General features: G+C 43.7%; 9 protein-coding genes across 9 annotated transcripts; 4 read left to right on the top strand and 5 right to left on the bottom strand.

Moving 5' to 3' along the window:
* Positions 1-24,321: 24,321 nt before the first annotated feature.
* On the top strand, positions 24,322-25,467 carry MYCFIDRAFT_81928 (uncharacterized protein; the record flags this gene model as incomplete). The annotated part of the gene is made up of 1 exon (XM_007924620.1): positions 24,322-25,467. The coding sequence occupies one exon, from the start codon at positions 24,322-24,324 to the stop codon at positions 25,465-25,467; it is 1,146 nt and encodes a 381-aa protein (XP_007922811.1).
* A 265-nt stretch (positions 25,468-25,732) lies between these two features.
* MYCFIDRAFT_81927 (uncharacterized protein) lies at positions 25,733-27,205 on the bottom strand (the record flags this gene model as incomplete). The annotated part of the gene is made up of 2 exons (XM_007924619.1): positions 25,733-26,743; positions 26,927-27,205. 2 exons carry the CDS (start codon positions 27,203-27,205, stop codon positions 25,733-25,735), a joined length of 1,290 nt encoding a protein of 429 aa, XP_007922810.1.
* Positions 27,206-27,388: 183 nt separating this feature from the next.
* MYCFIDRAFT_72243 (uncharacterized protein) lies at positions 27,389-29,431 on the bottom strand. Its single transcript, XM_007924533.1, has 4 exons — positions 29,418-29,431; positions 29,316-29,356; positions 27,815-29,242; positions 27,389-27,763 (listed from the first exon to the last, which is right to left on the bottom strand). The coding sequence occupies exons 3-4, from the start codon at positions 29,223-29,225 to the stop codon at positions 27,525-27,527; spliced, it is 1,650 nt and encodes a 549-aa protein (XP_007922724.1). The 5' UTR covers positions 29,226-29,242; positions 29,316-29,356; positions 29,418-29,431; the 3' UTR covers positions 27,389-27,524.
* Positions 29,432-33,680: 4,249 nt separating this feature from the next.
* Positions 33,681-34,860, top strand: MYCFIDRAFT_202340 (uncharacterized protein; the record flags this gene model as incomplete). Its single annotated transcript, XM_007925216.1, has 1 exon — positions 33,681-34,860. The coding sequence occupies exon 1, from the start codon at positions 33,895-33,897 to the stop codon at positions 34,858-34,860; it is 966 nt and encodes a 321-aa protein (XP_007923407.1). The 5' UTR covers positions 33,681-33,894.
* A 582-nt stretch (positions 34,861-35,442) lies between these two features.
* On the bottom strand, positions 35,443-46,211 carry MYCFIDRAFT_171805 (uncharacterized protein; the record flags this gene model as incomplete). Its single annotated transcript, XM_007925215.1, has 10 exons — positions 35,443-35,461; positions 35,487-36,043; positions 36,100-36,199; positions 36,271-36,528; positions 36,559-36,608; positions 36,632-36,755; positions 36,784-36,959; positions 36,998-37,107; positions 37,154-37,193; positions 46,179-46,211. 10 exons carry the CDS (start codon positions 46,209-46,211, stop codon positions 35,443-35,445), a joined length of 1,467 nt encoding a protein of 488 aa, XP_007923406.1.
* Positions 46,212-51,481: 5,270 nt separating this feature from the next.
* MYCFIDRAFT_8906 (uncharacterized protein) lies at positions 51,482-51,727 on the top strand (the record flags this gene model as incomplete). The annotated part of the gene is made up of 1 exon (XM_007924114.1): positions 51,482-51,727. A coding segment is annotated over one exon (246 nt), but the record flags the coding sequence as incomplete, so codon positions are not given.
* A 1,768-nt stretch (positions 51,728-53,495) lies between these two features.
* On the bottom strand, positions 53,496-53,710 carry MYCFIDRAFT_171803 (uncharacterized protein; the record flags this gene model as incomplete). Its single annotated transcript, XM_007925214.1, has 2 exons — positions 53,496-53,551; positions 53,593-53,710. The coding sequence occupies 2 exons, from the start codon at positions 53,708-53,710 to the stop codon at positions 53,496-53,498; spliced, it is 174 nt and encodes a 57-aa protein (XP_007923405.1).
* A 52-nt stretch (positions 53,711-53,762) lies between these two features.
* Positions 53,763-55,847, top strand: MYCFIDRAFT_186373 (uncharacterized protein; the record flags this gene model as incomplete). Its single annotated transcript, XM_007925213.1, has 2 exons — positions 53,763-53,833; positions 54,020-55,847. 2 exons carry the CDS (start codon positions 53,763-53,765, stop codon positions 55,845-55,847), a joined length of 1,899 nt encoding a protein of 632 aa, XP_007923404.1.
* Positions 55,848-57,232: 1,385 nt separating this feature from the next.
* Positions 57,233-58,847, bottom strand: MYCFIDRAFT_186372 (uncharacterized protein; the record flags this gene model as incomplete). Its single annotated transcript, XM_007925212.1, has 6 exons — positions 57,233-57,480; positions 57,531-57,656; positions 57,713-58,243; positions 58,299-58,433; positions 58,486-58,787; positions 58,840-58,847. The coding sequence occupies 6 exons, from the start codon at positions 58,845-58,847 to the stop codon at positions 57,233-57,235; spliced, it is 1,350 nt and encodes a 449-aa protein (XP_007923403.1).
* Positions 58,848-65,294: the final 6,447 nt, after the last annotated feature.

Genomic DNA, 65,294 nt, shown 5'->3' with positions numbered 1-65,294 from the left:
ATTCTCATGCCTATTGATGAACGATACAGTTGCGGTATTGTGAGCTTGTGATTATTCTTGCTGGTGCTTGCTTGTGATCGTAAGAAGGTTCCGCAGAAAAGTGGGTCCAGAGCAAACGAAGTCGTCGATGCGTGTAGTTATAAGAGTGCGAGGATTCGGAGTGCTAAAAGCAAGTGAGGTGAGGCGGAACATCTGCACCATCGTGACGGATCGAGCAGAAAGGCGGATTCGGACTCGTTTCACTCACCAAGCAAGGATGTAAGATGATCGTGAGAGATCTGCCCACACAGCCTTCCCTGATCACCTACAGGTTCGTCCGGTGCCGCAGAATCTGTCTTTCCATCTCTTCCTGCTATAACACTAAACAAGACAGTTCCAGACACAACCTCATCTCCGTCTGCGAACAACGGCCGATAAGGTCGGCCGAAATCAGGCTGTGATTTCTGAGAGAGATTTGCCTATACAACCTTCCCTCATCACCTATAGGTTCGCCTAGTGCCGCAGAATCTGTCTTTTCATCTCTTCCCGCTACAACACTAAACAAGACAGTTCCAGACACAACCTCATCTCCGTCTGCGAGCTACGGCCGACAAGCATCGTCAATCTTCTCTTCCCCCTATAACACTAAACAAGACAGTTCCAGACACAACCCCATCTCCGTCTGCGAACCACGGCCGATAAGCATCGTCAATCTTCTCTTCCCCCTATAACACCAAACAAGACAGTTCCAGACACAACCACATCTCCGTCTGCGAGCTACGGCCGATGAGCATCGTCAATCTTCTCTTCCCCCTATAACACCAAACAAGACAGTTCCAGACACAACCCCATCTCCGTCTGCGAACCACGGCCGATAAGCATCGTCAATCTTCTCTTCCCCCTATAACACCAAACAAGACAGTTCCAGACACAACCACATCTCCGTCTGCGAGCCACGGCCGATGAGCATGGTCAATCGTCAAGAAGAATGAGATGGCCTTGATCTTCACGTGGCTAACGCCTTCGCCTTCTCGTTTCCACCCGCATCCGTTTCGGGGAAGAATCGGCCTGGATGGCGAGGCTTGCCAGTGTTTCGCCCTTTGGTTGGCTTGATGGAAGGTTCAAGAAGATGAGCGGGCCGGAACAGTTGAGGCCATCATTCGAAAGCAATGAGTGGTGTTTCGCAGATGACAGGTCATTGGCGTGTCGTACCTCTACTCGGAGATATTCTATCGGTCGTGTCTGCGCCTGGTGCCGCGATTCTTCCACCGTCGGCCTCTTTTGCTCCATGTGCTGACTGAGCCATCGATAACTGTCGTAGGCCAGCTTCAGACACGTCTCGTATAGCACGATGCAAAGAAACAAATTACGTCGATACTGCCTGCCTTGCTCGTTCCCGTTCCCCGGAAGGAGAGTCTGAGAGCAGCGCATGGCACTTGCACTTGATGTATCCAGGCTGGGTCCTGCAGCCTCAGGCCACGATCACGTGCCCGAGCGTTCTTGGCATAGCCGATCTCTCTCTTCCGTAGAACCCTTCGTAGACATCTAATCTACTAGTGTTCTTACATTCAGTAGTTATAAGCCCCTAGGGCTTCTAAATACCTCCGATTATTATTTAATAATATACTTAAGGTAATATACAGCCCTTGTAATTAATACCGCTAATATAGTCGCTATTAAAATCGACTCGCTATATATACCGTTTACTCCTTCCGCTCTAGACCTACTTACGATAGCGGTCTTATGTCTACGATAGATAGCGCCTCTTCCTCGTAGGTTTTAGGAGAATTTCTAGTAGAAGAGAAGAAACTAGTTATTAATATAGTATTATATTACGATCTTAGCGACTTATATATAAAATTTGAAGTTACGTAACGGGGCTAGCTAATGCTACCCCGGGGGTGTTATTAGACCTAAGCTACAAGTAACCCGAAGTTACGTAACTCGATACCTAAGGTATCCGCCGAGCGGATAAAAGCCTCTTCCGCGAGAGAGCCTCTCTCTCTTCCTTCTCTAACTCGTTATTAATTTAGATAGCTATCTAATTAATATCTTAATAGAATAACGAGTTCCTTTATTACCTGCGATAACGTCGTAGGTACTATCGTTTATATCTATACGAAGAATTATATCGCCGGCGATCGCTATCGCCCTTTTATACTTCTCGTTATATAATAGCGCTAACAAACCTTATATTATATTAGGACCTATACACTAATCTATATTAAGTATAGTAAGCTACTTAACCGTAGTAATACCGCCGATCCGTTATAGATCCTTTATAACCGCCTACTAATCGTAGTAGCGGCTCGGAATATATAAATACGCCTAACTAAGCAGGAATAGCTAGTGCCTAGTTAAACGGTATACTAGAGCAATAACCTCCGTAGGGTCTACGACCTAGCCTTATAGACATCGATAGTGTACTATATTAGCCTTTACCCGGCAATCTCTAGGACTTCTAGTAGCTCTTTAGTAGAGTAAATAAGTAGGAAGCCGCTAAATATGTCTTTTAACATATAACCGCGTTATACTAGTTAGTAGCTACTCTCTGTTAACAATACTAGTAAGAAGTAGAAACACTAGAGCGAGTATAATAAGCCTATTATAAGACTAATACCTACCTTAATAGCGAGCTAGTATAGGCTCGTACGGAAGTAGAATACTAACGCTAAGCCGCCGAGGTAGTACGTAATATACTAAATATCGCGTACTAGCAACGTAATAACCTTGCTTAGTAAGCCGTATGTCTATAATAATAATAGTCTTCCGTAGAAGATATCGCCCGCCGAGCTAGCGAATAAGCTACTCGTACCTATCGTAACGCTAAAGCGTCCTTATTACGTAACCCGGTCGGCGGCTAAGGACCTATACTAAATAATAGCCGACCCTTATTCCGTCGCCCGTCTAACGTATATCTAGCACCCGAAGACATTATACTAGGCGGTAGTAGCTTTCGTCGACCTCTTAGCGCTTTTAACTATCTTAGTCGTTTACGCTTCGGCCGTCTAAATACTAACCCTAAGGGTTAGGATAATCCCGTTAATATTAATAATAACTTTAGTTACGACCTAGTACTACGATCTCGCGACCGACTAGACTCTCTCCGCTGCCCTAGGTTTAACTATAGCTTTAACGACAATAATAACTATACTAGATATAATAAGAGCGAGAAGTATCTAGACCTAGAGAAATACGATAGAGACCGTAAGAAGCTAAAGCCCTTCCTTACTAAGCTTACGATTAAGTTAACAATTAATAATAACCGCTTTCTAATACTATAAAACCGGTTAATATATGTGTATAGTCGTACTACCGGTAAAGCCCGCTCGATAGTCTAGCTATACGTCCGTTACGATAAATAGGGCGTAATCGTAGATTTCGACGACCTCGATAACTTCCGTAACCTATTAGTTAACGCCTTCGGCGACCCTAACGAGGTCGCTACTACTAGTTATAAGCTAGACAACTTAAAGTAGAAGAATAAGGAGTTTGCTTACTACCTTATAGAGTTTAATCGACTTAACGCCTTACTCGGTTATAAAGGCCGAGCCTAAGTTAACGCTCTTAAGCGTAGCTTATCTTCCGAATTAAAGATAGCGCTTAGCAATATATATAATAAGCCTACTAACTTCTTAGTATTATATCGCCGTCTAACTATTATCGATAATCGGCTCCGCTAATATCGCGTAGAAAGCAGCCGCGATAATACTAAGCTAGGATCTAGTAATACTACTAACTAAGGCTCGAATACTAACCGTAGCAACAATAACGCTAGCGGCTCTAATAATAGGTACGCTCCTTAAGGATACGTCGCTCTACGTAATAACTAAGGACAATTTACCTCGGCGAACAATAGTAACAATACTAGCACTACTACGACTACGACTACGACTATCCGCGACCCGGACGCTATAGACCTCTCTACTACTTAAGGTTAGGGTTAGGGTTAGGATTAGAGTTAGGGTTAGGGTAATCGTCGTCGCGTAACGCTTAAAAAGAGAGATCGCTACCGCCGCGAAGGTTTATATCGCTTCTATAGTAGCAATTACGTCTGCTCCGATACTACTTGTCTAGAGCTTATCCGCCGCGCTTAAGGCCGTAGTAATCGTCTAAATACTAACGTCTCCGCCTTCGGTACCGCCGCCGCTCCGGCCGATCTACCTCCTACCGATAATAAAGACGCTTATAGTAGCGATAAGGAGGGAAAAGCATAGCTCTTAGACAAAGTCGCGTTTAAGAGCCTATACCGATAGAGTTACTTATATCGTTATTACCGAAGAACCTAGGCTACTATTATAGAAGGAAATATCGATAGTAGAAAGATTTATAGATTAGTTTATTAGCATTATTAGGAAGTATTATACCCGAGGGCGACGATTAATATCTCGTCTTATATTATACTTTAACGGCTTATAATAAACCTTAGTCTAGCTTACTAGATATAGGGTAGGATATCGAACACTAATTATTAGTAATAGTTAATTACGGCTATACTAGTTTATCTTTTATTAACTTATATTACGCGTACTAATACTAGCTCCCTATCTATAACCTAAAGGAGCCTCGTAGATTAACTGCTTTCGACGGCAGTTTCGTAGTAGACGTTACTTAGTACGCTAGAGCGACTATTAATATTAATAGCTATATCGAATATAGGGCCTTCTACCTTACTATATTAGGATATTATCCTATTATTCTCGGCCGCCTATAGCTTAATAAACACAACCCTCGTATCGACTAGAAGCTTAACTAAGTACAGTTCGACTCCGATTACTATAAGGAATATTATAACGACTTATATACTATCGTCCGCGCCTACGGCTTATCCGACTGCGAAGATAACGATACGCTAGCTTACGCCGAGCCCGTAGCTACGTAGCACTATTAATAGTAACTAGCTTATAACCTATCGGATAATACTAATACGGTAAAACTTATCGACTTAATATAAAAGTACTACGCGTAACGCGATTGTCCTACGCGCCGATTAGTATTAACTTAGTTCTTATCTCTGCCCTTACCTCCGCTAATTCCGTTACCTCGACTAGTACGGAAACGCTTATTACTACCGCTTATCTATATTGCCGGTATAACTATAGCTCTAGTAAGCGTATAGGTCTTCGACTAGCAAATAAAGAAGAAGGATTTATTCGTATTCGCTATATTATTGCGAGATATAGAAAAAGAGATAGCTAAGAAGAAGTATATTAACCCCGCCGATAAAGTCCCTTAGTACTATTACGGTAGGCTAATATTGTTCTCGTAGAAAGATACGAAGAAGTTACTACCGTACCGACTTAGATAGAATTACTATATCGATATTATTAAAAGTAAGGAAACGACGTATAGCCCGCTCTATAGTATATCGTACGAGGAATTAGAAGTCCTATATAACTATTTAAAGGACAACCTCGATAAGGGCTTTATTTAAGTATTAACCTTATAGTACTCTTCGCTAGTACTATTCGTTAAGAAATCCGGTAGAGGTTTATAGTTCTATATAGACTATCGTAAGCTAAACGAGATTATAGTAAAGAATAGATACCCTATCCCTCTTATTTAAGAGACACTCGATCGATTAAGTAAAGTAGTAATATATACTAAACTCGATATTATCTCGGCCTTTAATTAACTTCGTATCGAACTAGGTTATAAGTAGAAAACAGCCTTCCGTATCCGTTATAGTCTCTTCGAATATAAGGTTATACTATTCGGGCTCTATAACGTACTATTAACCTTTTAGTAATATATTAATAACGCTCTCCGACCCTTCCTCGACGTATTCTATACCGCGTATCTAGATAATATACTTATCTACTCTAATTCGATCGAAGAATATCGCTATTACGTACGCTAAGTAATAGACGTATTCCTTAAAGCCGGCCTACGAGCTAATATATTAAAGTTAGAGTTTAAGGTAATAATAGTTAAATACCTAGGTCTCGTTATTAGTACCGATAGTATCTATATAGACGATAAGAAGATCGAAGCCGTATACGACTAGTCTATTCCTACTAATATTAAAGATATATAGTCCTTCTTCGGCTTCGCGAACTTCTATCGACGCTTTATCCGCGACTTCGTATATATCGTTAAACCTATAGTCCTACTAATATATAAAGATACGCCCTTTATATAGATAGTAGCCTACTAAGACTCCTTCGAACGACTTAAAGCTACGTTTATCTCTACGCTAGTATTAGCTTATTATAACCCGGACCTATTCGTAATAATCGAAACCGATACTTCTAATTATATTACTACTAGTATTATATCTTAACTATATATCGACGGCGTATAGAAACCCGTTACTTACTTCTCGAAGAAGATAACGCCCGCTAAATATAACTACGAGATCTACGATAAAGAGCTTCTTACTATTATTAAAGCCTTTAAATCGTAGAGGTCCGAATTAGAAGGTTACCGATCTAACGAAGAGCCTATCCGAGTTATTACCGATTACCGTAATCTATAGTTCTATATATCTACTAAGTAACTTAATCGCCGCTAAGCTCGCTAGAGCGAATTCCTTGGTAGGTTTAACTTCGAGATTACGTACTATTTTAGTAGATAAGGAGCTAAGCTAAACTCGCTTATACGTCGCTCCGCTAACCTACTTTTATTAGCTAAGGACCTATATATTAAATACAACTATTAGCTTATATTAAAGCTATATAACCTAGCCGTAGATCTCCGATCCGCCGTATATAAGATCTTCTCCTTAGGGTTAGGGTTAGGGTTAGGGTTAGGGTTAGGGTTAGGGTTAGGGTTGCGCAACCCTAAGGTAAATAATTGCAATTCTCGAAGAAACGGACAATTTCACGACTTTTACGTTTTTTACGATAATAACCCTTAGGGTTAGGGTTAGGGTAAGAGTTACGATAAACCTTAATTTGCGAAAGCCCGTATTAATACTATAAGTAACGATATAGTTATATTTACTATAGAGGCTCTCGGCGCCGAGACCTTTATTAACGCCGAGAATATTACTAAGCGAGTTCGAGATGCCTCGATTAAGGATACTCTCTTCTAGTAAGTAAAAAAATACCTCCGTAGTAGAATAGACTCTTCTAATAATCTCTTATTATCTCTTTCGGACTATAAGGTTAAGGATAATAACTTCCTATTCTACTATAACTATCTTTATATACTAGAAGCTAAGGAAATAGATAAGTCGCTCCGTACTAATATTATCCGTATATACTACGACTATTCCGCCGCTAGCTACTCTAGTATTATAAAAACGTTCTACCTCGTTAGCCGTAGCTACTACTAGCTACGAATATATAAGGACGTCGAGCGATATATCGGTACTTACTATACCTACCTCCGGACTAAATCTTTAAAATAAGCTAAACGAGGACTTCTTTAGCCTCTATCTATACCGACTACTCGATAGAAGAGCGTAATAATAGACTTTATTACTAGTCTTTCTAATAGCTCCGATTATAACTCGATCCTTATTATTATCGATCGACTAACTAAGATATAGTACCTTATTCTATTTATATATAAGGAAGGATACTCGAACGCTTAAGTAGTTATAGATACCTACCTTACTTATATTTAGAAGCTTTACGGTCTTTTAGATACTATTACTTCCGACCGCGGTACGTAGTTTATCTCTAAATTCTAGAACTACTTATATAAACGCCTATATATTAAGCGTAACCTATCGACCGCCTAGTATCTATAGACTAATAGATAAACTAAATACTTAAATAAAGTTATCGAGGGATACCTCCGATTATATATAAACTATAAGTAAGATAACTAGAGCCTCTAGCTCCCTATCGCCGAGTTTATAATAAATAACGTACCCTCCGAAACTACTAGATTATCGCCGTTTTAAGCTAGTTATAGCTATAATCTGCGCCTCGGAAGTAAGCTATTAATATTACTAAAAGAAGACCTACTACTTAACTACGATACTTAAGCCTAGATCGACTACTTATAGACCCTCGAAACCTATCTTATCAAATAGATAAGATATTAGTAATCCCGTATAGAAGACTCCGCTAACTAATATCGCCGACCCGCTCCTACTTACTATATTAGTAATAAGGTCTTCCTATCGCTTAAAGGAATAAGTACCGATCGACTAAACGCTAAGCTCGACGTTAAGAACTTAGGACTATATAAGATTATTAAAGTCGTATTACCGTACGCGTACTAATTAAAGTTGCCTAACTTAATATATATATATAACGTCTTCTATACCTCGTTACTAACCCTAGTACCGAAGATAGGTATACCTAGTTAATAGTACGAGCCGCCGCCGCCGCTAGTTATCGATAGAGATAAAGAATAGGAAGTAGAAAGGATACTAGATATAAAAGGAAAGGGTAAGAATATCTAGTATAAAGTAAAGTAGATTAGATACGATAAACCGATATAGGAAGTTACTAAGAACGTTACTAACGCGCTAGAAGTAGTAGAAGACTATTATACTCGATACCCGCGTAAACCGCGACCGTCGCGTATTACTAACTCCGCGATACTAACGCGACTAAGCGCTCTACTATTAGTCGCTATAATTGCAACCCTTTAACGATAAGTAAGTAAAGCGCCGTAGACGTCGCCTACGAAAGGGGGGAGTACTATTACGATCTTAGCGACTTATATATAAAATTTGAAGTTACGTAACGGGGCTAGCTAATGCTACCCTAGGGGTATTATTAGACCTAAGCTATAAGTAACCCGAAGTTACGTAACTCGATACCTAAGGCATCCGCCGAGCGGATAAAAGCCTCTTCTACGAGAGAGCCTCTCTCTTTTCCTTCTCTAACTCGTTATCAATTTAGATAGCTATCTAATTAATATCTTAATATATTATAATCTCTATATTCGTATAATAGTTCCTTACTAAACTTAGGCTTTAAGCTTAAAGGCAAGGTTAACTATAAAACCTTCGTAGATAGGGCCGAATACGTACTCTACGGTATTAGTCTATTTAAGTACGTCGACGGTATCCGTACTATACCTATACGAGAAAGCAACGAGTTACTAAGTGTATTCGAAGCCTAAGAAGACGAATTTAACGCGAAATCCTCCTAAGCCCGCACCTTCTTATATACTAACTATGTTTCCTATATATAATTAATATTAGTAGGTCTTAAGAGCGGTAAAGAAGTATAGGACTAACTTAAGTTAAACTACGAGCCTAGTAGCCTAGCAACTAAGTATGCTAGATACGTTAAATAGTAGGGTCTACGGTATAATAGTAACGGTAAGAAGTTAGAAACCTTCTATAATAAATATAGGTTAAAGACTTAATAGTTGTCTAAAGGCGACCTTAAGATCTCTAAGAAGCAAGGCATCTATTAGTTCCTTATCTGCCTCGGTACTATACCGGACCTTACTTAGTTTACTATAGCTAAGTGCGATCTTCTAAGAGATAAGACCCGATTAGCGACACTTACTCTTAATAGCCTTATTTCCGACGTAATAGACGAGAATATAGCAAAGAACAATAAAGCTATATATATAGCTAACTTCGCTAAAGCTAACGTTAACTAAACTAATCGTCGTAACAAAGACAACGATAAGAATAAGCCTAGCAAGAAATGCGCAAATTACCTAAAGTCTACTAACTATACTACTAAAGAATGTCGCGGTAGTAAGAAGAAGGACGACAAGTTAAACTCTAATAATAATTAGTAGAAAGCTAGCGGCTAGAGAGGCAATGCTAATATAACTTTTAATACTCGCTCCGACAATATCGACGATAGCGATAGTAAGCATTAGGCTTACTATGCCTTAGTATAGCAAATAATAATATCTCCCTTTAGTTACCGCTTCTTTATAATAGTTACTAACTTTAACCTACCTAATCTTAATCTCTCTTAAGACATTGTCTTAAACTAAGAAACTAGGGCTAATCTCTACCGTACGCAAAGCTAAGTAGATTAGATCGTTAACTCCGGCATAACTACGTATATAACAAACGACGCCTTAAGAATAGTAAAGGGCATTAACTACTTTTTAGGCATTTAAACAGGCAAGGGTCGTCTTATAGGCTAGTTGTACGGCGTAATAGCACTTAATATAGTTAATAACTTCGGCGTTAAAGAGATACGACTTATAGGTGCATTATATGTTCTAGGACTCGCTATAAACCTTATATCTACTAAGATACTTAGAAACAAGGGTTGCTACTATCGTAACGATAAGAGCTAGTTCTTCGAATATTGCGGTAATAAGCAGGTACCTATAGCATATATCGATACTGTTAACGGCCTTCTATTACTACGAGTAGCTAACACTCTACGCACTATAAATATGTCTAAATCCGACCTCCTATCTCGGCCGGAAGTTAGTATTATCCGTTAACTAGCTAACAATTTACAACTACGGCAGCCGCATACAGTATTTAATGCTCCGGCGGTACTAACGTTTCCACCTAATTAATAAGCAGTCGCTCTTACTTCTTTAACGATATCTACTAAGCTTCGAGCAATAAGAGATATTATATACCGTAAGTTTAGACATCTTTATCCTCGCATAATCGATTAGCTTGTTAAGACAGGCTAAATTGAACTTATTAGTAGCAAGAAAGAATTCTACGACTATATAGCATACCGCAAGGCTCTTACTAAGAAAGTCTTTAGTAGGCTAATTAAGAAGCAACTACGACATATATATACGAAAGTGTATATAGACGTTGTTTCTGTCTCTAATCGAGGACTTAAAGGCGAGTACTACTATACGCTATTTACTAACGCTACCTCTACGTACAGACATCTATATATAGCTGCGCGAAAGAATGCTATAGCTTAGTATATAAAAGTCTACCGTACGTATGTCTTCGGCTAGACACAAATCAAGATACTAATCTATATAATTAATAGCGGTCTCGAATATAGCGGCAACGCGCTTACTAATCTTGCTAACGCTAAAGGCTTCCGTCTTTATATAACAGCACCGCATTCGTTAGAACAAAACGGTCGTACTAAGGTTAGCAACTATATCGTAAATACTAAGACTCGCAAGATTATAATATACGCTAACTTACTAAAGTCGCTATAGCTAGAAATCGTACAGACTTTAGTCTAGCTCCTTAACATTACGCTAAGCTAGGTTCTTAATAATACTTTACCTTACGAAATAGTTACTAGAGAGCTAGGGGTGCTAGATCCTATGCCGGACTATAGCTACCTTAGAGCGATAGGCTATAGGTGCGTTATACTAGACTACAATATTGCTCGTAGAGCGAAGTTTGACTCTAGAGGCATTAATAGTTAACTTATTAGGTATAAAGGCCTAACAACCTTTAGAGTCTATATTAAAGCATAGAAGACTGTTAAGGTTCTACGCTCTAAGGATGTATAGTTTATTAAAGAAGATAGCCTAATTTCAATACCGATAGATAGTAAGCCTAACGACACTTAATACAATAAGGAACATATACTCAACTTTAAAGACATCTTTCCGTATATACTAAATCTAATTACTACAATAATAGCACCTATAGAGGTACCTATAGAGTCTAGGGGTATAACTACTAGGGGTGTAATAGAAAGCGGTATTATAGGAGGCGATGCTAAAGGTACTATAGAAAGCGCTATAGAAGACAAAGCTGCTAATAATAACCTTCTAGATAAAATAAATTAATAGCAACTACGTCGTCGCTCGATAGTATAACGCTAAGCCTTAAAGGCTGCAACTTTAATATCCTTAATATCTTCGAAGCAGTTAGGCAAGTAGCGGCAGATGCCCTTTATACTACTAAACTAAGCAGAGTTTATAGAGCCCGAGCTATATATTAAAGCTAATAAGGAAGAACCCGTATCTAAGCTGCTATAGGAAGTGTTAGACGCAAGCGAATATAGTAAACTTACTAATCTATTGCTAGAGACATAGCTACTATTATAGCGGTTACTAATACTAATACCTAAGGAAGATAAAGAGACCTTTACGCTACTAGGCTATCTAGCGGGCCTCGACACCTTATTAAACAAAGCCTTAAGCTCTCTATTATAGTTACGAGAATCTTAGCTAAGACGACGGTTATAGCTATAATAATAGGCTTAAGCAATACCTATAGCTTTAGCAACTCTAACGCTTCCGCTAGGCATTGTACGTCTACGCCGAATACGATTTAACGATAGTCCGATCTTACTACCTCGTTTTAAACTATTAGTAGCATTAGTTCTATTATCTCCGCCGCATTTCGAGCGATTAGGCGCACCCTCTCTGCCGTCTTTACTACCGCTACCGCAGCCTTAACAGCAGGCACCGCTAGACCCTGTAGTAGTTCGGTTTCCGAACTACTAAACGTATATAGTTTGGTTTCTTAGCGGCGAACTAGCTCCCTAGTTCCGGTTTGGTTTTTTCGAACTATATAGATTCCTAGTTTAAACTAGAGACTATATTAGTTTTGCTATAAGGACACTCTTATTCGACTGCCGGCTACGATTGCCGGCTATAATAGTAACTCTATTATATTTACTACGCTCTTTTGCCGTTGCTAGGGCGTAGTTGCCGTTACTAGGGCGTAGTTACCGTTGCTAGGGCGTAGTTTTGCTATAAGGACACTCTTATTCGACTGCCGGCTACGATTGCCGGCTATAATAGTTACTAGGTTGTATTTACTACGCTTTATTACCGTTGCTAGGGCGTAGTTGCCGTTACTAGGGCGTAGTTGCCGTTACTAGGGCGTAGTTGCTATTGCCGGGGCGTAGTTGCCGTAGTTACGAAAGCTTACCTATATAACGTTACGTAGGCGGCAACAATTAGGGCTTCGCGATATTCTTATACTTTCAACTTCTTCCTCTATACCTATACCGATAACAACTACTATACGCTACGCCCCTGCCTCTTTCCCTTATAATAGCAAGAGAGAAGCGCGCTGCGCGCTAAATAGAAGATAGAACTAAAGACCGCGAGTTTGTTTTACCTAAGCGTCTAACTAAAAAGCGTAAGACTAAAGAGGAGTACTCTACGAAGAAGAATTCCGTACGAGACCGCGAGAGAAAGGATAAGATAGATAAGGATAAAAGAGCTAAGGATAAGAGAAGAAAGGCGCGGAATAAGGCATTCTATCGATAGCTAGCGCCTATAGAAAAAAGTAAAGGTTGGAATAAGAAGACAACCTAAGAGAAGGCTAAGAGGAGGAAAGAATTGCAGCTAGTTTTCGAGCGTAAAGTTCTAGTAGCGTAAGTCAATCTAGCTAGCGGCCGTAGCTAGTAGCTATAGCCGGTAGCCGTAGCCGGTAGCCGTAGCCGGTAGCTATAGCCGGCATATTTTTCTTTAATACGTTAACTAATAGCATTTAGACCTATAGCCGCTACCTCTATCGATACGACCGATAGTAACGGAGATATTTAGATAGCTAAGAACAACAATACTAGAGTTTAGGATGCCGCGATAGAGCTTAATACTACGAATAAAGGAACTAAAAAAAGCGAGGAGATACTATACGTCGATCTAGTAACAGGTATAGTCTTAGGGCCTAACGCTATAGACGATAAGCGCTAGGAGTAGATCGAGTATAGTTAAAGAGACGAGATACTAGTAAAGGGCTAAGGTATAAGTCCTATTAATCTAGAAAATTATAGTTAAAGCTACTACGAAAAGCTAGTAAGGATTAGAATCGAGACTAGTCGTCTTTATATCCTCGATATAGAGTAGAAGTTTCTTTATTAGTATTAGAGCGAAGCCTTTGCGTCTATAAAGGCAAAGTAGCTTGCGATTAATGCGATCGGGGCTAGGTATCTAGAGACGGTAGAAGTGTTACTATAGGAGGAAGGGGTATAGGTAATTATTCTATACTCGGTATATATAGCCGGCGTTCGTAGCCGGTAGATACTAACAGTTAAATAGAAAGCGTTTCTCGAAGGCAGAGTGCTACTACTATATAAAATCTTTACTAAGGCAGAGAGGGCTTATATCCGGAATCTAAGCTGCTAGTAGGATAGGTTAGCGTTAGAATTCTCTAAATCTCTATATAAGCCTCCGAAGGATTACCTATTTTAGCGATACGGCTTTATCTCGACTACTCCGTAGGTACCCGAAGAAGCTCGAGCGCTCTTTAAGGTCTTTACTAAGAAGCGGAAGGAGTTCGAGGATTAGGATTAGTTAATAGAGCTATTAGTTAGTCTTAGGTTTCGTAGTTAGACTCGGCCTAAGCATTTACTTATCGAGTGTCTTATACCGAAAGAGGATAGATTAAGACTAAAAACGAGCTTAAATTCGTTAGGTATAGTAGCTCGGTTCCGTTAGTAGGAGAGAGCCGCCGTATAGAAGGCAAAATTTAGGTAGTTAGGGTAGCTAGGAAAGAAATTCTAGTAGTTAGGCTAGCTAGGGTAGCTAGGAAAAAAAATCTAGTAGTTAGGTAGCTAGGAAACAAAAAAAAAGGTAGCTAGCTATTTACTACCTAGCTGTTCCTAACGATACGATACTATAAAAGAAAGGGTGTTTCCCTATAGCTACTAGTATATATCTACTACTCCTAAGTCCTTACCTTACCGTACGAAACCTTAAAACATACCGACCGATATTATATATACACTAGGCGCTATACTAGGAAGAGTAATAACGAGACGATAGTCGAAATAGTCTAGTATACGAGCGAGATTGCGATAACGTCGAGAGGAGGTCGTATACTTACCTTCGAGCCTATCGAGTCCTAGACGACGATTAGGGCTAGATTTATCCTCTCCGAATCCTAGTAGTAGGAATTTATTATAGGGTACTACTACCTAGTCCTTACCTTTATAGAGTCTAAGTAGAAGGTTGTTCGGAGATATAAGAACATCGAGTATTAACCCGGAAATCTTCGAAAAGGCTAGCTAGGCGTATCTTTAGAAACCCGAGTATATAGAGCAGTTCAATTAATAGGTCTATAAGATATAGTTCCCTTTATACTTACGTTCGAAGGAGTGTAAACTCCGGAAGTACTCGATGCGATAGGGGAGTAAGGAGCGAACGGACACATTCTAGAAGTTCTTTATAGAGGGGGTATTACACCGTTATACGACTTCTCGACTTAAAGGTTAACTAGTAATTGTCTATAACTTCTACGGTTTAATCTTAAAATACCCGAAACTAGGGGATAGGAACTTATCGCCTACGAACTATCTCTATTCTAAACAGTATCGGGAATCTTAAGGAGAGAGGAGAGTTAATATAGATACAGCGTTCTAGAAAGAGGTACGTCTTCTAAAATGCCGGCTATAGCTGCCGGCTATAGCTGCCGGCTATAGCTGCCGGCTATAGATTCCGGCTACAGATTCCGGCTACTTGAATTAACCGTAGAGGTCTAGCTAATTATTATAGGCTACGCTTAAGGAAGCTCTAGGATTAAAGGCTACCGATTTCTCCCCCGAAGACTTTAAGCAACTAGTAAACGAAATGCTAGCTATAAACGGTCTTCCGGAAGACTTCTACGAAAGGGAGTCTATATAGAAGATATACCTATATCTTATAAACTACCCTCCCCTATTTCTCGGCGCGACAACCTAGCGTATTATATTCGAAAAGAACAAAGAGGCTACGTTAGACGATATTCGGGAGATCCTCTATAATACTCGCCGAGTAGCTATTACTATCGATAGCTAGTTAAGCCGGACTATAAGAGCCTCCTTCCTCTCGATTATACTATACTTTATTAATTCGGATTAGAAACTCTAGGAACTTATAATCGGATTCCCTAAAATTCTAGGTTCCTATACTAGTAAGGATATAGCGAAGCTTGTCTATACGGTAATAGATAGGGTTAGCGTAATAACGAAACTAATCTCGATTACTACGGACAACGCTAGTAATAATCGAACATTGTATAAGGCGTTATATATACAATTCACTCGCATATTATCGGCATATATCTTTAAAATTACTAATTATATCGATAGGGTCGAGTACGTAGAGGAGATTATAAGGTCTATAATCTAGCTTAATCTTCCGAATATTAAGCTCGCTACGATTCCGGATATATACGACAATACGTACGATAATAACGATAAAGAGGAGCCTATTAATAGCCCTAGCCCTAACGAATCGGAGCTAACGTCGTTGCTAGTTATATCCCTATAGAAGTTTCCCTACCTCGCTTATATAGTTTAAATCGCGATCCGAGCCCTCTTTAAGACGCTTAAAATTGCACTATTAAACGACGACTAATAGAAGATCCTAGATAAGGATAAAGCAAAGTCGAAAGTCGAGAAACTTATTATAGTAATAAGACGGGATAAGGTAGAGAGCCTCGCTCTCGTTTTATATAAGGTATAACTTTTGTCCGTAGCCGGTACCTATAGCCGGTAACCTAGTATAGTTCTAACTCTTTTTCTCTAGCTTCGTCGTCTAGCAATATATACGAACTCGAGCTTATAGAGATATAACCGATTCGAGGCTATTTAAAAGAACCTAATCGAGCGCCCTAAAACCGATGCCTAGAATATCGTATAGAATAAGCGATAGCAAAAGCGGCCTCCTTAGCGCCTACTCTATTTTACCTAAGACGTTAAAACCTAGTTCGATTCGACTTTCTATATAGTTACGAGGGGATATACTTTACGTACCGCTCTCGAGATCTATTAGAGTTCCGAGAGTATTAAGTAGCTCGGCCTTACCGCCGCCGAATAGCGCTAAGTAGAGTATCTCGTCGATATTAGTAAGCATTACGCAAAGGTTACTACTACGATTAGAAGAACCCGAGGACCGACGATCTACCTTATCTTTACGTACTATAACTAGCTCTTTAACGAGCTCGAGGAAACCGTAGCTAAGCTAGCTAAGAAGAGCGTTCCCTAGAAAGTAGCTATAACGAAAGCTATAGATACCTCCTATACTAAGTTGTATAAATATTATAGTGCTACCTTTAACTCGTTCGGGGATATCTATAGCGTTACGTACTTACTTAACCCGGTAGAAAAGGATATATACTAGTAGAGGCCGGAATAGAAGGCAGACGAGGTATAGCCGAAGCATTACTAGACTATTCTAGAAAAGATGTTCTACGAGCGTCGGAAAGAAACTAGTCTAAATGCAGCTCCTATAAAGAAAAAGAAGGTTTAGAAGGCTCCGACATTATACCTATTTCGTAGGTAGGAAGTAGAGGTAGAAGAGGAAGCAACTACTAAAGTAAATAAAGAAGAGTTCGATCTCTATCGGCGCGCGAGTAAGTATAAACCCGTAGGCTCGGAAAGAGGGCTAATAATCTCTAGATCTTACCGGTCTTTTAGACAAATTCGGAGACGATATTCTCGCTATATAGCAGCGGTTAGAGCCTAAGTTTCTAACGATAGCGTCGGTCGCTCGGGACGTCCTCGCTATCCCGAGCGTAGGTATAGGCTATAAGAGGTCTTTTAGTATCGCTCGTTACTAGGGCCGCTTTAATCGAATATACTCGCCTACTACCTTCGAATCTATTATAGTATTCCGATACTATCTCCTCTACTAGAATCGCTAAGGCAGGTTACTAAAGATTATACTAAAGGAGTTAATCGAGGAATTAGAAACCCTTAAGATCGAAGAAACCTAGGAGCGCGAAGAGAATACGAAATTTAGTCTAAGCGAAACCCTAATTAGCGATAATAAAGAGGAGGAGGGCGGAGGTAGAAGGCGATACCGGGTCGAGAAGCGGAAACGTATATAGGCTTAGAGTAGCTTTAAGGAGACGAAGCGTTTACGTATAAGGTAATATAGCTAGCGTATATAGCCGGTATATATCCGAAATGTGTTTCGAATTCCTAGGACCTAAATAGACTAGTTGCTATAGCAACCGACCCCGCTTATCTACGGACTATTTCTAATTCTCTATTCGCTCTTCCTCTCCTTCTTCCCTTTCCCTATATTCTTAAAGACAAACATACCTTAAGGATTCGGCTCTTCGGGCCTTCCTAAGCCGGCTACCTCCCCTTCCTTAAGCTACTATCCTTTATTCGAATCTAACGATAACCTAATAAGGCGGTTTAATAGAAGACTATTTGTTCTAGAAGGCAAGAAGTATTAATGTCTCCTTACGATTATATACTTATTAATTTTCTAGGTCCTACCGATATGCCCTCGTCGCCTAAACGCGTAGATAAATATCTTTAGAGGCTAAAGGGCAAGAGTAAAGCAAGCTAAGTATAGGGAGACCGTAGCGAGAACGAGATATTAGAAGAGTAAGGCTCTCCGTAGTATATACGAAGGAAGGGGGTTCCTCGGAAAACAGTACCGAAAAACAAGAAGGCTATAGGTAGATAGGAGAAAGCTAAAAAGAGTAGGCGGACGAAGACTATCGCGAAGAAAAGTTATCTTTCTATTAAAAGAAAGGGAACAAGGTAGGACTCGACGATAAAGAAGCGGCGCTTTAAACTAGGTACTATTACCCTTCGCTAGATCCGGCTTTTCTAAAATAAAAGAGGGACCGAGCTTTTAATCCCTAAGACTCCCTTCTAGCGACTCGTCCGAGAAATTATATTAGATTTTCGGTCTAGTATACGATTTACGGCTAAGGCGATTAGTGCTCTTTAGGAAGCTACGGAGGCATTTCTCGTAACCGAGCTTAAGCTTTTAAACCTCCTTGCTATCTATACGAAGCGGGTTACTCTTTAAAATAAAGATATATAGCTTCTAGCTAAAATTCGGCGTCGGTTTACAGCGGATTAGTTAGAAATTGTATTTAGTCGTTAGATTAACCTAGGAGGAGGCCTATTTTCGTATCCTTTTACTAGCTATAGGTGCCGGCTATATTTCTAATTTTATCTCCGCGCCGTCCCTAAATCTAAGGTACGAAGTAGAAACCTAGCGCTCTATATTTACCCGGCTATTATAGAGACGAGCTACATTTAGATTAGTTTCTTCGTATATCGCGACCTAGCGGATAGTAAGCGAAAGGGCGATAGAACGTTTATAATACGTCTCTATTTAGACCTAAAACACAAAGGTCCTAAGGAGCCCTAGCATCCTAACTATAAGGAGATTCTTTAGTATTAGCACTTTGATCCTCTATACTACGAGGCAGATAGCAAGCCTACGAGAGAGAAACTTTAACGAGAAATTCTCTATAATACGTAGCGCTATTGCATAGCTATAGATACGCACTAAGTCCGGTAACTCGAAGAAGAATTAAGATAGCGTATTAGCGACCGAGGAAGAGATCGATAGTATACTAGTAGAGTCGAGGTCTTATAAGCGAAGTATAAGATAATATAGGCTCTTAGTCGTATAGAGTAACGTACTATATAAATAACTAGGCGTACTACTCTTATTTACTTACGACCTATATCCTAGGATACTCTTCTCGTACTTTTTATACTCTTTTCTAATACCTTACCTATAAGCGCTCCGCGACAACCGAGTAAATATAAGCTATAGGGTTTCCGCTCGGTACCTTAGCCTCCGAGATAGGGCGGAGTTGAATTTAGAGCGATAGCCGGCACTCGTAGCCGGTATATAGAGACGGTAGTAGGCCTTTTCCTGCTAAATAACTAGCTTGTTTAGTATAGCCTACCTAATATTTCTTATATTTACTAGTAATAGGCCTAGGTTACTTATAAGATTACTATAGCTAGTAAAGGCATTACTAAAGAATATCTATACTATAGTAAGATACTATTATTACGCCGGCTATTTATTAAAAGGAGGCTTTCGCCTATTACTATACCGGCTATATATGCCGGCTATATTTCAAAGTCTCCCGTACCTGCCTTTTTTAGCCGTACCTGCCTTTTTTAGCCGTACCTACCTTCTTTCCTTGCTCTAACGTTACTATAATATAGGCTTGCGCGAAGCTTACTCTATTGCCTAGCGATACCGCGATACTACCGCTATATTCAACCTTCGTATCGATACCTATACCTCTACGCTCTATATCTACTACCTCCGTAATACCCTCGCTCCGCGCGCGCCTTCGTATACCTTCGTAACGCACTTTTTTCCTTAATTCGACGACTTTTATAATAGCGAGTCTACTTAACTAAGTTACGACGCCTCGTAAGAAGGGACCTAGTACTTCTACGGGTCGCAATAAGACCGGAAATAGTAGAACGAGTACAGTATATTAACGTAAGAGGGCTGCTACTACTACCGCTAGCTCCGGTACTAGAAAGGGCGTCGCGAGTAAGGCTCAGACTCTAAGTAACCGACAAGGCTCTACGTAAGACGATAACTAGCGCTTCTACTACTAGTAGCAATCGTACGAAGCGTCGATAGCGCCTAGGAAGTAAGTCCTATTTATAGCCGGCAGCGTAGCCGGTAGCGTAGCCGGTAGCGTAGCCGGTATTCTTACTGTCTTTTTACTAATCCTTCTTTAGCCGTAGCCCTCCGTAAGATTCGGTAGTATTAGAAGAGTTCTTAGCTCCTAATCCGTAAAACTCCTTTCTAACGACTTGTTCGCGAAATTGCCTAGGATTATAGAACGGACCTTCGCTTCTAAGCCTCCGCGATAGGCGCCCTTTAAGAGGCTATAGAAGCCTACCTAGTTCGTATCTTCGAATATATGTTTCTCTTCTACCTCTTTTCGGACTATACTAATACTATTTTAGCGGTTAACCTTATAGCTATCTACGCGAAGCGTATAACGATTATAGATAAGGATTTCAAAGCACTCGATTAGATTCTAAAAGGCTAGAATGTCTATATTCGAGACGGTGCTAGGTAGGATAGATATTCTAGTAGAAAGGATATTCGTAGTATTATCTATAAGCTTTTCTATATGCGAAATGAGCCGCTATTATACGGCGCTACATACCGCGCTCTAAATACTCTCTAAGCATATATATATAGTATAGTATGCTTTATTAGCCGTACGGAATAGAAGTCTCCTAAAATCCCGTTAGTACTAAGGAGTAAAAAGGCCGGCTACGCTGCCGGCTACGCTGCCGGCTACGCTACTAGCTACGCTACTAGGTTTTTTAAAGAACTAAAAGAAGATAGACATTCCGGTTGATTTGTATTAGTTTAGATTTTTATAAAAAGAAAATAGGGAAAAATAAGGAAGGTTAAAGAGCCTAATAGTTATAGTTATAGGCACTATCCCTGTTTTCTAGAGTATATTATATACCTACCTTCGCAACTCTACCTAATACTCCCTCTAAATATCCTTATACTCTACCTACTGAAAATTCAACTAGGTACCTAGACCTACAGCTGCCTCTATATCTTTTACTATCTTCTATAGGTTGAAGGCCTCTTCTATAGCAGCCTCTACCTCCTTATATAATACGAAGTTACTACCTACCCTACCCTTTATATCTCCTAAATAACTAAGAGTTCTAAGGAACGAACTAGCATTCGGCCTTAGTATAGCGAGTAACTAGTAGAACGTTCTATAGAGCTGCCTTATAGCTCTTTTATATACTATACCGATACCGAGGGAGGAGCTATCCTAGTACTTAATATTGTCGAATAGTTCGGTAGGAAAGTACATAAACTTCTTAAGGAGGAGGACTTCTAGGGAAATCGATAAGTTCTACCTAGATCTAGATAAAGACATTCTACTAAGCAGTTAGGGAATTGAACCGTAAACGAAAGGATGAAATTTATACCTAAGGAGTGCAGTTTCCGAACTAAACTATAATGCCTTATATATGTATATATATGCTTTTGATTAGTTAGTGCCCTTAGCTAATTATCTATAGATTTGAGGTTATATAAGTACCTTTATACAACTACGTAGCCTAAGTAGGATTCGAAAATTCTATAAGTACTAAGGACTAAAAATGCCGGCTACGCTGCCGGCTATACTACTAAGTCTTACAAAGGGCTTGCTTAAAGCTACGTATACATTCGTACACTTCTTAAAAACCGATAAATTATATAGTTCGAACTAGCTACTTATATAGTTGCTTAGCAAACCAACCTAAACTAAACTAGAGTTTCGGCTTAGCAAACCAAACTAAACCAACCCGAACTACTACGGGGTCTAGGCACCGCCGAGACCGCTGCTATAATAACAAGACCTAAATTAACGCCTACGCGCACCGCGGCGGACAAAGCAAGAGCTATATAGTATAGAGCCTATAAGGCAATAACCTCCTTATAGAGCTTATAGAAAGCCTCGCGATAAATAGACAGAATATTATAAGACTAAACATCTCGACTTCGATCTTAATCGCCGATAACGACGAGCGCTATATTACTCGCTTACTAAGCACGAGCGAAAGCAGCTTAAGGATCTGCTATACGCAATTATTACTGCCTTCGTAGCCGCAGTTAAGGATCCGGATACATTAGCTTACGATATCCGTATACTAAAGAGCGCTAAGGAGGCTAGATTTATACCTAAATAGCTATAATAGTAGGAGGCAATGCAAGCTAAGAAGAATGCACTTAATAGAAACAATACCTAGTTTACAATTAATAAGGGTAACCTTCTACCTAGCACTAATATGCTAAAAGGACGCTAGGTATTTATAATTAAGCTAGACGCTAATAGCCGTATCTATTGCTTCAAAGCCCGGTAGGTAGTCCGCGGCTTTACTTAGATTTAAGGTGTCGACTACGACGAGACATACTTACTAGTAGTTAAATTATCGACACTTAGAGTGCTATTTAGCATAATTGCATACTACGACCTAGAGTGCAAACAATACGACATTATTACTGCCTTCCTTAACGCTCTAATTAATAGCCGCAAAATCTACGTAGAGATGCTATACGGCTTCAAAGACAAGAACAACCCGCAGGTTTGCCTATTACTCTATACTCTATATAGACTTAAATAGTTACCTCTACTATAATACGAAGAATTAAAGAAGTTCCTTATTTAGCTTAAGTTTACTCCTATTCCGAGCGATATATATATATTCAAACACGCTTCCGGATTACTTATCTATATCTACGTTAACGATATGCTTATTATCGTATATAGCCTCTAAGCACTCGAAGCTATCGCTACGCTCTTTAAAGACAAGTAGGCTCTTCGAGAACTTAGTAATCTTTATTACTTCCTCGGAATACGAGTTATCCGCGATAGAGCGAAGAAGACTATCTACGTTGTCTAGGATAGATGTTTAAATAAGCTAGTATAGAAATACAAGTATTATACAACCTACTCCCTAGCACATTTAAGGCACCGGCTTTACCTATAGACTCTCGGAATAAGCTTCGTAAAGCTCCGGACTCCTATATAGCTAAGAAAGCACTAAAAGAGAGATATTAGGTGCTAGTAGGTAAAGTGCTCTAGCTAGTTATAATTGCTCGCGTAGAATGCACGTATAAAACAGGTATTAGATCGCGGTACCTCTCTAACCCTACGATAGAATACTATACTATAGTGTTCCGCATTCTAAAGTACCTTATCGGTTACTATAACCGTAGCCTTATATTTAATAGTACCGCACTATTTAATCTTTATAGCTACGCTAACGTAGTATAGGCCGACGACTTAGATATACGTCGCTCTATAGGGGGGTATTGCTTTACTCTTAGCAATAGTCTTATTACCTAGAAGAGCGGTAGACAACTACTTATTACACTCTCTTTAATAGAAGCCGAATATATCTAACTATCTCTAGCATCTAAGGAGGGTATAGCACTCGGCAATCTTATTACCGAGCTCGATAGCTTTAAGGATAAAGTAGTATTCCCTATTACTATCTACGAAGACAATATTCCTGCTATTAACATTACTAAGCGTACTGCTAGTATTAATAGCCGTACGCGGCATATCGATATACGCTTCTATTTTATTCGCGAGAAGATTTAAGAGGGTAAGATTATAGTTAACTAGATTAGCACTAATTAATAGAAGGCCGACGGTCTTACTAAAGCGCTTAATCGCTATAAGTATAAAGTATTCGTTTAGTAACTAAACCTTGTCGACTATATAGTCGCTATTAAAACGTCTAAGTAGTACTATATTTAGTATTAACGGAGTTTCTCGACCGCTTATTAGCTATTACTAGAAACCTCGCTAATCGTACGCTTTAACTTATTAAATAGTTATTTGCGTAAGTAACAGATCTACGGCGTATGCCTTATTACGACTTACGAGTCCCAGCTTTATCGTAGTCTCGTCTATAGAATTAGCTTATAGTATATATATTTTATATAGTATAGATATACGATAACTAGGAGGCGCTATAGAAGGGATAGGCAGTAGCCCCTTGTATAAATAATAGGTATATTATAGCTGTGTTACAATAATAATACTCGCGTAGGGGGTAACTTAATATATCTAGGCTAGGTCCTGCAGCCTCAGGCTACGATCACGTGCCCGAGCGTTCTTGGCACAGCCGATCTCTCTCTTCCGTAGAACCCTTCGTAGACATCTAATCTACTAGTGTTCTTACATTCAGTCTTGCCGAGGTCCAGGCCATGTGAAGATTCCAAACTCAATTCCTCCCTGACAAAAGGACCAGAAATACAAAGTTGCTGACATCCGACACTATCATCGCCGCAAAAGCCAGTATGTCTATCCTCAGGGTTGTGTCAGCAGCAATCCTCCTCGGACTACTCATCACAGCCCATTTCGCTTTGAACAAGCAATCAGAATGGAATGGAACAATCTCATTGCCGGACGTCATCACCTTCTCGAACACGACATTACCCGACACCGATATTCCCATCGATCTTCCTCGGACAGGCATTGATGGGCTCGACAACTACTTCCGCTTCATGATGTCTTTCTTCTGGTCGACTTTGGACTCCCGAAATGTTCGAGCACACTGGCAAGGAAATCACCTCCTGGGCACGTTGACCAGTATCTGGATGTTAATGCTCTTGGAAGCGCATCGGAACGACCGGAGTGCGATATTTACCTTCGCCACGTATTTCTTGGAAGTCGTGGGAGAATTGATCGGAATTGGTATAGCGACTCCACTGTGGTGCATTGTTCATCTGCTAGTAACGCTGGCCCCAACGAAGACGAATGCTACCAAGGTCGTGGGCACATCAGCTAGGGATCTGAAAGCATTAGGATGGGCGCTAATTCCCGGTCACGTTGTGCCGACGATCCTCATGTCTCAACTCGAGCCGGATGGAGAAGGAATCGCATCGCAGCAGTTCTGGACCATTGCTCGCCTCTTCCATCCAGTCTTCGTCTACTTCTTCTACAAACTCTTCGCTATCACCTCGTCCAAAGATCGAAGCCCTCTCCGTCCAGCGGTCAATCGCAGCATCTACACTTTCAGCATTCTGGCATCGGCATTCTTTCACATCACCTCTCTGGGATTCTTACTTGCATTCCAGATGTTTCCGGGATGGCTGAAGCAAGTTGTCGTGATCGAGCTTGATCCGAAGACTGTCCTGATTCCGGTTCCGTTCTGGTCATCTGAAGTAGTATCGAAAGTGCCGTTCGCGACGGGCGTTGCAATCTTCTTGCAATGGGACTACCTATGCTCGTCTGCTGCGACTGTCATTTGGGCGACTTCGCTATATCTTGAATCCACCTCGCTCAGCTTGGGCGACTCTTCTACGTTGGCGACGCTTGGAAAAGCCATTCTGGTTGCGGTTTTGGCTGGTCCTGGAGCTGCTGCTGCATTCTTGATGCAGGAACGAGATGCAACGCTTGTTGAAGCCTCTACTATGACAGTATCTGAGAAGAAAGCGCTGTAGGTAGTGAGCAGATGTAAATATAGCGATGGCCCGTTCCTATCACCGTTTAACGCTACAGATCCCGGTCTTGCTGCAAAGACTATGTGCGCGACTTGATTCCGTTGCGAGCAGCTCTGAACCCATGTCGTTGGGCTGCGGCACACCATCGCCATCCGACTCCTCAGCTGACGTGAATCGGTTAGAAGAAGGATCGATCGGCTGGGGATATTTTGCCTCATTCGCTTTGTCATGAGCTCGCGATACAATCCAATGCTTCCAAAATCTCTCAATGTGGGTCGCTCAGCTTTTGAGCATTTGCAATATTGAAGTCCACAATCTTCCGCACCTCTTCATTTGTTTCCCAATAGATATATCCCCGGCAAGTGGCCGCGGCTCCAAGAGATCCGTTGCCCTTGTAGTGCTCCAGCAGGAAGGTTTGGTATGTACCTTGGTTCGGAGGAAGCACGGGTTCCCTGAAGATGACCAAATGGCAGAGAACGGGGCAGTCTTGGATTGTCTGAAGCAACTGAAGTCGAGTTGCGGAGCGATCAAGATCAACGCGCACCAATCCCAGCTGGCGAACTATCGCAGCGCATTTCCGAATCGCGGCAATCAGGTCGGCGGTTTTGCATTCAACCTGTTCCAAGAACAGTGACCGAAGCGATGGTGATGAGTTCGCTCTCAGGAATTTAGCGGTGATGGGCGCAATGTCGATGTCATTGTGGTTGAACGATACGAGTCGCATCATTTCCAGGTTGGTGGCGCTTTCGAAAGCCTTCAAAACACCTGCTGTGTCACGCAAAGTTTTCTCGATATCGTCTTGGTCCCAGTCGATAGTCCATGGATCCAAGCTGTAATCGATGCAGCGCAGGTTCTTGAAGGCATCCTGCAGGTTGAAGCAGCCGCGCGAGATGGTATTCAGAGTCTGTTCATCGTAAGGCAAATTGCGAATGTTCAACTTCACGAGCGGGAGATTCGAGCAGACGATGATGTACAGTAGCTCGTGGGCGATCTCGAGGGCCTTTGGCTGTTCGGCATCGGACCACATGTGTGACCAATTCCCGAACTCCATCAGGATCTCACAGGAGGTATGTTTGAGATGCCCCAGACAGGCGCGGAGCTTTTGATAGTCGATGGATTCGACGATGTCCTGTCCTCCTTGCTTGATCACCGTGAGCTGCTGATTTTGAGCGTCGACAAGGCTCTGGTCTCGATTTGGCGCGATTTCGATTTCGTCATGCTTGTAGTTGAAGCCCAGCGTGAACTCGATACATGATAACCTGTCTTTCGGACAGTTCTGGATGTATTGAAGCAGATTGTCTGCGGGTTGTAGCCATACATTAGTATTGCAACGCTAAGCAGAGGTCTCGACAGCTACTAATGAATAGATCTTACCTATACATGTTGGATGTGTTATAGAGCATTGCCACCATATCGAAAATTGGTAGTTGGCAACTGCTGAGTCTATTTTCTTGCATACAAGTCGAAGCCTGTCAACCTCGCGCAGCTCGAGTTGATCGAAAATCTCAAGTAGGAGATCTGCGGGAAGGTCGAGCAGGGCAGTGCGTTTTTCTTGGTGCTTGCGCTGTTGAGCGCCATCGTAGCTATGTGCTGTGCGCGGTCGAGTCTTGCCTTGGACAGTAATGATGGAGTTTGTAGCGGGAGCGAAAGTGTTAAGGAGTAGGCTGAGGACAAGCCAAGCCGCACTAGTTGATCCCTGCATACGCGCTGTTTGCATGTGAAGCAGCCCAGTAGCCATGACTAGGGCACAGTGCATTCACTAGAACGTATTCTGCCACCACCTCAAATGTGCAGTAGAAGAGGCGATCGATGGGCATGAGAACCCTGCTCTCGTTGTAGCGACTTTTCCTGGCGATACTGCTGGGAGCCGTTTGAGGCAACGAGGATTATTATGTCCGAGGGAATTCGCTGCTTAAATGCAGGGCTGATAGTCACATAGGTAATTTGATAGATAAGTATGGACATTAATCGTCATCACAATCTAAGGCCATCCGAGACAAACATGCTCTTTCCGACAAATCTTTGAAGCATTCGTCACAGGCTTTCCGATATCACATTCACTCCCACCATTCGCCGCCGATCCACCTGTTGACAAAGTCGAGGGATGCCTCCGGCTGGTTGTATGGCACCATGTGTCCGCCAGCGTGAATGCGAATGAAGGTAAAGTTGCCGGCGGACTTGACTGAGCCAGTCTTGTCGCCGTGGCCAGCAAGCTTGAGGTCATCAAGAGGAGCCTTGGCGTAGGCCTTCTGGCCTGGCCACTCGAGGGCGGTCGTCCAGGCGAGGTTGCCGAGCCCTATAATCAATTAGTATTCGTTTGCAATGCTACATCAATCTGTGAACTTACAATTGCAGATGAAGTCAGCATCACCAGCATAGACAAGGACTGGAATTTCTTTAAGAATACCTGGAACCAGTCTGTGGAATGGCTGCATCCAGTCACCATTGAAGAGGAAGTTGCGGTTGATATCGAAGTTGCAAGAGTCGTAGCTGCTGACCTCAGCACCCAAAGCCTTCATCACGTCATCCTTGTTCAGGTACTCTTGGATCCAGTCAAGCTCTTCGTAGCATAAGCTGCTTCCCTTGCACTTCTCACGGACATCGTAAGGGTTCATGCCGGTGCGCTGGTATGGCCCAATGAGTGCATTGTTACAGTAAATGCTGGCCGGCACACAGGACCAGACCGATTCGCTGTTGTAGCAGTTCTCGATCAGGCTCTGGCAGCGGGGAAGAGCGTTATCCATGCTGGAACAAGTCGATTCGTCAAGCACAGCTGGCCATCCACCATCACCGCAAGCCATTGGGCGGTAGTACTCGTATTGGGTAAGGCCATCAGTGAGCCCGTTACCAATGAGGACAGATTGCAGGTTGATGTTGCGGTTCTTGTGCGATAAAATCTCAGATGCGAACACTGGAATGTAGTGGCCGGCATATGACTCTCCAGAAATGTGGAATGGCTGCTTGGCGTACTCTGGGAACTGCTTGAAGAAGAGAGTCAGGAGGGCGTAGACATCCTTGCCTGCAGCGATAGTGTTGCTGACAGAGCCGCCAGAGTAGGAGTATCCAACATTGACTGGCTGATCCAGGAAAATGACAGAAGCGTTGGCGTTCCAGCTGCTTGGGTTGTAGACTGGTTTCCTATCTTTGTCGATGAAAGAGGGCCCAAGCTCCATGAAGAGACCAGTGAGCGACGAGCAGCCTGGGCCACCGTTCAACCAGAGGAGCACAGGGTCATTCTTAGGGTCGTTGCGTGATTCGAAGAACCAGTAGAAAAGATGCTTGTCATCCTCCTCGTTGTCCAAGTATCCAGAGTACTGCTTGACGGTATCCACTCCCAAGCTCTTTGGGTCAACCTTCTTGGTGCGCAGGTTGAATGCCTCAAGATGGCCATCGATCTCACGTTCCTTGTCGCCCTGGGCATTGATGGAGAACATGTCTTCAACATGCTTGCCCTTGGTAACGAAGTCCCACTCGGACTCGTGCTTGCGGGAGTGTGGCTTGGGCGAGGAGAAGAACGAGGCTTGGCTCATGGCCTCAGGGAAGAGAGTGGCGACCTCGTCCCAGACCTGCCGGGCTTCATCGGTGAGGTGCTTAAGCTCGTGCTGGAGCTTCTTCATCGGCTTCGACCACGAGCTGACTTTGTCTTCGGCAAGCTTGTATGCATGTTGGATGGCTTCCTGAGCCTGGAGTGGTTGCTGTTGTTGCGGAACAGCGGCAATGGCACTGCCAACAAGCAGCGCTGATGCTGCGACCTTCATGTTGATGCTGTCTGTTCCTAGAGTGCGTCGATGATCAGGCGACAGCTCTACACAGCGTTGGGTGGGCTGTTGCGTGGCTGGGGCACGTACTGTTTGCGGCGAAATGGTCCGCCAATGTGTGGTATGCAATCCTTCTCCCCGTAAGCGATGGAAGTGATGAATTGGGCGATGAAGAGAGAGGCAGACACTTACCAAGAGAGAGCCGGGTTGGTTGAGTGTGAAAGTGAAACAGAGAGCTCGTAAGCGCGGCGTCGTGACTGCCTCCCCAGCAACCCGTCATAGCTGCAACCTTATCTGCTCCGGTTCCTGCTTCATCGATAATGCATGCATGCCTGAGGGACGGAGCTCTATACATACCAGATTGTTAATGGAGGGTTAGCTTTACTTCAGTCTATTGTCCTGTTGCGCCTTCCTTACTAACCTTACTATGCCTATTGTCGCGATAAACCTTACTTAGACTCGCTACACTTTCGCGCCTTGCCTCGTAATATTCTTCTTCTATCGACAATACCGATAGCGACACCGATACCGATAGTAGTAGCCGCTATAACTAGTATTCCGCGAGACCTTATTCTTAGCGTAGCTTTAGTAGCTTTAGCTTCAACTTTAGTAGCGTACTTACTAGTAGCGTACTTACTAGTAGGAGGAGGAGAATATTTATCGTAAGTCGCAAGGCGCATCGCTATAGACTCGCTACTAACTCGCTCTAGACTTCGACGCCCTACGACTATAAATACCTACGATTTCTAGTACTATAGCGCGCAGATATAGCAAGAGCTACTCGATTAGATAGCGATACCGAATAAGAAGAAGGCGGTATTAAATAGACTATAGAAATATAAGGCTGCTAGAATTATTATAGAAACGGACTCTAGCAAGCTTGTACTAGCGCTATGCTACTACTATATACGCTCTAATAACTTTAAGTATCGTATACTTAATGCTAAGGGCGAGCGTATCTACGCTTATTATAAGTATAAGGGCAAGTCTAGCTATACGGCTAGTATAGAAGAGGTTAAAGAAGACGATAGAAATAGCGAGCTAGCCGCGATATAGGCGCGAGTCGAGGCCGTAGAGGCAAAGAATACTAAACTAGAGGCAAAGATTAAGGCATTAGAAGCTAGGTTCGATAAGTTAGAAGGATATTGCCTCTCGTAGTTTAAATAGCTTAAGAATAAGGCTATTATTAAGTCTAAGGATATATATACGATATAGAAGGAGCTATAGCTAAATAGCGATCGCGAGCTACTAGTAGATAATATTTAAGGAGCGAGTCTATAGCGAGTCTATAGCGAGTCTACATTTCAATTTCCTTTCTTCTTCGATCGTATCTCTATAGACAATAGATTAACTAGCTTCTAAGCACGCTTTAGCTTCTAACTCTTCTATCCGCTCTAACTATCTTGCTAGCTATCTTACTAGCTATCTTACTAGCTATCTTGCTAGCTATCTTACTAACCTTACTAACCTTACTAACCTTACTAGCCTTGCTAGCCTTACTAGCCTTCTTGCTAACTATCTTGCTAACTATCTTGCTAGTCCTTAGTTTCGCTCGACTCTTTTAGAATAGGCGTAACTCGCGGTAGCCTCGCGGTGTCCTCGCCGCTTAGGTTAATAAACTTAGGCGGCTTTTTAGTATCGATTACCTTCTCTTTCTATAGCTTCTCTTACTTAATCTCTATAGATAGAACAACCCCGTCCTAACTCGCTATAGCACTCGCGCTACTACTCGTAGTAGGAGTACTTAGCCGGTGCTTCCGCTTTAGTTACCTTTATTGCTGTAGCTTCCGCTATTGTTAGATATAGATTTTAAGGTAATAGATTAGTAGCTGCTTTGTTGCTTTCCCTCCTATTTGTAATTTGAAGAGTATAAGAGCCTCTTTAACTAGTCCTAGGCCGAGTACTTTAGAAGCGACTTTCTCTAGTAACAAGCGCTTATTATCGAAATTAGTATAGAAGAAGTAGTCCGTATAGTCGTCGACCTAATAGACGCTACCTTGCGGTAGGTCCTTAGCGTTAATCCGACTAAGAACCTAGTCTATAAGTAATATGTTAGCTTCTTCGAAGTCTTTATTAGACCAGATATTAGTAATAGAAGTCTATAGGACTAGCGGATTATATTCCTATAGGTCGACTCTACCCCTACGAGAAACCTCTACTCGCTAGCTAAAAACTGAATAGCGGCAGGTAAATAATACCTTTGTTAGCTCCTTTAATAGTTGTATAGGTATTAGTAGACGTTGCGAGAGGCTCCGAGATCTAGCATTTAGTCGAGAAGTTGGCTTATACTACTAAATAGCAGCATTGCGTATAGTATTCGCCGCCTTAGGTAGAGAAGGGAACGCATTAAAGCCTCGTACTATACTCGTAGTTAAACTCGCAGTAGTAGCGGCAGTAGTAGCGGCTGCTACTAACGGCTCGCGTACAAATCGCTCGGTTAGTAGATTAGGGTTCTTAAGACTACATTGGTTACAGAATGCGTATGCTTTTAATAGTATTGCATAGTTAGCGCCGGTAACAGTACAAAAGGTACCCTAGACAGGCATTGTTAGTAGTAGAACTAAGGTAGAACTATAGCAGTAGTATAGAGGTAGAACAAGATAGGAATTGAAAGATTAAGAAGGAAATAGAACTGAAATAAGCGACTCGCGGCCGGCTCGCGGCCGGCTCGCAAATCCCTTATTTTAGATTAGTATATATTATTTACAAACTCAATCAATCTAGCCCCGGTATTCGCCCTACCTAACGTCCAATTACGAGCTACTAATAGCTTGTCCAACTCTATTAGTTTAGGCCCTAACCCTATAGCTATATGCTCGGCAATTAGCTATCGAAGAAGTAAGTATACCTAGCGGTAAACTCGCTCTCTATCGCTATTATTCTCGCTACTACTAACTAGATACGAGAAGCCGCGAGTCTATAATACTATCTAACACTAAGTAAGCGTAGCCTCGGGTAGGTAGGCTTTAAGATCTAGGAATTAGCGAGTCTATTAGCGAGTCTATAGCGAGTCTATAGCGAGTACTATAGAATCTAATATATACCGAATCCTTAAAGGTCTTGCTCTATATTATTAAGTACGCTATCAGGTATAGGAATACCTTAATAAGAATGCCCGCTTAGCTCTAGATAATAGTATAGAATATACGGAATACCTAGTACGACGTATAGTCGATTAGCCTGCTTCCTAATCCGATAGCTGTTCTAGAGGTAAACAAATTCGAGGACTTTATAGCGCATAATTGGTATATAGATTATAAGGAAGGCAATCCGATCGGCTAGCAATTCAGCATCGTATAGTAACTCGCGTAGCAACTCGTAAAAATAGCCCCTCTAGCTATTTAATACGGGTACTTGCTAGCGCTACTATACCTCGATCCGCTAGTTTATCTTGCTCGTACCGTATTTAAAGCAGTCTTCGAAAGCTAGTGGTTCTAGTTCTAGTTCCGGTTCTAGGTTACTACGAGTCGTAAGGCGAGTCGTATAGTAAGCGTCCGCGGCTAGAATCGTTTCCGCCCTATAGTCTAATTGGATAATCTGTAGTATTATACTACTATTCTTAATCGTTATAATATATTAAGCGAGTACGGATATAGCTATACGGCTAGTAATCCCTACGTAGACCTAGATAATGTAACGCGAGTGGACATTAATAGCTACGTAGATCTATATCCCCTAATGCTCGAATTTATAGTAAGCATCTATTAATATTGCGTAGCTAGGGCCTAGTATAACAATCGCTCTATAGTGCTCTCGCGCCCGCTCGCGGCGGACTCGTAACCCTTTAGGATTTAGTAAGTAAGCTATACGATATAGCCGATCTCTGCTAATAATATTATATTTAGACCTAATATAGGTATATAGGTGCCGTCGGCCGAAGGACTCTACCGTAGACTTCTCGAGCTCTTCCTATAAGACCTCTACTATCTCCTCTTCTGCTTCTATCTATCTATCTCGCGATAATGCCTTCTTTAATCTAAGCTCTTAACGTATCCGTTGATATCTCCGCTAGCTAATATTAAATCTATCTATCTTTAGTACTTTAACCGCTTCTTTATTAGTTAAGCGTAAAGCGGAGAAGGTATATACGACTCGGATCTTTAGTACCTCGACATTATTAACTCGGTTATAGTAAGCGTAATAGCTATAATTAACCCCCTATTCCTTAAGCCTCCGACAAAGCGTAGAAAGAGCTATCTAGTAACTAGTCTCTTATATAAGGTGCTATAGGATTTCGCCTTATATAGTGCCGCTATTAACCTATAAGGTTATCTAAGCCCTCTATAGCGAGAGATCGATACGTAGAGGCATTTTGCGAGTCAATAGCGAGTATAGTGCGAGGGCAAACATAGAAAGTTGGTCGTAGAGGTGGGTTAGTAGAGGCGGTGAGAACCTCCATTGACAATCTGGTATGTATGGGCCTCCCTACTGAGGCGCCAAACTCTGCGTCATCTTGAGTCGACGTCCTCACATCTTGCGAATTTCCGAGCTCACAGTATTTATTCCATAACCCAAGCACAGATTTGCTTCACAACCTCTACACAACGACGAAAACCTACTCAGCCGCTCATCGCCTTGCCATATTCGGGAAAAAATCCATCGCACAGAGGAGCCTCTTCGAAGGCATCAAACCCCCACCCAGCAGTGACAAGAGAACCATACCGCCAAAATGCCATCCGCACAAATAAACCAGCCGTCCAACCAGATCAAGTTGACAAACGTGTCGCTTGTGCGCATGAAAAAGGGCAAGAAGCGCTTTGAAGTCGCCTGTTACAAGAACACTGTCACGGCCTTCCGATCCGGAACTGAAACAAATCTCGACGATGTGCTACAGATTCCAAATGTCTTTCTCAACGTTTCGAAAGGTCAGGTGGCACCGAACGATGAACTGAAAAAAGCGTTTCCTGGTATGACGAGAGATGAGGTGGTACTGGAAATATTGAAGAAGGGTGAGATTCAGGTCGGGGAGAAGGAGAGAGGGCAAGAACTGGAGCGAGTACACAAGGAAGTGCTGGAAATTGTGGCTGGACGACTGGTGGATCCGAAGACGAAGAGAGTCTATACCACTGGCATGATCGAGAAGTCACTGGACCAGCTATCATCTCAGGGTGGGCATGCGGGGCGAGGTCCTGCAAAGGGTTCGGCAGGTGGAGCAGACAGGAGTCAGAGCAGAGATCAGAGTGCACCTGCCGAGAGCGGTTCGAGTACGCCTGCTAGGAACGGTGAGATAGAGGAGAAAGAAAAGCCTAAGCCGAAATGGACCGGTGTGGTGACAACTAGGAGTGCTAAGAGCCAGGCTTTGGATGCCATCAAGGCTCTCATCGCTCACCAGCCTATCCCCGTGGCACGAGCGAGAATGAGACTGCGAATTACTTGTCCAACAAGCATACTCAAGCAGAGCGTCAAGACTCCAGCAGCAAAGGAGGGCGAGGAGCCGCAGACGTGCACTGTAAAGGAGAAGATATTGGGCTTCGTGGAGCAGGTGGAGACCGAAGACACCGCTGGATCGGAGTGGGAGTGCGTAGGATTCGTTGTACCTGGAGAGTACAAGACGCTCAGTGCTTTCATCAGTGAACACACGAAGGGCAAAGCGCGAGCAGAAGTGCTGGACACCGCGGTCACTCACGAGGACTAGAGGATCGGACCGTGTGCTTTGAGTTGCAGAGCGTTCCAAGCGTTTAAATAGCATGTCCGTCCCCAACCAAAACATGATACCCGGTGCTAGCTGAGAGACCGCGCTTCCTTGCTGTTTATTCCGCCCCTCCCCGCGATCCAGCGGCTCTTCTCGTCATCATGAGCGGATAGCTTCCCATCATCAGCGATCTGGGCCCAATCTGAAATGAAAGCCATGGAGGCCTGGATATCTTTCATGGGTCACGCGAGATGCAGCGTCCGTGATTTGGCCTAAGTTGGGGCTTTTCTTTCAGCGAATACGGCTCAAAATATAGTTCCCTTGTCATCAAAATCGCCAAAGAAAGGCAGAAGGTCAAGACGAAAGATATTATGCAATGGAGGCTGCGTAGATTGCTGGGCAATGCAACACCCGCTGCCTTGCGCGCTCTCCCAACTCCACCAAGCCACAACTGGCACTGCGATCTCCCAACTATAGCTTCTTCTGAAACCTTCCGCCGGGATCGGTCGAGTAGTGATCAAGTCCTCCGCGTCGCTGCTGCTTGAAATCCATGCTCCATACCACGACATTTGCAATCAGAGCCGATCATACGTTCAGTGGAAGGCTCGTCGCTTCAGTAAACCCAGCACTCAGGAAGTGGGTCCCGAGCTTCGTTCATGTCTGTGTGGAGGAAAAACGAAATCATTTTCAACTTATGCTTTCCCTGCCGCAGCCGATTTGCAGCCTGAGCGAGGTCGCCCAACGTGAAACCACCACGAGCACTCCTCAGGTCCCTTTCACTGTAAGTTCTGCGACGACGATTCCGGACCCAAATTTTACCGCGAATGACTGGGGGCGAAGACACCTGCATTTTGCGCCAGGATTCCTCCCCATAGCCAATCTGGCACTTTGGGTCTAGGTATAGGCTGACGGAGGAGGTATAAGGAGCGTCGACAGCCCAACTGGTGCCGCTGGTAAAGATGTACAAAGAGCGAATGTGCGGCGGTCTGAGGTCGTCCGGGAGTAGCTCCAGGTCGGCGCCATTCGATGGACTGAGAAAAGCCTGCTTCTTGAGCGCGCTGGATCCTTGCACGGTGTAGCGTATGTTCGGACAGACACGCTGGACTATCAACAGGTCTCGTGGCGAGAGATCGCTTAGTATCTGCTCAGCGAGCTCGGTGATGCCAAACACGCGAGTGGCGGCGCTCTGGCTGTTGTTAGTTCTTGCAGTGCAGCTACAGAAGAGAAAGAAGCAAGACTCACTAGTGGCGGTGGTTCCATGTTGCCATCATTTCTCGGTGGCATGATGAAGCGATTCGAGGGTTCGATGCTGAAGTTTTGTTGTTGATGTGGCGAAGCAATACTCGAAAGGAAGAAGAAGAAGAAGAAGAAGAAGAAGAAGAAGCCGAAGTCGCGGCCCGAGAAAATTGCCACGTGTGCGCCAAGCATGTGACGCCAAGAATGTGAGAGTGAATGAGGAAGGCAGAGCACCAAATCATGAACATCACGAAGCACGTCACAAGACAAATGGCAGGTGCACGCCAAGAATGTGAGGGTGAGTTTGGAAGGCACAGCACCAAATCATGAACATCATTAACTACGTCTACAGTCAGAACCCAATCCATCGAGAAGTTTGAAAGCAGAACTACGCTACTCTCGGGCTCTCTGCTGCCCGCATATCCCCCCGATGTCCTTGGCGCAGTCGAAACAGACTTCCGACACTCGCTCCTATTGAATCTAATTTCAACTGAAGCCTCGTTGGCATCGAATGTCTGCAGATGAGACGCCTTCACACGTCGCGCTTTCCATCCCGCCAGCCACAAGTGGTGGTGATGGAACTTGCATGGCTCACCATGACAGTTTTCTGTGAAAGCTCGCGCAGGGAAGGCACATTAGCGACCGAAAGATCAATGCTGTCTCTTATTGGTTGTGCTGGAAAATGCAGACGCGTTGCTGAGGAGGAGATCGCGTGGTGGTAACTCGTTCAGAATTGCCTCTGCCAATTCAGTGATAGCGAACATGCGAGAGGGGGCGTTGAGCTGTGAGGCGGCAATCAGAAATGTTGAATGCTGCTCCACATTGACACACTGGCTGCGATCGACTGTCACGATTGCTCCCCAGAGCTGAACCCAGAGACGACATCGCACCGGACAGGGTTCACATCTCGATCACATCGAGTATGTCGAAGAACAAAAGGCACGTTCAAAGATCGACAAGAAAGTGAAGCCAAGCGCCTAGCGAGCGCGTATACAAACAAAAAAGTGGGGTGGACTCGAGAAGTGAAGCAAAAAAGCTGAAGCCTATCTCCGGTTCAGACCCTTGCTGACTGAGCGTAAGGAAGTGTAGTAGGTGTGGGTCTTCTGCCTGCCTTCCACTACTATACTCCTTCTACTACTACTACTACTACTACCAATCTATATCGGACTACTACGCGACCGGACCTACACCACCATACTAACCTCCTTGCGCTAGTAAGGGTCTAAGGACAAATGTCGCAAAGCTGTAGAGGCAGTCCTTATAAAAATACTAGGTCATTAACTAGCGTAAAATCTCGTAATTTAGCACTCGCATCTTATTGTCCCGTCAATTCTAAGTTATTCTATGTATATAGTATTTAAATGCAACGCGTAGTTGTTAAGAAAATAAGTGATATTTAATATAGGTAGCTATAGGTATACGACGGGTTAGTGCAGTGTCTAACTACCTAATATCTAATACACGAAATATACACATCTAAGACTAGGAGATTGTAGAGCGACTATTTCTAAATACTGTTTGTATAGACTACGTATATCCCTAATACCTGCCTGCTAAATACTAGCCCTCGAGTAAAGCTAACTTGTTTACTAGAATTGAGACCTTCGAATATCGATAAGCGACAATGCGGAGGTTGTAGAGCGGCTATTTCTAGATTACCTTAATGCGAGCGATATATGCGTAGAGCGTAGTATTGTTATATTATGTCTAAGTAGCGGAGGCTATTTAGCTAGCTTAAATCTATCGACAAAAGCTAGTACTATAGGCTAGTATTATAGACCAGCATTATAGGCTAGCACTATAGGCCAGCACTATAGGCTATCGTGGATTATGCTTATCGCTGATTGCGCTCCGTTCTGCGCTAAGTAGTAGAAGATTCTCGTATACGGCTTCCTATAGGTTGTCGTTTATCGCGCTAATTAATATCGTATATGCCGCATTAATCGATCTCGTATTTATAGAGGTGCTGCTGCTACTACTACTACTGCTACTACTACTACTACTACATATTGACGAAGTCTTATCGGCGTTGCGACTAATCGTGCTATCTTTATATATAAATCGTGAGTCGTAAACCAAGCGCTTTATACTTCCTTAGTTAAGTGGGTCCAACTAACAAAGCCTTGCCGCTTTAAGCTACAGGTATAACAGTAGTACGGACGCCCGTTCTTCTGCCTGTATTTAGCACTCGTACTGCCGCTAGCGCTCGCATCTAACACTCGTATCTAATACTCGCATCTAGTACTCGCACTGCCGCTAACACTCGCGTCTAGTACTATTATTGCCGCTAATATATCTAACTCTGACTCTAACCTACCTAACGCGCTATCCGGTCTAGCGCCGCTATACCTCGACCCTAACCTCTTATCCGAGCCGCTGTCTAAAATGAACTTAGACTCCGATTAGTAGGCGGAGATACAAGCTACGCTTAATATAGACCTTGCCCTTTAGTAGAACGAGCGCAATAAGCGCAATAAAGACGAAGCGCGTCGAGAGGCATTGTTATAAGCGGTCGCTAATAAGGACATATACGAGCTAGAGGCGTATAAGTAGGATAAGATAAGCGATAATAATGTCGTATTAGAAGAGGCGGAAGAGGCTCCTATTAAGGAAGATAAGGCTATCAATCCATTTAGCGATAACGATAACGAGGATAGCGATAATAGTAATAAGTAGGCGGATAATAAACGAGCGGAAGATACTAGCGGTATAGTAGCTCTACGCCGCTAGACTCGATAGCAGGCGAGACTAGCCGCCGCCGCCGCCGTAGGTCTTTAGCAAGGCGGAGATCGCGGCAATCGGACGACTCGAGGCACTTAGCGTATCCGTAGCTATCGTCGTACCCGCGAGCAGAAGTATACTAATATCTTCGGAGAGATAAAGCGCGCTAGGTTGCCGCTAAAGCAGTAGATAATAATGTTTAATAGGTATAGCGAGAAGCTAAACAAGACCTATCGCAACTATATTCGCTAGTCTATAGCTGCACTAAAACATAAGCATATCGTCTTAGCTCGGGTTATTCGTAATAAGCTAAAGAAGCTTATTAGCAAGCGATTCTTTAACTAGTACAAGCTAGAGGATTCGATATAGGAGGTTGACTTGCGGGAGATATACGGTATTATCGAAGAGGTAGCGCTAACCTAGGTTGACCTTCTACGTAAGCTGCTTCTAAACAAGAAGGTCTCGATCGATAAGGAAGATGTATAGCTTCTATACAAGTAGGATCGCCTCCGTAAGCGTATCGCGGTAATAATATAGATAGCTGTTCGTTCGATCTCGCTAAAGAAGGCGTCCGTATTTAGTAAGCAATTCGGCCTATATTTAGTTACTAGCGGTATGCTATACTATATTATTAGTATTATTAACAATATAGGCTTATCTAGCGCCGCTCGTACGATCTAGGTGCTAATGCGGAAGACTAAGGCGGTTTAGGACTAGCGCGTTATTGTAATAGCTCGTAATAAGCGGAGTTTCTCGGTATACGACAATCTCGTAAAGTAGAAGAATCGCAAGGGTATCTAGAAACAAGGCGATCGCACGGAGATACTAAACATAACTACATTATATATTGGCATTAATAAGCGCATCCTAGAAGAAGGTCTAACTAAGGATATGCTAAATCTAGACCTATAGCTTAGCTATAAGCATATACTAGACAACCTTGCCGATAATGCGAAGGATAGGACTCGTAAATACCTCTCGCTATATTATATAGACTAGGCATTAGGTGTTATATTCGGACCGGAGCTAAAGGCGGTATTCGAGAACTACGACTTCGACGAACGATACCGTTCTATCGCAATACGTAATATTGATACAGCTATTAGGCTTAGTACTTAGTACGTCTAGCAAGGCACTAATATTGAGCGCTTTGTATAGCTAGAGATAGATATAATGGATCCGGAAGATGCTAACGATCTAGTGCTAATAAAGCTATCGATGAATAACGAGGTATTAATTACCGGATCTAAGGAGGTACTAAAGGACATCTTCCTTAACAATATATAGCTCAATAAGGATAAGGACTTCGGCAATCCAGATCCTGTTCGAGATAGGAAGAGTCGTCTATATCCAATCGTTAGAGACTAGATAATATGCGCTCGCTTTAACAGTTATTAATTAGAGGGTGTTAAGTTAGAGCGTCCGTACGATCGATACGACTAGGGCGTTATTGTGCCTAGTTAGTTGCATATCTGTATAAATAAGGCATTCGGCATTATTAAGACCCATTTCGATAAGAACTCCGAAGAAGCGCGGCTTGCTTATTGTCTAGTCGACGATGCTTTGTTCTATACGATAAAAGGCATTAGTAAAGACAACCCGAAGTACTTCCTTATCTTGAACCTGCTATATCGCATATTCCGCAGCCGCATTGTTGCCTTATTCTAGCACGAGCTAGACTTAGAGGGTTTGCTAGACTATACTAATAAATTAAAGAGCCGCATCGAGGTGTTAAAGACTACTGTTTCGAATCTAGATCTAGATTAGTATTTTCGGTTAGTTAAGAACATCTAGAAGAAGGCGTTTACTAAGGAGGCATAGTAGAACAAGTATGCTAATAAGGATAAGGTGCTTGTACAAGATACCGACTATATTACGATATACCGCTTGCTAATACAGATCGAGGAACTAATAACTATGCGTACCGCTATTCGGAAGATAGACGTCGGTTATCTTAAGCGGATAGTCGACTACCTAATCGTTCTATTCCTTAGTACCAACCAGACCAATTACGCTAAGCATATACTAGAATTCCGATAGTTGCTATAACAGGATTATATATTAGGGTACTCGTTAATAGCTATATCTGTCGTCAATCTATCTAGCAAGAGAGGCAAGGGCATCGCTATAGATAAGGAAATTGAGCTTATTAACAACGACCTTACGCTAGACCTGAACCACTTTAGCAACTCGACCTATAATATAGCCGCTATCGCTCGCAAGAAGGCTAGAAACCGACGTGCTGCTCGTGCCCTAAAGAAGATATTTACGTCCGCGATTAGCGTAGAAGGCACCAATTACTATACCAACAAGAACGCCGTAACTAATATAATAAGCATAGTAGACAAGCTATTCCGAGATAGGCTTGCGGAGCGACAGCCGGTTAGTAATAATATCGATAAGGATAACCGTGCCCTCTTAGATAATATCTAGCAGATAGGGATCTAGAAACTAGTACTAGCAATTAAGGCTCTAAACGAAGCACACCGTATGCGCTCGCTATGCGTAATACTTAGTACAAGCGAGGCAGCTAGTAATAGTATAGATAGTATCGATAGCGTAGATGCTCGTAGGTATAGCGGAGATTACGGGCTACTTAGTGCTAGCGCTATTGACCGGGCAGACGAGCTATACATAAATGCTAATAGCTTTGCTTAGCTAGGCGATGCTCTACCTCTAGTAGGATATGTCTAGGCCTTAGGCGGAGATAGCAATAGCAATAGTAGTAGCAGTAGTAGTAGCAATAACGGTGATATTAATAGTAGCAATCTCGGCTTCTTTACTATAGCTAGCGCTATGCTATATAACGTAGCACTCGCGAATTCAGATATCCTTTAGTCTAATAACGCCGCGCGTAACCTAGTTCGCGATATAGCACCTAGCGATAACGAGAACGACCTAACAATTATCTATAGCGCTATCTAAGAGACCGCCGCTGCTACTAGCTATTTCGATTATGCCGACTTCTAGGATCTAGACTTAGATAAAGACGAAGCTCTTGCTACGGCGTTAGCAATAGAATAGGGTTTGTAGAGGATACAATTAGAAAATTCGCATCGAATACTATACTAGAAGGACGACGTTAGAACAATAGACAGCGAGTATAGATTAGTAGATTGAGATAATGTGTCTTACTTCTAGTCTCCGTCGTTATCGTATTAATCACTTTTGCTAGCGCTAATTGCTAGAAACGCGCTTAATCGACGTATCTCGTGCTAGCTAGCCCTAGATAGCAAGTAGCTTCTCGATAAAGTTAACTAGATAGGCGTCCTTCTAGCTAGCTAGCTCTAGGAAGGTCGTAGAAAGATAGCTCTAGTAGGTTGGTAATAGCTCTAGGAAGGAAGGTCGTAGAAAGATAGTTCTTATATAGGTTCCTAGATAAGATCGCGGCTTCGGCTAGGCCGCTAGATAACCTATAGCAGGATAAGGTGCATCTAAAGAGATAGTACTAATTAGAGTTTGCTGTCTTATAGCTATCGCAGCTTGTTCCTGCTGCTATACACTGTACTCGACCTAGGGCCTATTGCGCTACTTAGGACGACGGAGCGGCCTTAGGCACAATCTATTACATGCTAGCGTCTAGTAAATAATGTCGCTCTTACCGTAAAGGAGCGGGTTAGTTAGTAAGGTAATGTATAGCCGTTATTGCTACCTATTATCGACTACGTAGCTTAACCTTACCTACGCAGATAGACCTTCGCTTTCTAACTTTAACTTCTTCTTCTTCTTCTTTACATTAACTATACTATATACCGGTATCCGCCTTACGCGTAACTAGCGACAGTGAATACCTCTACCCCTGTTAACATACTAGCTATCTGCGCATTCGCTTCGGCGTCGATATTAATAGTATCGATACCTCTTTGTCGCAAGTGGAAGTAGCTCTCTGCTGCGATTAACACTATTCCTTACTAGTTCTACGACTTGCTACCGACAGAACCGCTTAGAATTGGTCGAGGTCCCTTAACAGGTATTGTTTGTTTAGTCCTTCTTAGTCTCCGATAGGCTTTGCCGAAAGGTAACTCTCCTAGCGAGTAGGTTTAGGAATCAATCGTAGTCTTAGTATAGCTGTTCTATAGTAGCATTACTATTAGGTAATTCCGCATTAGATAGTCTTCTTGTCTATTACTATAACAGGCTTTCTATATTAGGCTCTTCTCGGGATACTATACGTATATCTAGTTAAGCTTAGTATAACGTAGCCTTTGCAAATTCGGCGATTAGGAGCGTACGATATCGGACATAGCCTCTAGGCAGCGAGCTATTAATGCTATAGTTCCGCGGTACGAATAGGCGTCCTTAAGCAAGACGTCTTTATAAGGGCACTGCTATACGACTGTAGTAAGCGCATCGACTCTACTAGACAACTGTAGTGCGTACCCCCCCTTCCCTCCGAGCGCATTAAGACTGTTATACACCTGTAGTGCGTATCCCTATCCGCGAGACCGAGCGTATTAAGACTGCTTGAAGCAGTGCGTAGCACGTATTAGGCTTCTAGGGGCATATCTTTTTAATACTGTCTTTTTAACAACTTTAGGCGCGGTTCGACTATTGTTCTCTAGGTAGCTTTAGTCGGTACCTAGTTTCTAACTCTTTAAGTTCGCTAGTGTTATACGCTTAATAATGCCTGTTCTACTTACTTCGGTGCTGTAGTTAGTAATAGAATGCGTTAATAGCTAGCGAGAGAGTAAGCTTATAGGCAATGTATGCTTCTAGTATGCTTCTTATAGTATGCTCCTAGTAGGCCCTTAAACCGCTAGTTATATTAGATCCCTATAAACGCTATTGTTCATTTCTCTGCCTTATATAGCAACTAAGGCCTCTAGTTTTAGGGAGAGGTTCAAAGGAGGGCGAGGACGTAAGAGGTCGCTTCGGCGGTTCTCGAAGAGATACTATTTATAGCGCTCGTTATATATTATCGCCCTACGCTTCTATTCTACCGTATATGTTGTAGTACCTGCTAACTAGAGCATATAGTGCAATAAGTATAGTATTCTAGTTAGTTATCGACTTCTTTATAGCTAACTCTAGCCTCTTCGCTTTAATATAACCTAAACAACCGTCGACTTCTTTATAGCGCGCTTTACTAGAAACGCGCTCAATCGACGTATCTCGTACTAGCTAGCTAGCTAGCGCGTCGTATTAATATTAGAAGGTATAGTAAGCGAGGACTTCTCGAGATAGGACATCGGTATGCCTAAGGCGACCGTCGTTATCGTATTAGACACTTTTGCTAGCGCGCTTTACTAGAAACGCGCTTAATCGACGTATCTCGTGCTAGCTAGCTAGCGGGCTAGCGCGTCGTATTGTTATTAGCAGTATCGTATTATAAAAGCTCGTAGTCTCGAGTTAGAAGGAACTAGGATTCGGATCCCGCTAAGACTCCGGTTTTAGTACGGCAAAGCGCCCGATTAGCGGGAATAGGCATCGCGACTTCTTCCTTTTACGGATCGCGACCTCTTCCTTATTATCATTCTCGAGCTAGCAACATCTCTATCTCTGCGACATTATAAGGCGATAGCGATATAGCATCCTTATTACGAGACGACTCTTTATCCTTAGACTTAGACGACTACCTTAGCGAAGAGATAAGGGCTACGGTTGTTCTAGGTACGAAGCGTAGCACTAGTATAACATAGTAGGAGATTGCAGAGATATATAATACTGCTAGAGAGCCTAGACAGCCGCCTAGGAGCTAGTATACTATAGCATAGTATATTTATCGACTTGTATAGAAGTATGCGAAGATAGATACAGAGGTAAAGGCAAGGGTAAGGGGAAAGGTAAGGGGAAAGGCAAAGGTAGCAACGAATGTTTATATTAAGGTTAAGGAACGAGAAGGAGAGCAAGAGGCTAATAAAGATTAGTCAACTAGTCGAGATTAACTAACTAGTCGAGATTAAAGGGCAGTCTAGGATGCTATTAAAGGATTCAATGCCGCAGTATAGAGGGCGATAGATACTCTATAGCATACGATCTTGCAGTAGCAGCAACAGTAGCAATAGGGCTCCTTACGAAAGGGTAAGGAACGTGCAACCTAATGTGTCTTCTCTTAGTATATCTACTCTACTACTGCGATAGCAGTAGGATAGTCTTACGCTACATTCAGTTCTCGCCTTTTGCCCTGCCTAGTTTATTAGCCTCTGCCTAGTTTATTAGCCTCCGCCTAGTTTATTAGCCTCCGCCTAGTTTATTAGCCTCCGCCTAGTTTATTAAGTATAGCATAGTCTAGCTCTATCGCTGCCTACGAGCCCGAGTTAGACTCTCTTCGAGCAGATTCTTAGGTAGAATGTCCTTACTAGCTAAGGCAAGATTCTCTCGTACTTTAATAGTTAGCGAGCGGCTGCGGCGTAGGCGGGTACTTATAGTATTACGAAGTGCAGACTTAGCGACCGATATTAGAGTGCTATATTTACCGTCTTTATCGTTCCGCTAACGGCGTAGGGTCTGCTAGGTTAGAGTGCGAGCAGATAAGGAAGCAGTACTGCCCTAAATAGGATCTCCTATACGCTTACCTATCGCCTTCTTAGTAGCTAGTTGCGACTGCGACTTCTTAGCTTTCCGATTGCCTATAACGGCCTTCTTTACTAGCGATATATTAGTATCGCGAGACTTGTTAGAGTCCTAGCGCAATTGGCGGAGGCGTTCTTGTACTGTTAGTAGTGCTAGCTAAGTAGCGGATTAATTGTTAGTAGTACTATTATCCGTCTCTGCCTCCGCTACTTGCTTACGCTCGGCCTGCTTGCGCTTCCGCTCTTTATAATACTTCTCCCACTCCTCGAAAGCCTTACGAAAGTTACGGTTAATATATATAAGGAGCTTACTAAGGCCTAGCTTGCTACGGAGGTTTTCGCCGCTAGCCTAATACTAGGTATCAAACCTAGGCGCACTATCTAGCACTTCCTATCTACTTATTCTAGTAGACGCCTCTTCCGTATCGCTAAGTACTAGATGCCGTATTACATTATAGAGCTCTTAAACATACCGGTTATCGATAAGTGTATTAGATAGGAGGTTGAAGAAGTATATATCAAACCGGCCGCTAGCTTTATTAGCCTTGCGATTAAAGAACTTCTATAGGTATAGCAGCAAGAAGGACTGCTTAGAACCCTTCTATAGTACGACTAGGGCTTTTAGTAGATATAGCGCTTCTGCATCCTATTAGAATACTAAGTTAAGATCGCGATTGTAGACTATATTGCAACAATCCTTCGGATCTAGGCTCTCTTTAGGATCCTATATACGGAGGTGTTCCTAGTATCGCTCATTTAGTATAGCGCGTAGGCAACGAGGCGTTACTATATACTAGCTATTAAACAGTAGGCGGAAGATGTCGGGGATCTTATTACGCTTTTCTATGTCACTCTTAGACTAGTTCTTGCGAGCAGAAGCGGCATTAGCAGCATTAGCTACTGCTGTTTCTTAAGCTTCTCGAGCGGCCGTACCTCTCGGCACTACGATAGTAGTATCCTTATTATCCTCGTCCTAGTCGCCTCTATTATCTTTACTAGGGATCTCTATATTGCGTAAGCCGCTTAGTCGATATAGCTAGTATGCGATAGCGCCCTACGCGAGCTGCTTATACTAGTCGGTATTAGCCGGTCTACCGTCTCGATTAATAACAGAGGCATAGTCAATACTATCTAGAACTCGCTTTGCCGCATTATCGATGTACTAAGGGAAGAAGAAGATAGTATATAATCGCTATCCTGCGCCGAGCTTGCGACTAGTACGACTAGCTCGCTGTATAGCATTATCAATATCCTTAGTAATAGGCAGCTGCTATATAATAACAAACTTAATATCGCTAATGTTAGTGCCTATAGCAATTGCTAGAGTGCTAACTATTATACGCGTCGACGACCGAGTACTAGGCTTCTTAAACTTATTATATCGGACCTCCTTATCGTAATTAGCGACGTACGTAGTGTAAAAAGCGACCACTTTGTACACATTATAGCTAGTGTTATTCTAGGTATACTTCTTAGTCGGATCTTCTTAGTCTGCTGTTATCTGAACAAGCTACTAGCGCAGAATATAAGTTAGCTTGTCGACCTTGCTACGGCTATTAATAAATACAATCGCCTTGTCGATATTCGTAGGTATAGCCTATCTATCGGTAACGGCCTTCTTTAGCAATAGATATAGCAAGTCGAAATCGCTACGGTTCTTTTGCGGGATAGTCTTAAAGATGTACGTAGTATTAATGCAGTCAATGCTCGCATAGATAACCTTAGTCTTAAATGCCTCGCGGCTATTATTACGGAAACCGCTATTCTTTAATATAAACTCTAAGGTTTCCTATAAAATGGTCGTAGAGGCACCTAGCTAAAGGGTATTAGTACGAAACAGGCTGCGAAGCGTATAGATTTAAGCAAACTCCTCGCGGAAATCCTTCTACTTATATACTAAATGTAGCTTATTAATAGTGACTAGGCCGATGCGATTACTAATCTTCTTAAACACCTCTCGTAATTCTAGAGTAGACGCTTGTTCTAGGCTATAGAAGATGTAGTAGTATTTGCTAGCAACGATATTATCGTACATCTTCGGATCCTTGCGCTTAGTCTCTATAGAGATTATATAACAACGCACTAACTCGACGCCGCTATCTCTAGTAACTATATTCTTTTGTGCGAGATTACGTATAGTCTAATCGATATCGGCCTTCTATTCTTTACTAAGGCGGTTTAATAGAATGATCTAGATATTAATGCGACTAGTTAGTATAGTATATGCCTAGTAGACTAAGCTCTTGCTACTACCGGTCTTCTCGATTATTATAATATCCGTCCCTACGAATACTAGGTTGTATAGCACCTCCTATTAGAGATCCGATAGCTTATATCCCTTACTAGGATAGAAGGCATTAAGTACCTACTATAGGCTATTCTTAATAATGTCCCGCTAGATAGGAATCGCCTCTCGCTTAAGACTAGTATCCTATACTAACATTTGAATCTCTTCTAATATAAATAGCTTGTCTAGTATATAGTTAGTCGCGGCCTAGAAGAAGGCGGTCTTCTGCTATAAATCTTCCGGAAGAGCTAGCTTCTTAGTAGACTAATTTGGCTACTAGCGGGTGTGTGCTTTACGAGATAGTAGGATTGGCATAGCGTGCTATACGCCCTGTTATAGCGGCGGCTGCTACTGCTACTGCTGCTACTACTAGCGGCGTAGGTCGTACGTATTTCCTAGACGCCCTGCTGTATTCTTGCTAGCCTGCTGCTTCTTCTTCTGTTGCTATTCCTTGCGACGGCCCTTACTAATATTAGTATTCCTACCGGTCTAAAGAAAGCTACCGCCTATATAATAGACTAGCTCTAGAGTCGCAATACGTAGAGGCGGGAGATTAGACTAATACCTGCCTAGGTTGGATTTAGCCTAGTCGTACTGTTTATAACAATAAGTGTAGAGGTAGCCGCATTTATATTCTTCGCTATCGCTACTAACTACGATATCGTCGTATTTAATGCCCTCGATCTTATCGACCTCCCCCTAAGTTAAGTCTATTAATAGATGCTAGCGCGGTAGACCTTAACGAGCAGCCGTACGTATTAACTAGCGGCGGTGCGTACGCTATCCGCGGACTATACGCTAGAGAGTCGGACCTTTAGCCTAATAGGCAAGCTAGCGCTAGCGGCGCTGTTCCTCGAAACGAATATACTCCTCGAAGCGGTCGGTAATAATAGACTCTTCTAGGTCTTAACGAAGGATAGCATTGCTATTACTAGTAGCGAGGCAGGCCTACTAAGGAACTTCCTCGGTAGCTATACTTTAAACTAGGCGATAGAGTAGGAGTGTTCTACTATTGCGCTATTTAAGGCGGAAGTAGTCTGCTATCGCGCTATGTCCGGAAATTAAGGCGAGTGTTGGAGCTATATATATATATATATGCGTATACGATATCGGAAACAGTAACGGAGATACGAGATAAGTATACGCGAAGTTACGTGTATTTAAGTAGGCGAATATAAAGCGCATAGACTAAGACAGCCGTGTTTTAGCCTATTCTACCCCGATAGGCCTAGCATATAGCAACGCGACACTTTCGCGTATAGTAAACACTTAGAGGTTGGAGAGCGGCTAATTCTAAGGGAGCGCGCATATTTCGTTTAATATAAATAGCGTTAGTTAGTGCCGCGACAAAGGCTATTCGGATACTGTTCGCATAGCGTTTGTTATAGAATAACGTTTTGTAATTTTCATTTCTACATCTTTAGAAATACACAATTCATTATATAAGCAAACATCTTTATCTATATTATACCTAGGTACGATTCTAATATTACTTTTAGTAAAAATGTGTAGTTGTTGTGCTATTTAATATATCCTATATACTATAAGGATAGAATAGCTAGATTGCGACATTTGTCCTTAGGCTCTTTACGAAGACATCTCTACTAGTACTATACTATATCGAGAAGAACCGAGATCCGATCGACGCTAAGAATAGGATAGAAGGTAGAAGGTAGAAGGTAGAAGGTAGAAGGTAGAAGGTGGTTACGACAGATGGAAGGTAGGTAATGTCTATAAGAAGAGCCTAAGAAGGAGGTAGGCTGAAGCTTCGAACCCTAAGCCTCACTTTCAAAGTAGTTAGCTACTATCCTACGAATTAGCAAAACGAAAACTCCGAAGAGTACAAGCGAAACCTTCGTATCTAATACCTATTAAGCCACGCACTAACACGGTTGACGGCTTACTGACAATGACGTTCGACCGTTAGCGGGTTTTGTACTTGTAATTGGCTGCTGGCTTTTGAACGTATATATAGGTCCCGCGTTGAGAATGACGGATAACTTGGCCTATAGAGAGTGTTGAATGGCTGTAATGTCTTTGAGGTGGTTATTTTGATTAATTCCTAGAGTTTTTGCTTTTTTAGTCCTTCTGAACTGCTTGCTGAGGTTAGCAGTGACCACGGAGACGAGGTCGATGTCGAAGCTTACCTTAGATCTGGAGTCAAGCGTTAGCAAGGGCTAGCACGAGCACGCGAAGGTGTGTGGAGCAGATCGTTGGCTTTGCTTTTGTCCCGTTTCGCTGCAGCCGTGGATCTTGTGCGAAAAGGACGTGGAACGTGGAAATTAGAATAGACTTTGTTCCAGCTGAAATGCCAAGACTCGAAGTGAAGCCAAACGGTCTTGCATCAATCTTGAGCGAGACTTACTTCATAATGCAACAGGATAGCTTGTATTGAAAACTTTGAGGGCCGACGCATGCCACCTCTGTTCATCTCTCCAGGCCAGTCTAGAAGCTGATAGCGAGGTGGTCTCCGCGCTTCCAATTCTGGTGCCGAAGCAAAGCAAGGAAAATACTACCCATCGTCACCCCATCCTCATCAACCAGCTCTTCGTGACCGATGAAAGGCAACACTTTTTCCTGTTCTCCTCGAAGTAGGTAAATTGACACTTGCTTCACAGGCGGCGATGCAAGCTGCATATCACGCCAAGAAGCGCCGAATGAAGACCCGTATCGCAATTCTTCTCTGAAATCGATTCTGGTGCCAGTGTCTCGTACCTGAATGCTGGCTTCTGCGAAGATCTGTGGCAGCACCGGCGGTAGTGCGTGGCCCTGGTCGCCCGGCTTAGGCAACAGGTGAAGGCGTTGCTCGAACTCGACAGAGCGCTGAAAAATGTCGCTAAACTTTTGACAAACACATTGACAGATGAGGAGCTCGCGAGGACCCATCTCATCCATGATCGATTCCGCGAGTTCCGTGATGGCAAATGTACGCAGGACAGCGGGCTATTAACCCTTAGCGCGTTCCTATGCATTGGAGCTATGTTGACACTTCACCGGACCGGTGGCCTCAGCTTCGATCTCGTCCGCCTCCAAGGTCAACTTGCTCGTGATTGCCTCAGTGAGCTCTGCGATTTCTGATTCATGCTCAGCAGCGCCCTGTCATCCTGTCAGTATCACTTTATACGTCTCAGTCACGCAGAGAACCTACTGCGGCACTCGCCTGAGCGTGGATAAATTCAGCCATGTTGCTGTTTGGATGTGTTTACGCGATGGAAAGGTAGAAGTCGAAGGGCAACTTTCACTTCCACAAAGATTACGAAGGCAACACCTGCGCCCCACTTGCCACAACTTCTAGTCTGATCAATGAAGTGAAGCCCGAATGTTGTCGGCATGGTGATGCGCCGCCTTATTCGCATTTGATCTGCGATGCGCTGGAGATTCTGCTAGAATCTTGGACAGATCTGTCTCCATTCAGACCCTTGCTTAAACTAGCAAGGCTGACATCATACTGGTTATCTAACCCGCCTTGCGAAGTCTCCCTCTTACGACGAATGCCTACTATATTTGTGCTGGTAAGATGTCATAACTTGCTTGGGGATGTGCATTAAAGTGCTGGGTATTGTAGTGGTCACTTTGCTGTCGGCGACGGGCATAAATCCTCGCACCTATCGGAGAAGTGCTAATCTCGTACGTAGTCTTTCTCGTGGGCCAAGATATAATGCGAGAATTGAAGGCGTCAGCGAACACTGCAACTCCTTCGATGGCGAAGGATTGGGGCCCGATTATCGAAAGTCGCACAGTCGGAGATTTGCGGATCCTTCGTTTTCAGCTCCAGACACTTCTATGAGCAACAAGCACCTCTTTCCACCGCTTTACTATATGGTCTCTGGATTCATACTCACCAGACCCAATGTCCGACTTCGATGCGCCATCCACAGAAACAGGCAGCTGTCTGTGTAAAGCTGTCAATTACACCTTGAATGGTGTTCGCTTGACCAGAGTAATTTGCGCCTGCGACAATTGTCAACGTATGAGTGGCAGCGTGTTCTCGTCAATCCGGCATTACAAGGACGCGACATTGACACTGGACTCCGGGGCCGATGTAATCAAGAAGTACGAAGATTCGAATACCAAGAGTGGTAACACGACTGAGAGGTGGTTTTGCGGGAATTGCGTGTGTCTCTCTGAGCCCAATAGATGTCGAAGGCGACTAATGCTGCAGCACAGGGGAGTCAGCTGTATGGGTATTCGCCAACCTTCAAGCTGTACATTCTGCGAGCGGGCTGTATGAACAATGAGGAGGAAAAGATGGCAAAACCGATGGCTGCCAGTTTTGCCGAGCGAGTGCCAACATGGATCGAGAGACTTGGAGTCATGGCCGACTATCCTGCGGTGGTTGCATACTTCATGTCGCTCGCGAAGAGGCCCAAGTTGCCTGGCCAGAGCGAATAAGTGCGTAGTCGCACGCGTCTTGCCCGAGTGGAGCAGCATATTATGTAATCTCTCCTGTCTGGTGGCAGTATGTATTGTCAGCGTAAGACAATCCTGTCGCTGGAGCCCAGCGATCTTACAAAGACTGGCTCCTGCTGTATCCGAAGTTAGTAGGCCGTAGAAAGGCAAGATTGTGGTGCAGCAAGAATGTCGAGAGCGGTGCACTTTACTCTCTAAAAGAATTCCCACACGCAGCACCTTGATGTCCAGCTTGCATCGTAGTGGTGTCTTGTGCCAGAAATTGCGCATGCAATTGTAGAGGTATCCAAAGCTGTGCACCGTTCTACACGCCAGTGCAATGTTCACAACAATACTCAAGCATTGCATAGCACCCAAAAGTTCCGTGAAAGATGTTCACGATCAGGATGCAGTGCGATCCCGATACGCGAGCCGAGATGACAGAACTAAGCGTCAGGCTAATTAATCACAAGGAGGATTTGCGGATGTGGTATTGTGGCTCCTGCCTGCGTGCATAAAATTGTCGCAGTCACAACAATCAGCTGCAACAGTGCGAACAAGATGCAGCCTTACCAAAGCATGGGCGCACAAAGTGAAGCACAGGACAGAAGAAGTTCCATGATGCCGTTCAAGCGTGACCAGTTGCTGTGCAAAGTCGGTTGTGTGGTGGAGGCCGCTGGATCCCTAATCAATTGTCGGAAATTGGCGTGCCGGCGAATAGACGACCGTTGTGATGGTGCTCCCAGACGAGCTAGTGGTAGCGGATTGATAGCATCGAAGAAGCCTTTCCATGCCTGTGTCTGGTTCTCCTTCGCATCTTGTTGCTGCACTTCTCGCCTCTCAAACGACGTGATCAAGGTTGGAGTTGGTTGTTGTGGTGGACTGACATCAAAGGGAGGGATATTGGGGTTGGCATTGGGCATAGCCTGTCATATGCGTCATTGCGACTAGGAATAGGTGCAAACAGGGTGGAAACAGAAGTCAATCGGGCAGATGTAATAAGGTCAGCGGAACTCGAGGCTTATACGCGACACATACATACGGCAGGACAGGGCAGCAGGATAGCGGCGGGAAGAACAGTGAGTGAGCATTCCACTTTCTTGCATCTGTTTCGCGAGACGAAGGTACGGCGAGGCGAGGCAGGGCAAGGGAGCGACGGCATACAACCAAGTCTACACCACGAAACCGCCACATTATTATTGCCAGGCGTGTGCGTGTTTGAGAGCGTCGAGTTGCGATCGCCATCGCCATCGAACATCGCCATCGAACATCGGACATCGAACATCGCACATTCACCTGCTTTGGCTGCTGGCGTCTTGGCCACCCCGGACGAGCCGGCGGCCTGGCGAGGCTTTTTGGCTTCTGGCCTGGGAACAGCGGATGTCTCGCGTCGCCGTGCAGCTCGACATCCTTTCGCCTTGACATCACCGACTTTTTGGATTCTGACCGAGACGGCGATTGCCTGACTGCCACACTCTTTAACGCTGTTACAACTACAATAATCGCCGCCCTCCTTCTGTCGCCGCGCTGCTGCGCCGCGCATTCGCTCCTTGCCGCTTGCCGCGCCTCCCTAGCGAATCCCTCCTCCACGCCCATACCACACCCATACCACACCCATACCGCTGCCCACTGCTGACACCACGTATTCGCGCCTGCGCTGCGCTGCGCACACGCCCATAGCATATACAGAGCTTCGACTCTGCTGCATCAGATACACCAGAACGGCCACTAATCACTAATTCGCGAGGACATCAGACGCCATGCCTGCCATCCGCGCATTCAACCCTTTCGCCTCCTCACCCGCCGTCGCCATCGCCGCCGACACCGTGCTGTCCGAGAAGGAATCCATCCGCATTGAGCTCGACGAACCGGCCCAGAAGACGCGGCGCATATCAAGACCACGCTTCTCCCTGCCATTTTCCAACACTTCCCCGAAATCCGCCAAGACACAGCCTACGACTGCAGAACCGCAGCAGCAGGCGAATAAGTTAGACGCCCCACCACTTCCGAGCTTCAGACCGCCGAGTCCGCAGATCCCGACACTGAGCCTGCCGACCATCAATCTGACTACTGCCACAGGCGAGAAGAGCAAGATGGAGAAAACCGAGCCATTGACCCTCTTCCAGCCACCTACGCCCTCCGAGCAGCGACGCATTGCACGACAACATGCCGCCTTCGGGCCATTGGGCTCAAAGCAGCATCTGTACTCTTCACGATTCGTTGGAGAGGACTTCCCTGACCCCATTGAGGACGAGCCGCCCTACTACTACTTGATCACAACCTACATCTCCTACCTCATCCTGATCATTTTCGGCCACGTGCGAGATTTCTTTGGCAAGCGATTCAGGCCAGAGCACTATAAACAGCTCAAGGAGCACGATGGCTACGCCCCGCTCAACTCCGATTTTGACAACTTCTACATTCGACGACTGCAACTGCGAATTAATGACTGCTTCAGACGCCCCGTCACTGGTGTTCCAGGCCGCTTCATCACCCTGCTGGACCGCAAGAGCGACGACTACAATCTGTCTTTCAAGCTCACAGGCACCACCACCCAGACCCTCAACATGTCCTCCTACAATTACCTTGGATTTGCTCAGTCCGAGGGTGAGTGCGCGGACGAGGCTGAGAAGACCCTGCGAAAATACGGCATCTCCTTCTGCTCACCCAGAGCAGACATCGGCACATCCGACCTCCATGTCGACGTTGAGAAGCAGGTCGCCAACTTTGTAGGCAAAGAAGCAGCCACTATCTACTCCATGGGATTCGTCACCAATGCAACCATCTTCCCTGCACTTGTCGGCAAGGGCTGCCTCTTGATCTCCGACCAGCTCAACCACTCTTCCATCCGATTTGGCGCCAGATTGTCCGGGGCGGTCATTGACATGTTCAAGCATAACGACATGACCGATCTTGAGCGTCTGCTTCGTGAGCGCATCTCTCAGGGCCAGCCAAGAACACACCGTCCTTGGAGAAAGATCTTGGTGGCCGTCGAGGGTCTGTACTCTATGGAGGGTACCTTGGCCAACCTGCCAGGTCTCGTTGCTCTGAAGAAGAAGTACAAGTTCCACCTTTACGTCGACGAAGCCCACTCCATTGGTGCCCTTGGCCCACGCGGACGAGGGGTATGCGACTATTTTGGCATTGATACCGCCGAAATCGACATCCTCATGGGCACATTCACCAAGTCATTCGGTGCCAACGGGGGATACATTTGCAGTGACAGAGCCATCATTGACAAGATCCGAGTCACCAACGCTGGCACTCTCTTTGGTGAATGCCCAACTCCTGCTGTCCTGGCCCAGATCAGCTCTTCGCTCAGAATCATCGCCGGCGAGCTCGCACCAGGCCAAGGTGAGGAGCGACTCCAACGTCTTGCCTTCAACTCGCGCTACCTTCGCCTGGGACTCAAGCGATTGGGGTTCATCGTCTACGGTCATGACGATTCTCCAATCATTCCACTTCTGCTCTACCACCCAGCCAAGATCCCAGCCTTCTCTCACGAAATGCTGAAGCGCAAGATCGCGGTCGTTGTCGTTGGCTATCCAGCTACTCCGCTCATCTCTTCGCGAGCACGATTTTGCGTATCTGCCGCACACACCAAGGATGACCTCGACCGACTTCTGGCAGCTTGCGACCAAGCTGGAGAGGTACTGCAGCTCAAGTTCTCCTCTGGTATCGCGGGAGGTCAGGAACCAATCCCAGACGGCTTCACCAACAAAGAGGAAATGGAAGTGCGCTCATGCTTGGAGAGTGGTGGTCAGCCAGTAGTGGAGCCACCACGATGGAAAGTTGAGGACGTCATTCGTAGAGGTGTCGAGGATGTCAAGAAGCCGCTATGCTGAGAGGACAAGGACGAGACAGTCGAGGCGCAAGCCACAGCACAGATGACAGCACCATAAAGAAAAGAGTAATGAGAAGGCAAATCACGGCGCGTTCGAAATCTTGATCGAATCGGGTGCTTACATACCCCGAACGCTCGGCTGGTAGGAACCAGATAAAAGACACAGCCACAGGCCTAACGAAACATACCACGCATATCGCCATACACCACGCGCCCAGCGGCCGGCTTCCATTGGGGTAGCACGACGTACAATTGCATTGCATTGTGAACAGAGGGCAGGATATCGGGCAGAGACATGGCGGCGATGAAACCGCGCATCAGTCTACATCGCACTTTTGATGAAATGTTTGCGAGAATCAGATTCCCACCCGCACCTATTATTAATGTTTATACTATTCGATTCTATGATAGGAGGATTAGATTAGGGTCATAAATGGGAAGGGAATCAATAGAAGACGAAAGCAGAGGAATGAAAGAACCAAGATCTTCAAGCCACCTACATAAGGTATCCGCTGTTGTCTCATCAATCGGCCAATCTCGTGCATCCCTTTTGAAAGGCTAGTGAAGCCAGAATGAGTAAATCAACATTCTAACAATACCTCCTCCTATACTCCTCCTCGCTCCAACCATCGTGCTTGGCTGCTCTAGCAGGAACAACAACAACACAACCCCAAAAAACCCGACCCATGTATCCGCAACCCTAACAAGATAACCGATTCGGACAACAAAACCTGCACTCGAGCCCAAGCAAGCTTTCGTATAAGCATTCATCTACGACCAAGCTTTCGAATTCGTCGTATAAGTTTATATCGTTTTGTACCATCCATTCCCAAAAAACTTTTAGCGTTCGGATTTTTTTATTTTTTTTTTGCGGGTTTCTAATAGCTAATATATATATATATATATATATATATATATATGTCTGTTATTAGAACTACAATCCCGCGGTAAAGAAAAAATAAAACGGGTTCGATCCAGTATAGAATTTCTTGTCGAAGTTGTCGTCGACTCGTCGATCTGGGCGGACTAGAATTTTTACGGGTCAGCAGCGTTACCGTACGGCGTTTGAGTTTCCGTAGAGTTGGTTCAATTGGGGTATCATAATGCTGAGTATGGGGATGTTGTGGATCGGTATCGGTGGGAGGCGGGGATGTATTGTTGAACATGTGAGTTATCTGTTTTTTTTTCTTTTCTTTTCTATCTTTGAATTTCGTTTGGGAGATGGATGCGGGTTTTCTGACGGGAATGTTTTTCGTTCGGAGTGGGATCAGGGAGAGAAGTTTCCTGGGGTGTGAGGAGGGGGGAATGGTACTTTTTTTTTTCTGGATTGAGATGTTGCTAATCTATCATCATGGGGAAGGTAGTTTGTTGGGTGATATTGCTGCTCTACACTGCTTTTTCCACCTGGTTCGTGACGTCGCCTTTGCTCGAAGAACCAGAACCGTCCACCACCTCGATCGAATTCCTTGTAGCGTAATCTTGCATCTCCGCTGGAAGGAAGATCTTGTCAATGTCTTCCAAGCTGATGTTGCTCGTCTCGGGGTAGAAGAAGTAGACGATTGGTACGAAGGCCGCGTTGGTAATTGTGAAGATGATGTAAGTACGCCAGTCGATGCGATTGATCAGGACAGGTGCTACGAAGTCGGTCAGTACTATCTCAATTCGTTGCTTGTAGTACACGTACTGATCATGACGATGAAGAAGTTCCACAGCCAATGAGCCGAGACTGAGATCGCTGTGCCGCGAGTTCTGGCTTCAAGAGGCAAGATCTCTGGACCGTAGACCCATGGGACCACGTTGATCGTAGCACCTGGCAGATATTAGCGCGCAAACCACGCCAATGCTCTGGCTTTTGCATGAACATACCAAAAATCAGCATGAATAAGAAGAAGAATGCAATCGCCGCGGATGAAGTATTCGTCTCTCCGATGCTAAGCAGTATCGTGATCATCATCATGCACCCACTCAGCAAACCGCAACCCCAAATCATGGTCGGGCGACGTCCCATGCGATCGAGAGCCAGAGCCGGAAGTGTATTGCCGACAATGAACATGCATTGAACGAAGCCAGCGATCAGGAGAGAAGTGTTCCTACTCAACCCAACATTTTGGACAAGAACAGTCGGCATGTAGTAGACAACGAGGTTGATGCCACCCATCTGGTTCATGAAAAGTCCGAACCACGCTAGAATGACCCGGCGACGTGTTTGGAGAGCATCGTTTTTGAAGACTGCAAGCGTAGACTGTGCGCCCTCTGACTGCTCCAAAGCGACTGCAGCGCGGATAGCGGCCATTTCTTCAACGACGTAGGGATCGTCCGGTTGGAGGTCCCATACTGCACAGATGACTTCAACCGCTTCCTCGATGCGACCTCGTTTGGCGAGCCAGCGTGGAGATTCTTACGTTCTATCAGCTGGGAGTGAGAGAGCAACGGATCAACGCTATTAACCTACCTGGCAGACCCCATACCACGAACACAACGATGATTGCAAATATCAGTTGCAGACCGATTGGTGTTCTCCATGCAACGTGGGATTCGACGTAAGAGAAGCCATAATCGATCCAGTATGAGAGCACGATTCCAACTCCTAGAATGGTCGTCAGCATCTTTCGCCTTTTATTTTCCTCATTCGTCCCTACCGATGAACCAGATCTCCCAGCTGACCAGTCGTCCTCTGGACTCCTTCTTCGAAAGCTCGCTTTGATACATGGGAACAGTAGACGAATCAATACCAGTACCAAAGCCAGTTATGACTCTGCCTATTATGAGATGAGCAAGGTTGACCGATGAAGTCTGAAGAGTCGCGCCTATGATGATCAAGATCATCGCGAGCCATATCATGCGTCTTCTGCCGAGCCAGTCTCCGATGAAGAAGTTGATACCGCATCCGACCAGACTGCCCAAGCAGTATGATCCAACGGTGATACCGACGATTACATCGCTCTGGGCTTGGGTCAGAGATTGTGCTCCCGAACATTTTGGAGCAGACTCACAGGCTCATTGAACTGCTCCCGGAAATAAGGATTCTGCAGCAGACCACTGAGCACACCTTGCTAAAAAAAGGGTCAGCAAGTGTCTCTCTCAGACATTGATGTCCTTCCTTACATCTGTTGTGAATCGTGCTAGGGATGCAACTAATTATCGGATTGACAACTATATAACTGTACAAAGAAGAATCAGGAGCCTGCTATAGAAACTGTAGTTAATATACCTATTGTATGTCCTTCCTCTTAGTATAGGTTAGCTGATAGTATTAGCTGACTAGCATATTACCTGACTAAACTACAACACTCCCCCTTAGGCAGAGATAATGTACTATTTAGATTAGACACTTTAAATTTAGGCTTAGAGCTTTACTTCATCTTCTAACTGCCTTTAGATATTAGACTATATCTGCTTTATATACAGCTTTACATGCTATACTACTTGCACGTGCTTGTATTACATTGTTTGCTAATTGGTTTGCTTTAGAGTAATGTCCTTAGTCGTAATTATAGGGTTAGTAGGCGCCTATAAAAGACACTTGAACTTAACTAGATAACTTGAACTTTTACAATCCACTCTTTAGCAATCCCCTAAGTACTAGCAGCCTCTACTAGATTTCAAATTCTCACTAAGACCTTTTAAGTCTAACAGCTAGTCGAGACTTTATTATAGCGATAATTCTTTACCCTAGCCTAGGGAGTATAGCGAGTAGTATAGGTAGTAGTAGCAGCGGCGGCGGTAGTAATAATCTAAACAAGAATCGGCACCCTTCGCGTTATAACAAGCTCTAGCTTATAGAGACTAGTAAGTATTGCTATTAGAGTTTCCCCTTTTCTAACAATTTACTAACTAGGCGTAGTCCTTAAGGAAGTTTAGTTAACTGTCGCGATTCTCTAGAGAATCATCTAGTGCTTAACTAATATTAGTCCGGAGCAGACTCCGCCTTAGCTACGCAACGTTAATGTTAGGCATTTTATTACGAGCTAGGATAATACTCGGCTGTTTCTAAGTGTGCCTCCGCGTCTGCGTAAGGCGGCTAAGGCATTCAATTTAGGCTTAAAATCGAATATTAACTACTTGCCTACCGCGCTTGTATATGCGGCTGCTACTAGACGCGTATATACTAGTAAAGGCATCTTTTAGAGACTCCGCAATAACACCCCCGGGGTAGCATTGTTCCTAGATTCTATTAACATATAAAAACAACTTCCTAAGCATCCAATCTACTACGCTAACTTACTGCTGCTTTAATGCACCGTAATCCTTACTAGCAATAACCTTATCTGCTAGTCGGCTCTCGAAATCTCCTCCGTATACGTTGAAGCTATTAGTACCGAAGTACTATCCCTCGTAGAAAGCTTAATTAACGAGGAGGTTAATAGCCTTTTCCGTCGTAGCATTCTCCTAATTGTATAGATATTCCTTAAGTCCCTCGTTATTAAGCTAGAGGATCTATTTAACTTCGTTCTAAACAACGTAACTTAACTAAGGAATCCTACTAACTAGAGCGTCGGAGATGCAGCCGAGGCCTTCGACTAAGATCGCCGTAGGGAAAGCGAATAGTACGAAGGAGTTAGAGGCCGGGAGGGCGGTTAGATTGCGGTACGCTTTAGCAACCTAGGAGACTATTAAGTTCTCGTAACCCTTAACCTTAGTGCTATTAATAACGCGAGAGTAGCCTAGGTTAATTAATATACGGTTGCTCTCGGTCTTTAGATTACTATATAGTAGGTATAGTATTTAAACAGAGACCTCGCACTCCTTTAGAGGGTTGAGGATCTACTCCGCCTTACGCCCCTTACTATTAGGCTAACTATCGAATATATAGTCGAGGTCGTCGTCGGTAAGGTGCTTATTAGTAAGCTTGCCGATCTTGCTTAGTAGGACTAGGCTACGAGCCTTAAGCTTCTTAACCTAGTTCGCAAAGACCTCGGGCTAATATATACCTTCGACAATAGTAGAGCAGCTAGTCTTATCCTTAGATATAAGACAGACCTTAATACGTAGGTAACTAGCACCCTCGCTAGCTGCGAGCTTAACTATATCTTGTCCGAGACGAGTAGACTCCTTAGAAGGACAGTTTTCGTAAGTACCGCCAACCTTAAAGAACTTAGTAGGCTTAGGGACGGAGATAAGCTCGTATACGTAATCAGGTCGAAGGGCGACAGCTAAGAGCTATAGGGCAGGGTACTAGCGGACGATTTAGTTGCTTACACTATAAGTTTAAAGGGCATTACGGCCTTCTTGCTTAGACTTAGGCATATTACGTATATACTAAAGGTATATCTTAAACTCTTCCTATATTAGGTCGATAAGGAAAGGAAGATATACTCTACGAGGCTCTTATAACTAACTAAAGACTTAAGGGAAGATAGTATTGCTAGTCTAGCGAAAGCGATCGAAGGAGGTACCTTAGCTAAGAATGCCGGTAACGAACTTGCTCTAGCGATCCGTTAGCGTAAGGGCGCGAGTAATAGTACTAGTAGGGTTGAACGCGTAGAGTCCTAGAGATATCGGGGCGGCAATAGGGCGTCTAGGAAACTAGTTAGTATAGGCCTAATTAGCCTTAAGGGTAGCGAAGGCGTCTTAATTAGGAACCTCGCGACTAATCTTTAATAGGCGACCGACGAGGACACTCGCCTTAGTACTAGCATAGAGACTATAGACCTTAGCGGCCTTCTTAATATAGTTAGTACATATAGAGAACGGCTCTTCTCCTAGCTTACTAAGGTCGTCGAGCTGTTAATAGATAGAGAGGGCAGTAGGAGCTTCGCCTATTACGGCTTTAGGAACTATATCGATATCGGTAATAAGATACGCGATAGAGTCGCTTTTATAAGAACTACAAATATTCTTAGTTAATAGGATCGGCGAGAGGCCTCTATTTCTATACTCGCTAAAGGAGCCTTCGGAGGAGACATCTTCTAGTAGTATATCTAGCATATTAATATCCGAGTTACTATAGTTAGTACTATAGTTAGTACTATAGTCGGTACTAGAAGGAGCGCTATACTTCTTAGTAGCCTTGCGGAGGGCCTAGCGAGTATACAATGCCTTCTTACGCGCTGCTTCGGCCTTAGCGCGCTCGTCTTAAACTTCTTAAGGGACCTTGCGGTTACGGGTCGAGCGACGATCTTTAGCCTATATCTCTATAGCGAGCGTAAGACTAGTAGCCGTATCGGCCTTAGTTTCTAGGCGAAGGGCCTTACGTTTAAGGACGTCAACGATAGGAGCCTCTTAACCTTTAACAATAAAGCCTATACTATTAATACGATAGCCCTTCTCTTTTAGTAGATCCTTAGTTGTCTATACGTTAAGATCGACCTAGACAATCGTATCGTAGTACTTCTTCTAGTAGGCTGTCGTAAAGTCGTTAAACGCAAAGGATAAGTTAAGTAACTGCTTGCCTACCTTCTTGCTAGCGGTAGATATACGATAGATTATAGTGCGAGAAAGATGCTCGGCGCCTTAACGACGGACCTTATACTTGTTAACGAACGAAGAAACCTGCTTAGTACGCTCTTATCTACTATAGGCGAAGTTAACAAGGCTCTTAGGAAGACTACTTAGTCCTCCCTAATGTTCGAAGGCCTAGTCGAGGGTCTTAAAGCGCAAGCGAATCTAGGTACCGGCTATCTCGAGGCTATAGACGATAGGAAAGGCTTATTCGATATCTATATCGTTAAGAACCTCGCGCTTAAAGATACGCTTACCGATAGACTAACGTAAGTTGTTTATACCGTACGTAACTAAGATAGCAGCCTTCTTAATGTTCTTATTAATAACGCGTAGCAGGGTACGAGCGTTCTAGATCTTCTCTTAAGGGTCTTTAAGGGCGGTAACGATCTAGAAGCAGTGCTTAAGGCTAGTTGCAGTAGCTAAGGCGCTATCGGATAGGGCTTCGATCGGAACTAGGGCGGCTAGGCTTAGGTTAATAGGGGCAGGTAGGTCGTTGCTACTACTAGCGCCTAGCGGATTCGGGGCGCCGGAAGATATAGTCGACCGAGGCGGTTTAGAAACGAGTTTGCAAAGTGTGTTCGTTGCTTAACAATAATAATTAAAGGGTTTAAATAGAAGGGGGGTTTTAGGCGGTAGCGAGTTAGTTAGTAACCGAGTAGAAGAAGGAGCTTAGGAAGCTCGCTTTAAATATAGTACGAAGGTAACGTAGTCCGTATATTCCGCGCTAGTAAAGCAAACGGATAACGGCTATATATAAAAGTGAAGCTATATACGAGACTTCTTTATTATTAGGGTAGGCTAAAGGTTAACAATCGATCTAGCTAATTGCTAGTAGCGACTACGCGCCTTTATTAACCTTTAGCTATCGTAGATTCTCGCGCACTCGAAATGTAACTAGTTAGTTCGAGTCCTTAGCAGAAATCTATAGTAGTAAAGCTAGCGGGACTAATAATACCCCCGGAGTAGTATTAGCTTTTCTCTAGAGATGCTCGGTAGCGAGAAGCAAGTCGCCTAGGCTTAGCGTAGCTAATTCGTCGGTATATTGGCCTATAGCACTACCGTTATAGATGTAGCATTACCTTTTACATTAGCAAGCACGTAAGGGTAGTCTATACGTTTACCTTCTTCCTTCTTCTAAACACTAAGCTTGACAGCCTAAGGTCCCTATTCTTAGAGGCTATAGGCCTAGGTTGCTATATCTATCTAAGAGCTAGGAAGGGAGAGGGATAGGGAACCTCCCTTTCTTAGTATCCTACGTAACTAGTACTAATTAGGGCAGGAACAGTCTCTAGTAGAGTATCTTATTATCGTTGTTACTTAAGGAAGGTTGCTAGAGTCTAGGAATCTAGAGGGAAGTAGTCCTAGAAGGGTAGAGGGGTTAGGTTCGGCTATCTTCCTAATGCTACCCCCGGGGTATTATTAGGAAAACACGCCTCGTATAGTTCTATCTAAGGAAAAACAAGAGCAAAGGAATAAAGTTACAGCAATATCTCGAAGGCAAAAGAGCAATACAATAGACAAAGTAAAAGCAAAAGAGGGCAGTAACTATAAGCATTAATATCCGTAGGAACAAGCAGTAAGGACTGAAGCTATAGGGCGGCACTACATTAATAGCGCGGAGAAGGCAAGGAAAACAACGTAGTAGAGGCAGGGAAAGATAAGTAATTATTCAGTCTCGGGATCTAGCTATAATTCTAGGCGGTCTTCGTCGCTAGACTAGTCGAGCTCCTCCTCGGAGTTAGAGTTAGATAGCTAGAAGTCTAGTTCACTATCGGAATCAACATCGGAAATGCTCTACGCGTAATTAATACGCACATAACCCTCCCTTTGTTTATAAGTTATTCCTAATAGCTTACTAAGATGTATCTAGGGATACGTATAGTTGTCGGGCAGAATAGGATCTATAATCGCGGTAGGATCCTCCTCTCGATAGGTATCTAAGGTCGGTAGAGGGTCTATAGAGGCATTAACTTCCTCCTTAGTCGGGGGAGGGCAGGTAGGCTCTCTCAATTCGACGATCTTTTTCAGGTTAGCTCGGGGGTGCGAGTGCTTTAAAGTAGCACTATTAAGTTCCTAAAGTCGGTACGTAGAACTATCGTAAAGGACCTCCTATACTCTATAAGGCCCTTTCTATTTAAAGGCTAGCTTATAGGAGTAACTATACTCTAACTCGGACCGGTATAGGAGAACTATATCGCTAACCTTTAGAGGCTCCTAATTAATAGCATTATAGCTATTAAAATACTGCTTAGCCTCTTTACGAAGGCGCCGTTGTCGAGCAAGTCCCTCCCGAGAAGTAGTAGTTATATCCTTAAGAGCCTTAGCGCGTAGGGCAAGGAGATCCGCTCTAGTACGAACAGACCCCTAATCGTAAACGCTATACGTGCGATAGGACAACTCAATAGGAAGAACGGCGTCCCTCCTAATTATAAGCTCTGCTAGCGTAAGTCTAGTCGTATCGATAATAGTAGTTCGATCCGCCTAGAGAAGGGCCGGGACCCGGGTAGAGATAGGAACCGACCTATCCCCTCTATTAGTTATCTTAGATAGGGCATCAATTAAAGACCGATAGCTACGTTTAACAATAGTATTCGACTAGGGATAGTACGGGGAGATGCGAACGTTTTTCGCCCTATACGAAACAAGTAGTGCTTAAACTTCTTTAGCTATATTGTTCGTAGCGTTGTCTAAGATAATCTCGTAAGGTGTTCCCTAGCGGCAAAACAGATCTTTAAATAGGAAGGTAGCTATATTACGAGCATTAATAGCGCCGCAGCCCTTATAGAAATAATAGGCCTCTAGCTATCGAGAAAGACCCTCCCGAATAATATACAAGCTATTATTACGACTGAGATAGACCCTATCGCTATACTATCGTTCTCCGACTAATTAGGCAGTAGGAATACGCAGTTCCCCTAGACGTCGGTAGCTATTCCTAAAATTGCACTTAGGACAGCTCTTATAGTAGCGGGAGACATTAGCCTATACGCTATCCTACTAGTAG

This window comes from Pseudocercospora fijiensis (genome assembly GCF_000340215.1).
Source record: "Pseudocercospora fijiensis CIRAD86 unplaced genomic scaffold MYCFIscaffold_2, whole genome shotgun sequence".
NCBI classification, from domain to species: domain Eukaryota; kingdom Fungi; phylum Ascomycota; class Dothideomycetes; order Mycosphaerellales; family Mycosphaerellaceae; genus Pseudocercospora; species Pseudocercospora fijiensis.
This window is presented reverse-complemented; position numbering and strand designations above follow the sequence as displayed.

Bases quoted from the DNA above. Each gene is read 5' to 3' on its own strand.
- MYCFIDRAFT_72243 (XM_007924533.1), bottom strand. From the start codon at position 29,225: ATGAAGGTCGCAGCATCAGCGCTGCTTGTTGGCAGTGCCATTGCCGCT. The intron at 27,764-27,814 runs GTAAGTTCACAG...AATTGATTATAG, and splicing joins TGCTGACTTCATCTGCAATT to GGCTCGGCAACCTCGCCTGG.